The sequence below is a fragment of the Vipera berus genome, assembly GCF_964194415.1.
Source record: "Vipera berus genome assembly, chromosome: 9".
NCBI lineage: Eukaryota > Metazoa > Chordata > Lepidosauria > Squamata > Viperidae > Vipera > Vipera berus.
The window spans coordinates 24,921,213-24,991,678 of NC_138212.1; the positions used below are offsets into that span (position 1 = coordinate 24,921,213).

A 70,466-nucleotide genomic window follows, 5' to 3' on the forward strand; every position below is an offset into this window, starting at 1 on the left:
AGGCATTTAAAGAGAGAAGCTCTTCAAATAGAACTAGCATTAGAGCCAGGAATAATAACTTCTCTGGCAGGACTAGTCAGTCCCATAATCTTTAGTTTTCTAAGGGGATTTGGGAAATTTCAGGAAGTGCAATGAATATATTGAACGGTGGGGGCCTGTGACTTTGTTATACTGATAGTTCTTATTTCCTTCCGAATCCACTTGTCTGTTTCACACTATCTGGAAAACAGATTTGCATTTTATGTGAGCTGCTCACCACAACCTCAGAGTCATTTTGTGGCTCTTGCATTTCCACCCTGGTGGCAGCATCTGAAGGGGGGATATAAGGCCATTCATCACGCCTGGGTGGGATGTGAAAAGTCCACTGACAGCGGAAAATGCTCCACTCTGGGTTGAGGGGTTTATCACATTTTTCGCCAAAGGGGTTTCCCTTAAGCCCCAGCACGTGCACTGGATGGAGCTGAGGCAGAACAGTAGAGAGGAGCAAGTGACTTGTCTTTGTAGTCCCATCTTCACTACGGCACGTCCTCTGATCTCATGGTTAGAGGAGCTGGCATCTGCCTCCAGGAGTCTGAAAGAAATGCCAGTTGTGCGCCTGTCGATGGGTGTCCTGCTCTCATTCTAGAAAGAGGCTGTGCATACCTCCACAAAAGAGGTGCTTCTGCCACAGACACACCCGAGTCTTTCGCCAAACGGAGGACACTCCCTCTCTCTTTTTCCTTGTTGAACCGGTACCATGGAAACGGCATAGTTCTCCTCTTAGAAGGCTGCCTGGCACACTCAAGTGTGGTGCTTTTTGGCTGCAGAAGCCCGCAAGGTGCCCCTCCGCCCTCTGCCAGGGGTCTTTCTCAGACAAGTAGCCTGGGGTCTGCAGCCTAGGAGAGATGGTCTTGGTGACTGTGGCAATGGCACCCCTTGCCAAGAATGTGGTGGTCTTTCGCAACGGGGACCCCTTTTTCCTGGGCCGGAAATTTGTGGTGAGCCAGCGCCGGTTCCTGACCTTCGACGCCTTTTTGAACGAGGTGACCAGCACCATCCAGGCCCCCGTGGCCATTAGGAGCATCTACACGCCCCGAGAGGGTCATCGCATCACGGAGCTGAGCGAACTGCAGAACGGGTGCCGATACGTGGCTGCAGGTTTCGAGCGGTTCAAAAGGCTTGAGTAAGTAACTCAGTTCATCTCTTTTGCAGTCATCAGTCAGCCAAGAGGATGAGGGAAAAAACTGTGATAGACTTAAGCCGTTAAAAATATATAAGCCATATGAATTATATTAACTAAAAAAACTTAAACACACACACACACACAAACGCCAGAGCGACTTCCTCAAGACCTGCTGGGGGTCAGAATGGAGACCCTTCTGTGCTAGCAATGCAGGGAGGGGGGATGAATGAATGAATGAATGAATCTTTATTATCAAAGAGGGGGAAGGCAGAGAATCTGACCGATTCCCTGGCATGAAGGTGGGAGGTGAAGATCCCTAGCAGGTTATGACTAAGAACGTGAGCCTGCGGGTGGGGCAGGGAGAGACCCTTCCAAGGCCCAACGTTCCAGGGGAAGCCGAGCCAGGCCAAGCGCCAGTCTGGCACTAGCGGGGGAACTGAAGCACATTCTCAGCCATTTACCTGCCTTCCCCCTTGCAGTCAAGGACGGGTGAGATCCACCCGAGTCAAAGCAGAACAAGGCAGCCTGAGCAAGCCGAGTGTTGAAGCTCTGGGCTCTTCTCTAGAGCTGGGTGTCTGCTCTGGCCTCCCAGAGGACCAGGGCCCTTGAATTATGACGACACCAAGCTCATGACGTCAGTCTTCAAGCAGCCCTTGCCCTTGTGGGAGTATTAGAGGGCCGCTCTCAGCACCCAGCATTCAAGCCAATGCGTAAATTGTGAAGATAGGTGGCAGCTTCTCCAGCACAACATCCCAACGGGCTTTGTTTAAAGGAAGAGAGTCACAGCCGTGTATAACGGCTGGAGTAGTGCAGAGAAGGCCACCCTGTTGTGGAAAAGCTTTAGCAGAAAGTTTCTATTTGTGTGGGTTTTTCTGGCATTTGAGTTCCTGAGGACAACTCCTCCCACTAAATCTCATTTGGTTCTTCTGTCCCAAGGCAAAGCACTGCCTTGAGTTTCTCCACTGACTTCACCAGGAGCCTCTGCTTTGTTTTCAAAAAATGAGAAAAGTTTGAACTTCTGCCCCTTGGACATCTTTCTGCAACCAGCCACCCAAACTAAGCGATGTCTGCCACCCAGCCATCTCTTAGCTGCAGTGTGGGATTAGTGGCAGACGTTGCTGCTGCTCAGGATTCTTGGGTTAGTTGCCTTCAGCTGGCCAATTGAACTTTCAGAAACACTCTTAAAATCACAAGAGTAGTTGTAGCGGGTGGTGGAATTCTGCTTCTTCCTTCCAAGATGCATCCTCATCACACATGCATCACACTTTCCAGAGAAGGAGGTTTCCAACCCTCAGGTTTTATCGGGAGGACTGTGAATTAAAGAAGAGTTGAAGGGACAGCACAGTTGATCTTCTCGGGTTGACCGTTCCCAAGACCCAGCTCACTGTTTCCCAACCTCGGCAGCTTGAAGTATATGGACTCCCAGCACGGCTGGCTGGGAGATTCTGGGAGTTGACGTCTACACATCTTCAAGTTGCTAAGGTTGGAAAACTGACTTAGAGAAAGAGATTTTTCCCTGTTTCTTCCTTGAAAGGCATCTGGAGCATATCTAATGATTGTACACACTGGAAGCGATGGGAGTTGTAATCGAACCCATATCTATGGCAAAGGATATGCTGCCTGTTTGGCTGGAAAACACCTCTTAAGAGTTACTTTGCCACGTTCTTTGGCCATTTCCAGAGATGTGAATGTGTTAGCCCGTGCCAACAACCAGGGATTGTGGGATTTGAAGTCTGCAGCATTCATGGAAGAAATAGCTGGATGTAGAAGTAGGAGGGTCCGCTTTGGACTGAAACTTGAACTCAGAAGTCTCCAGTACAGTCCCTGACTCGGCTCAGTGGCTCATTTTCTTCCCAAATCGCTTTGTTGACAGCTATGCAAATGCTGGGATGAAGCAGCTGAACAAGCACCAGAAAAAAAATGGAGCCCAGGTGAGTAAGTGGTTGTGGGTGGACCAAAGCTGGTTTCAGAGCGGAACAGTCCGGTTCGGCTTTAGAAAGGTCCAAGGACAAGTGGATTTTACACAGGGCCAGCCAGGAGATGCTCACAAGTCAGTTTTGGCTTACAACCGCAGTTGGGACCAGAATTTTTGTTGCTAAGCAAGGTGCTTGTCACACCCACTTTTCCCACCTTTTCCCCACAGTTGTTAAGCAAATCATTGCAGTTGCTAAGTGAATCACACGGTCATTAAACAAATCTGGCTTCCCCCACTGGGTTTGCCTGACGGAAGCTGGCTGTGAAGGTCGTAAATGCCGCAACCGTGTGACCCTGGGATGCTGCAAGCATTGTGAGCACCTGCCAGTTGCCAAGTGCCCGAATGTTGATCAGGTGACCATGGGGGTGCCGTGATGGTTGTGACGTTTTTCAGTGCTGTTGTAACTTTCGGCAGTCACTAAAGGAATGGTTGTAATTCAAGGATGCAGGTAGTATAACCCCAATGAATATTTGCTTGCAGAATTGTTGTGTGATAATCTCATCTCCCTTCAAAGTGCTAAAAGTTTTGTTACCCAAACTTAGAACAAAGAGGCAGCCCTTTCACATTCTGGGGTGGAAGGGGTCAACTCGCCAGGCTGACTTGCTGTGGCCCTCTCACCCCGGCCATCTTGCTGCAGCCAACTTGTCGCAGGACAACTCGCCGTGGGACAATTCAGTGCGGGATAGCTCAGGGACAAGCAGAATTGCAGCTCACCCCAGCCTCAAGGACTTCTAACTTGAGAAGGTTCAAAGCTGAAGCAAGACGAAGCCCACCGCTGCAATTCACTTAGAGTCCCTCTCTTGAGTTATCCTGCCCTGAATTGTTCCATGATTTGTCCTACACCAGGGGTAGGCAACCTTCGCTCTTTTATGACTCGTGAACTTCAACTCCCAGAATTCCTGAGCCAGCCATGCTGAGGAGAAAGGGAGAGGTTTCCATGCTGAGCCATGCTGGCTCAGGAATTCTGGGAGTTGAAGTCCACCAGTCATAAAAGAGCCAAGGTTGCCTACCCCTGTCCTAGACCCTTCTGGGGGGTCTTCAAAGAAATACTTGCAAATGCAGAGGGCTCAACTACCAGGAGGAGCTTTTGGTCCAGAAGCCTTCTGTCTAGTTTCAAAGCTTTGCATTGTACACCAAATATAATAAAAGCAACCTAAAAGAGGGAATTCTGCCTAAGGAAATGAGCAAGTCAGGATCTTCTAAGGCCTTGAGCCTGTTGGAATTTGGAGCCGGCTGGGGAATTCTGGGAGTTGAAGTCCATGAACCTTAAAGGTGCTCAGATTAAGAAACATAGGGTAAAGCCTACAGACAGTGGTGTGTTGTTGCTGCTGCTGTTGATGATGACAATGTTTTGGCATTCAGAATTATCCTGGTATTCCTCAGAAGGTGATGGTTACGGCAGGATGGAAGCGGCAAACGAACCTTCCTTGTGTTATCCAGTGAGTGACTCTCCTGTCCTTGGAAATTCTGTCTCGGATTAGCGAAGGAAGAAATGGGAAAGCTCAGGGAAGGAGACGGGGTTTGGCGCAGAGGTTAAGGTAGCAGACTAGAAACTAGGAGACGGTGAGTTCTAGTCTTGCCTTAGCCATGAAGGCTGGGCTAGTCACTCTCTCTTTAGCCTGATCCATATCACAGGGTTGTTGTGGGGAAAATACGAGGAGGAAAGGGTATTAGGTATGTTAGCTGCCTTGAATTACTTAAATTATTTAAAAAATAATGATAAAAAACTAATAAACAAACAAACAACTAGCTAAAGGCAGAATTGGCACAGTTCTTTGTCTCTGAGGTTTATTCAGTTTATCTCCCCAGGACCTACATCCTTAGTGCTCCCAACAGCCCTGGAAAGAGGCAATCCTGAGGGGGGCTGTCCTCGGCAAACTCGGAGGGTCTTCCCGGTCTTAATCCAGCCCTAAAACTTTTCCTGACAAGGAAAAAGATTAGCAAAGCGATTGGAAAATAAAGGTGGGGTTGTGAACAAGGATCCAGACACTTGTCCCCTCCTCCAAGTAAAATTCTGCCAGAATCCTCAGCTAGTTGGCAATGTGAAGTATAAATACAAATAAATAAAAACCCAGAGAAGACTGGAAATTGTCCCTGCTTGTGGTGGAGTCCAGAAATTCCTTTGTGCCCCATTCATATAATTTTAGTGAGTCCAGATCCTTGCATACTGTACCTGAACGAGAGGGAAATGGGAATAGCTGGGAGTCTCTCCTGAGGAAGCTCTCCGGGGTCTCTGCTTCTGCCACTCCAGTGTTTTCCGCAATGGAGACTTGCTGAGCCCCCCTTTCCGAATGGTGCTGTCCAGGGCCGCCTTGCAGGAATGGGGCATCATCCTTGACCGCTTGTCAGAAAAGGCAAACCTGCGCACTGGAGCGGTGAAAAAGTGAGTCCTGTCAGCATTTCTTACCATCCTTGTCTATGTCTTGCGGTGGTGGTGGTGGCTCTGCCGTCCCTTTGCTACCCCAGAACTAGGCTACCCCTGCCCCCCAAGGCTGGAGGGGGTTGCCTCCTGGGGGTCCCTCTGCACTGGGGTCCTGCACTGAGCCCTGGCTCCAGAGGAATGGAGGGACCCTGTCTTGGGGGGTGTCATCAACACCGGCTGGCGCAGGGAGGTTGCTTCATGATGGTGTGCGACAGCGGAGAGCTTTCTGTGCCAAAAGGCAGCTCGGCTTCATTTACTTATTTTCATCCTGGCTTTACTGTTTTTATAAATAACTCAAAGCAGTGAACATATCCAACACACCTGCCTCCTCCTACTTTCCCTACCACAACCACCCTGTGAGGTGGGCTGGGCTGAGGAGAGAGGAACTGGCCCAAGGCCACTCAGCTGGCTTTCATTGCTGAGAAAGAACTTGAACCACTTTCTAGTCTGGTGCCTTAATCGCTAAACCACACCGGCTCTATTTATACTGCTTCAACTGTCATAACTTTGAATTAAATAATTCCAGGTTTTTGGCAAAAGGAATCTCAGTTTGAGGGAAGGGAAAATCCTGTAAACAATGTTTCTTCTAAGGCAGATGCAGTTCTTATGAACAGAGAGTCTTTTGATCCCTTTTGCCTGTATGCTCTTCAGGTGTGGTACCATATACTTTACTGTGAGAGCCGTCACCTCAGCTGAGGGGGCTGGGGGAAACTGGACCTCTCCTGCTCCCTCCAAAGCCCAGTGCCAGAGCTGAAGCTCCTGGGATCAGCTGGGCTTTAGCAACACACCTTCTTTCCACAAAAGGCTGAGCCAAAGCAAAGGAAACCACCAGACGGCTTCATGTTATGTCAGAAATGTGGCTGAACAGGAAATAGGCTCAATAGTGTCACTCAGGAGCAGAAACAGCCATCAGGTTAACTTTGCTTAACTAGGTTTTGCATAAGGCTGGCTGTGGGAGCCAAGTCCACCTGCAAAACACAGACCGGGGGGGGTGGGTCATTGGGTTTAGTTATGGGTTTTCCTAACCCAAACCTTTCTTAGTCGAGGGGCGACAGGATAGCAGGATTCCAATATTTGAGGGGCTGCGACAAAGAAGTGGGGAGGGTTTCGACTTATTTTCCAAAGCGTCCGACGGCAGGGCAAGAAGCAAAGGACGGAAATGAATCAAGGAGAGAAGCCACCTGGAAGTAAGGAGAAACTTCCTGACAGGGAGGACAATTAACCGGGGTAACAGCTTGCCTCCAGAAACGGTGGGTGCTTCATCCCTGGAGGTCTTTAAGAAGAGGCTGGAGAGCCATGTCTGAAATGTTAGCAGGGGGTTGAACTTTCACTAGAAGACCTCCAAGATCCCTTCCAGCTCCGTTCTGATTGGGTTAGTTCCCTCTTCAGTCTTTAATCAGGGGGAAACTTGTAGGACAACCTTGGCAACTTTAAAACTGTGGACTTCAACTCCCAGAATTCCCCAGCCAGCCTTGTTCCTTCCTCAGATTCTTCCCCCTTTTCTTGGACCTTTTTCTGCTTTGCTGTTCCTGCCAGGCTCTGCAAGCTGAACGGTGACCTCGTCTCCCTGGGCGAGGAGCTGGTGAACGGCGGATATTATGTGGCTGTGGGGCTGGAGGAGTACAAAGATTTGCCTTACTTTGAACTACTGGTGCCTCCCAGAATCCCTCTCCGTCCCTTTTGGTAGGCAACTGAGGTGCCTCTGCTTAGCTCAGCTTTTTCAGTTGGGTGTCAGGTGATTGAAATGGCAGCCAATCTGGCACATGTCCAGATGGCTGAATCAGTGTGACTGAAATGCAGCAGCAGGCTCCTTTGTGCCAAATGCAATCAATAATAATAATAATAATAATAATAATAATAATAATAATAATAATAATAATAATAATAATAATAATAATAATAATAATAATAATAATAATAATAATAATAATAATCAGTATTGACCTCATCTGCCCAAACACTTTCTCCAAGTACCTCTGTTCTTCCAATCTTCCTTGTTTAGGAGATGTTGGGAGAGGTCATAACTTGTGTTCTCTGAGGGTGAAGTAGGGTCTATGGATAAAAGAGAATGCTTGCGGCTCAGGGTTGAACCGTGGCGTCCTTGGTGCTCTCTGAGCCTGGTTGTTTTCTTGCAGATCTTTCGTTACACAACTAGATACAGTGCTAGAAGGGAGGTGGGTTTGCTGTCTTTTTATACACTAGGAATTGCCAAACAAGTTAACAGTAAGCAACCAGGGTCCCAAAGGTGCTTTTCCAAAAGGCAACTGGACTTTCTCGGTTTTTTCCTTGAAAACATTTCGCTTCTCATCTAAGAAGCTTCTCCAGTTTCAGTTCTTCAGCTTCTTGGACGAGAAGCGAAACGTTTTCAAGGAAAAAACCAAGAAAATCCAGCTACTTTTTGGAAAAGCAACTTTGGGACAACCATGACCTGGATGATTGAGAATCTCCATAGACAAATGAACAACAGTCTAATCAAGGAATTAGCAAGAAGTGAACCATGCCTGCAGGGCAAGCCACTAGTATGTGAAAAGGGAGCAAATCCCAGCTCAGAGACAGGCTGTGCTGGGCCTACAGACCCCGTGTGTTATGGTAGCCCAGGCTAAATGCGCTTCCCTGTCCCTTCCTTCCGAAGAACTAGAGAGGATCTTGTCTGAGACACTTTCTCAGGCTACAGTTCTGGCCCACCCTCCGATTTCTGTTATCTCAGTAGCAGCTCTCCCTCCCGTTCCTCACGGTTATCCCTTCTGCCCGTTACACTGCACGGTATCTCAGTGAGGTAGGAAAAGCATCTCTGTGTCCTCTGGATATGAACGTGCTGCTTTTCTACTCATAGGAACTTCCCTACTAACAGAAGAAGGAACTACAATCAGGGGGTAAGTGGCCATGATGGCTGATTTCCTCAGGCAGCACCTGTGTGAAAAGGAGCAAAGATGCTTTGCATCTGGAGAAGAAGTGGGATGTGTAAATGTTTCTATTAGATTTTTTTAGCAACTGGAGTGGGGATCCTCCCCTCCCCAAAACAAATGTGATACCTGCTGCATCCACCCAGCAGATGGGGGGGAGGGGAAATAAAAACCAAATACCCCCCCCCCCCCGTCAATCCTTAACAGAAATGCTCATGACAACAAAAACCTTGGACAAAGGGAAGAGTGCGGCCGGGGGAGCAAGCAGGCGGGTGTCTTGCTCAGGTGTGGCTTGGGGAGGGGAAAAGGGGGCAGCTTCACCCCCCCCCAAATGCTGCCCTCTCACGAAAGCAGGATGAAAACTCCGAAAAATGACAAGGGAGAAAGGTTAAAACAGAAGAGTGTCTCACAATGGTTTGCTTCCCTGCTTCTTTTTAGCAGTTTAAAAATGTAAAGACCACAAAAGAAAAAACTTGGCTTTCTTTCATTGTAATTCAGAAGGGAGGATTTGGGGGGGGGGGTTGTTTGTTTCAAAGGAAGGGAAAGAGAGGCTTTGGATCGGGGTGGGGCGCACAGGTGAACGGTGATGGTGCGCGGCTTCTGGCGCTGGAGGAGCACGGTCTTTTTAAAAGAGCAAAAGGAGGCAAAAAATAAAAATCCCCCACCGCACCCCCCAAGAGCTGGATGCGGATGTGATCTTTTTTTTTTCTTGTTCAGAAGAGACACTCTTCTGTTTCAACCTTTTTTCCTGCTCGTTTTCAGAGTTTTCATCCTGCTTTCGTGAGAGTTTAGTTATTTCTATTCACTTCTATTCTCTCCAGGTGGCCTCTGAAGACAGAGCCAGCGACTCGGCACTCCTGGAGCCAGCGCAACAGGTAAAGTGAAGCAGCAGAGTTGGAGAGTTTAGTCTGCCAAACTGGACTTGAATAAAAAAGTTCAGGATTTAATGTTTCACGTTGGCTAAGAGTAGGATTCCATATTCTGAAATAACTCTACATTACATTACATTTTGGGGAAAATATTGTTTTTTTTCTCCACAAAAGGCTCTGTATACTAAATTCATGAATATTGTGGGACCACTTGTGTGTACTGGAAAGCCCAAGCAAAATTGAGTAAGTTGCCTTGCCTGCATCTTAAGGCCTTCAGCTGATTGGTAGGAAATAAAGTGGAAATACTATTTCCTGAGACTTCAAAAATGGGCTCTTATCAATATAACCTAAAATCCTTACACCTACCCCAGGGTGCTGATTTGTGTTCAACTTGTAATCAGCAGGGGCATCTGCAGGAGTTTGTGGGTGTCCAGAAAGTCAAGATAGCAGCTACAATTGCCTAATCAAAGTTCTACCCTTCTTAAAAATACAGGGCTCATTAAAACGGAGGGGGCAGAACTTTGATTTTGTAGCCACAGCTGCCCTTTTGATTTTTCCAAATGTCTTGCTTTTTTCTTCTAATATTTTTTATTAAAAGAAGGTTTTGCATTGTTAAGTGGGTCATCACGTGACCAGCCTGATTTTATATTTTTGTGGCAGCTGTTCATAGAATCGTATTGTTTTTTTAAGTTAATTTGTGGTTGGTAAGTGGATCCATTGTCCACAATGGGCATTTTTTGATGGAAATTGAAAGTCAACATCAGTTTGTGGCAAAAAAAAGTCAATAGTGGTTATGTGACCATAGGATGCTGCAAACAGTTATAAAGGCAGGTCAGTTGCTCAGCAACCGAAATACAATCATGTGACTGGGGAAATGGGGGGGGCAGCAATTTGGGTCCTAAGTACCTGTTTGGGGGCCCATCCTAACTTCAAGTGGTTGCTAAGTGGTTGGTCATAAGTTGAGGATTACCTGTAGTAATAATTTAGCCTTTTGCGAACTACAGAGCCTTGTGAAAATCAGACACGCTTCTTTGGGCCTTGTGGATTCCATACATCTGGCTTTGGGGAAGTGGGCCTTAAAATCCCAAGGCCAGATGATACTTCCCTAGAGCAAGTGTGGGGAGGGGGCTTCCCATCAAATGAAGCTTGGATTCCTTGTCACCCTTCCTGACCCGGCTGGAGTTGAAATCTCACAGCAGAGACTCCCCACTTTCCCAGTTGCTACAGATCCCAAAGCAGGGGAGCTGTGGCATATTTTCTGCAGGGAATTGATTTTTTTCCCTGCATGAAGAGAGATGGAGGGGGGACTTCCAGAGGATGGAAATAGGAAATGCTGGGGATGTTTGGTGATGATTTGAACTGGCCAGGACTTACATCTGAAAGTTCCTGATGAGCATTCCTTGCACTTCCAGACGAAACTTTGGCGGGTGCATTCCACAGGGATTGTGCCTGCGGGAGACCCTCCCCGTCCCTCTGAGCCCAAGCCAGCCAAGAAATATCCCCACCAAGGCAAAGCAACGTCCGTCTTCCATGCCAAGCCAAGCCAGGTTGGACAAGAGAGCCAGGTCCCTGGCAACTATTATACCCAAGGTAAAAATAAATGGAAAAGAAAAAGCAGCTATGTCTCACCTAGAGAGAGTGGGCACGATAACGGCTAAGGGTGCTGTGGTGATAGTGAGCGACTTTGGCCATGCTGCCCCTGGAGGGCATCGGACTGGGCAACTCCATTGACCAATGGGAGTGTCCAAGGAAATTGGGAGGGATGGGCTGGGGCAACAGTCCAGGGTCTCTGGGGAGTTTCAAGGCCCATCATGCTGGGCCAACCAGTCAGGCATTTTTTTCCAGAGGGAGCTGTGAAATGAATGTTAAGCAGGCAGATTGCACGTGGGGGATAATCTTTAATTATTATTAAAACATCTGACAGGCTGAGTTTGCACACAGTGACACACTGCAATGTGGTTGACTCCTGTGTGGCTTGTGTAGAGCAGATGGTATTCTTGGAGAAAACAAACAACAGAAGGTTTGTATGGGAAGTCCAGGGCTTCCCAAATTCAGAAGACTAGAAAATTCTTCTGTTTTGCTGTCAAAAACCTTGTCAGTTGTCCACAGAGTTACTGTGTTTCTCAACCTTGTTTATTTTAAGATGTGTAGACTTCAACTCCCAGAATTCCTCAGCCAGCCATGCCCTGGCCACTGCACCAGGAGCATGCTTGATAGGAGGAAGAGTTTTAATCACAGCCTGCTTTGTGCTGGGCAAACGAAAGCCTTGGATGGCTTCAGTAAAATGTCAGTCAGAAGGATCTGAAGCCCCTTTGCCAATGACCCCATTTGGTTAACAGGCAGCAGCTTTTGTGAGCTGCATTCGCTTCACGGACTGACTCAACTGCTGTACCCTATAAATAGAAATTTATACAGAATAATAGGGTTGGAAGGACCTTGGAGGTCTTCTAGTCCAGCCCCCTGCTCAAGCAGGAGACACTCTACCGTTCTGGAGAAATGGCTGTCCAGTCACATCTTAAAAACCTCCAGTGATGAAGCACTCACAACTTCTACAGTGAAGCCATTCCACTGATTAATTGTCCTCATTGTCAGAAAATTTCTCCTTAGTTCCAGGTTGCTTCTCTCCTTGATTAGCTTCCATCCTTTGCTTCTTGTCCTGCCTTCTGTGGTGCTTTAGAAAATAGGTTGACCCCTTTGTGGCAGTCCTGAAATATTGGAACAGTGCTATCATGTCACCCCAGTCTTTCTTTTCTCTAGGATGGCCATGCCCAAATCCTGTTCCTCATAGGTTTTAGTCTCCAGGCTCTTAATCATCTTAGTTGCTCTTCTCTGCACTCTTTCCAGAATCGCGACATCTTTTTTATAATGTAGTGACCAAAACTGGATGCAGTATTCCAAGTGTGGTCTTACTAAGATTTAATAAAGCAGTACTAATCTTGATACCGTCCCTCTGTTTATGCAACCAATGGTTGCAATAGCTTTTTTGGCTGCTGCCAAACCCTGCTGGCTCGTATTTATTTTATTTATTTATTTTATTTTATTACATTTATATACCGCCCTTTCCCGAAGGATTTAAGTGATTGTCCGCTAGAACTCCAAGATCCCTCTCATAGTTAACTGTTTTTGATCCAGGTTTCATCTCTACTTATATATTTGTTTTTTTCTGCCTTTGGGAGATTTTGGGGAAAGGGAGGAAAAAGGGAAAAGAAGCTGGATGGTGATGCAGAGGTAGGTTGCATGCGAGACGCATTGCAAGCACCTTCTGGGTTAACACCTACAATGTGTTGTTTGTTGAGAGCCTTTGAGGCACTCCAGAATCTCTTGGTGTACGTGAGCTCAGCTCAGTTATGGTGCTCAAGTCACTACTTCATTGTTTTGCGCAGAAGAATTAACAGACACAAGTTTGATTTGGGGCTCAAAAGAAAATAATTCGGAGCGTTTCACTCTCCCAGGAGCCTCTGATGGCAGATCTCAGACTTGAGCCCCGTGACTGAGTGAGAGATTGAAACTTTCTGGGCCAATCCCAACGGGGAGGAAACCAACCGGCCAGGCGCTGCGTCCTGCTGGTCAGAAAGCAGCACGCTGGGTAAAGGAGAATATTTGCACCTCCGGGTTGGACTGAGGGGTCCGTGGTGCTCTCTGAGCTTGGCGGGGGTTTTTGTAGACATTTCAGGACCCGACCAGGTACTGTAATATCATCAGTGCATTTGGAGCTTGGATGTCAATGCAACACCGATTGTGTTCCCTAGTCTGGGTCATGAAAACCGCCAACCACCAAGGACCTCACACGATATATATGCCCTGCATCAAAAGAGGGACGAAAGCTAATTGTTAGGCACCGTCTGGGTCTGGAGCGTTCAAAGCGCAAGGAGGGAAACCGCTACGGGTAGGGCACGTTATTCACTAGGGATCTCATGTTGCCCTGTGTTTTATTTTTTCTTCAGAAGATGAAAGCGTTTATAAAAGGAGAGGGGCAAGGCAGGAGATGGCGGATGCGCAGGAAATAGGAGAAGACGAAGACACGCAGGTTGAATTGCCGGTGGACCAGGTAAGGGGGGGTGTCTCTTGGGGCATGCATAAGCAGCCTCTCCCCCCAAAAGCAGGGGTGTCCGACCTTGGCGACTCTAAGACCAGGGGAGCTCATTTCCCAGAATTCTCCAGCCAGCGTGGACACCTCTGCCCTAAAGAGCTGTAGTGGGTCTTCAGAGCTGCCCACAGGGCCTGGACGTTCCCTCTCCACCTTTGGGGCGTGAGCCAGCTTTGGCTTGGCGTTCTGCTGCAAGGGGACCGGATCCGATGGATTCGACATCAAACGACAGCATCATCCATTCAGCCCCCAGGACTGTCAGGTTGCTAAGCAGATAGTCCTCAATTTACAGCTATTCATTTAGCGACCATTTGAAGTTACAGTGCTACTGAAAAAAGTGACTTTTGACCAGTCCTCGCACTGATAATCATGTTAAGCATCCCCATCCATAGTCATGTGATCAGAATTCAGGCGCTTTCAATGGTTGCCGCATCCTCGGTCACGTGACTGATCTTTGCGACCTTCCCAGCCAGCTTCCCACAAGCAAAGTCAACGGGGGAAGCCAGATTCACTTAATGACCATGTGGTTCATTTAACAAATGAAGTGATTCGCTTAACAACTGTGGCAAAAATATCATAAGATTGGCTGTGACTCACCCAGCGACCACCATTCTTAGTGACAGAAATTCTGGTCACAGTACAGGACTTCCTGTACTGCCGTTGGGGGAGTTGGGAGGACATTGGAAACAGGATCTCCAACCCCCGGGCCTTGGCCCCTTCGGAACCGGGCCGCAGAAGTGCTTTCTGAAAAGGCAACTGGACGTTCTTGGTTTTTGCTTAAAGGCATTTTTCTTCTTGGATGAGAAACAAAACATCTTCAAGGAAAAACAAAGTCCTAGTTCCATTTGAAATAGCACCTTGGGACATATTATTATAAGGTTTTTGTATTTTTATTTCCCCCCCTAAAAGATTTCAGTTTATTTTTCAATCAAATTGTACTGCTTATAGCTTATGTTAAAGGTGGAGGAAATTCTGAAGTGAGTTATCTTGATATGATTTTTTGCATCTCAAAAATCTGGCGTTTTAAAAGGGGTGTGTAGAATTTTTAAATCCACTGCAGACTAACCATAGGAGCTGGATTATCATAGCTAAACCACAACTACAAAGTAAGATTAACAGTATCAAAAGCACTAACTGATCTGCTTCAGTATACAAATACATCACCCAGAATGGCCTGTGGGTCAGTATTAATGGGGTGGACGGCTTAGTAACTTTGGAAAAGACTGTTTGCTTTTATCAAATATGTTTCCAGGGCTTTTCTTCCCGAGAAACTGTTTTCTCCAGACCTTTGTCATCTTTGTAGTTAGCTGAGGTGAGATGTTTCCTTTCTCTACTCTGAAGTCATGCTAAGTTAGAACTTCCTGCCTGGTAAGAGTGGAGTATTCCCATCTACACTTTTTTTTTTGTTCTGCCGGCTGACCACATCGCCTCGGACATGGCCTGAGTGCTTGTGCTTTTCCCTTCCCCCCCCCAGAAAACTGCAGAGATTGTGGAAGAGGAAGTTATATCAAAGACCAAAGGAGGGCCATCCAAGAAGGTAATTAACTTGCATTGATAAACACTTTAATCAAACCGCTGGAGAGAAGAAAGAATAATGAAGTTTATACAACCGATTTATTTTAGTTTACTGCAGTGAATGAATGTGTCCATTTATGTAAAAACGAGCCAACTTAAAGGAAGTGCAGTCTTGTGGGGTCTTTGGTGCTCTCTGAGCTCAGTTTTCTTGCAGACATTTCATTGCCTGGCAAGGTAACATCTTCACGGTGTAAAAGGGAGCAGGTTTGCTCCTTGCTCCAGTCCAGGGACTTTAACCCCGGGCTACCCGTAGTCTCTTCTCCTGAAGTGCAGTCTATTCAGCACAGAACAAACCAGGCATTCCAGCACAAGCTCTTCCCCGAGATTAAGCAGCGGTCTGCTTCCACATCCCCTCACTGCTCCTTCCCAGAGTGCTCTAAATAGACATGTTCACCTGCCTTTGAATTCAACAAACCTTCCGTCTTTTTTCATTCCTTGTACAATGACAAGACTTTCTCCTCTTTGTAGTGCTTATAAGTGAGACAGAAGCTTCATTTGCAGCCAACGAGAAACTCTCCTGGATCGGAGAAAAGACTCAAATGAAACAGGCCCAGCAAGGTTTGCTGGAGGGAAAGTCTTGAAACAAATGTACGGTAGTTTTGTACAATTTTTGTCTACAGAATTTGTTCCTACAATAAATGAAGAATCTCTCTGATTTGAAATCCTTGTCTGAGACAAGATTCCGGGAAGGCGCGGGGGGGGAGGGGGGGGAGAAACAGGCATGGTGACTGTGGGCTGGCAACTGTTCCAAGTTTAATTCGGCGGCCACCAATATGGCATCAGGTAAAGAAGGTGCTAACAGATTTTAGTTCTCAGAGTGGTGGGCTTGTCGTGCAAGCAAATTGGCACTATTGGAGCAGCAGGAAACCACAAAGGGGTCTAGGACTTTTTGCCTCCACCACGTGCTCGCACCCCCTGGTGGCAGTGACTGAGTGTCCCGCAGTGACTGGCGGGACACTCAGCCCAGGAAGATGCTGGCGGGCAGGCTGGGTGGGTAGGCAGTAGCATTCTCTGTCTGTCTGTCTGTCTGTCTGTCTCTCTCTCTCTCTCTCTCTCACACACACACACACACATATAAACACTAATGCAGCCCCCCCCAGCACCTTCACAAAGGGCCTGATCCTGGGCTGAGCTTCCGACCACAGTCCCTGGGGGGGGCTTTAGATGAGGCCTCCCCTCAGCATTTGCCTTCCTCCTGGTCACTGCCTGGAGCCAACATCGTATGCACAACCCCACGGTAGAGGTGATGCCCTCTCTGGGTTGACCACAATTGCAGATGCCGCCTAATGTCAGGCCTGCCCCAGTCTGATCCCTTTAGGGAAGTGAGACTCTCAACTCCATTTGAAGCGAAAGGCACTTTTACACAGCTCAATTTTGAAGATCATATAGGAGCTGTGACCAGGGGGGCTTTTGCCCAGGTTCGCCTGGTGCGCCAGTTGTGGCCCTATTTGGACCGGGACGCCTTACGCACAGTCACTCATGTGCTCGTGACCTCTCGGATAGACTACTGCAACGCTCTCTACATGGGGCTGCCCTTGAATACCACTCGGAGGCTCCAGCTGGTGCAGAATGCGGCCGCGTGAGTTGTGATGGGTGTTTCCCGATACTCCCATGTAACACCTCTGCTCCGCGAGCTGCATTGGCTTCCAGTTGTCTTCCGGGTGAGATTCAAGGTGCTGGTGATGACCTATAAAGCCCTAAATGGCATGGGTCCAGGTTATTTACGGGAGCACCTCTTGCCGGCGTTAACCTCCCATCGTCCTGTGCGCTCCCACAGAGAGGGCCTCCTCAGGGTACCGCCGGTCAAGGAATGTCGACTGGCGGCCCCCAGGGGGAGAGCATTCTCTGTGGGCGCGCCTGCCCTCTGGAACCAGCTTCCAGTTGAGCTCCGGATGGCTCCCGATCTTCGCTCGTTTCGCCGCGACCTGAAGACCTGGCTATTTGAACTTGCCGGCCTGGACTGAGGGATTGGATTTTAGAGTTTAAATTTTAAAAATTTTTAAATTTTAGAATGTATTTATTACTTAGGGCTATTGATTTAATCTTATTTTAATTTTTATACCTTGTGTGTTGTTAGTTTTTTAATTGCCCTGTACACCGCCCCGAGTCCTTCGGGAGAGGGGCGGTATATAAATCTAATAAAATAAATAAATAAATAAATAAATACTCCATTCAGAGGCTGAATGCAGGAGAGTCAAGCGGAATCTGAAATTCCCATGCACCAATACAGAACCAAAACCCCTGGTTCCCCCAAGCGCTCTCTTATAATGATAAGAATAGAATAGAAAAGAATAGAACAGAATTATGGGATAGAATAGAACAGAATATGGAATGGAATGGAATGGAATGGAATGGAATAGAATATAGGATAGAATAGAATAGAATAGAATAGAATAGAATAGAATAGAATAGAATAGAATAGAATAGAATAGAATAGAATAGAATAGAATAGAATAGAATAGAGCTGGAAGGGACCTTGGAGGTCTTCTAGTCCAGCCCCCTGCTCAAGCAGGAGAACCTACACCATCTCGGACAGATGATTGTCTACTCTTTTCTTAAAAATCTCCAGTGATGGAGCACACATGATTTCTGGAGGCAAGCTGTTCCACTGGTTGATTGTCCTCACTGTCAGGAAGTTTCTCCTTAGTTCCAGGTTGCTTCTCTCTTTGATCAGTTTCCAACCATTGTTTCTCGTCCTTCCTTCTGGTGCTTTGGTGAACAACCTGGCCCCCTCTGCCTTGTGGCAGCCCCTCAGATACTGGAACACTGCTATCATGTCTCTCCTATTTCTTCTTTTCTTCAGACTATCCAGACCCAAGTCCTGCAGCCGTTCTTCGTATGTTTTAGTTTCCAGGCCTTGGATCATCTTAATTGCTCTACTCTGAATTTTTTCAAAAGTCTCAACATCTTTTTTGTGATATGATGACCAAAATTGGCTGCAGTATTCCAGGTGTGGTCTCACTAGGGCTTTGTAAAGTGGTACTAATAGTTCACGTGAACTTGATTCTCTGCCTCTGTTTATACAACCCAGGATTACATTAGCTTTTTTGGTTGCTGCTGCACATTGCTGGCTCGTAGTCAAGTGATCGTCCACTAGGACTCCAAGGTCTCTCTCACAGTTGCTGTTTTTAAGCCAGATCTGGCCTAATCTGTATTCATGCCTTTGGTTTTTCCTGCCTAAGTGTAAGACTTTGCTTTTCTCTACATTGAAACTCATTTTGTTGGATAGGGCCCATTGTTCGAGTTTGTCAAGATATTTGGATCCTGAGTTTGTCTTCTGGGGTGTTGGCTACTCCTGACAGCTTGGTGTCATCTGCAAATTTGTTGAGTTCCTTCAGCTAATTCAGGGGTGGCAAACTGCCGGCCTGTGGGCCGGATGCGTCATGGCAAAACCGCGCCCACCCCATTGGCAGCAATGGAAAAAAAGTCACGATACGTTGCGACACGTCATATAACATTGCAAGTTTCACCCCTGATCTAAGTCATTAAGAAGATATTGAAGAGTACTGGCCCTAAGACGGAACCTTGTGGCACCCCACTGCTTACTTCTTGCCATGTGGATGTAGTGCTGTTGAGGACTATTTGTTGAGTACAGTTTGTCAGCCAGCTACAGATCCATCTGGCGGTGATGTTGTCTATTCCACCTTTTTCTCGCTTGAGAATTAGTAGGTTGTCGTCTACTTTGTCAAATGCCTTACTGAAATCTAAGTATACTACGTCCACTGCATTTCACTGGTCTACTAGTTTAGTTACTTTATCGAAAAACGAGATAAGATTGATTTGGCATGATCTGTTTTTAACAAACTCATGATGGCTGCTAGTTATAACTTTGTTTGCTTCTAGTTGTTCGCAGATCTGTTTTTTGATTATCTTTTCTAGGATGTTCCCAGGCATTGATGTTAAACTGATTGGTCTGTAGTTTTCTGGATCTGTTTTCCCCCCTTTCTTGAAGATGGGGACCACACCATCCCTTTTCCAATCCTCTGGTACTTCCCTGGTGCTCCAGGATTTGTGGAAGATGTGGTGCAATGGTTCTGAGATAACATCTGCCAGCTCCTTCAGAACTCTGGGATGTAATCTGTCGGGTCCCGGTGATTTATATAGAAACTTCTTGGATGAGAAGGGAATGTTTTCAAAGGAGAAAGCACCTTTGGGACAACCGTGATCTGAATGATTAAGAATCTCCATTGACATATTATCAGACTCTTCTGGTGTTTTTGTTACTTATGGTTACTACGGCTCATCTTCTGTGTAAAGCTCCTGATTTAAGGCTAGATTTACTACAGCAGTAAGACAGACAGATAAACCAGTTGGGTTTCTATCCTACTTGTTGACTGATCTATCGCTTTGGAGAGGGGAGGCATTGATTGCTAAGGATACTTCAAGGAGCAAAAAGATGATGCTGAACACAGAGTTCACTCCAGCTGACTGAGTTCCTCACTTAAATAAATATTTGAAAGCATTATCAGGACAGTCCTCTCTTTGGGGCTACAGGAATTCGTATCTCAGGGAAGAAATATTCTGCAAGGAAACCAAACACACACAGGATTCTTCTGCAGTGCTTATGATTAAACATTCTTTTCAACTCTAAAAATACAAGTCAACTTATCGTAAAGCAGGTTTTAACGGCAGGGCTGCAGCTCCCTCTAGTGGTGAAACTGGAGGGAGGGGATTAAATGGAGCTCGGATAATAAGGTGCAGATTTAACTGATGACTGCAGACCAAATGGAAAGCATAAAAGTACTTGCACTCCAAATTGCAAAAAGAGTTAGGAAACTAAGAGTTGGCCTGGCTAATATAGTAGTAGGTTTGAAGATACAGTGGCTAAAAATATGGAGGATGAAATAGAAGTATACTGAATTGCAATGGAATTTTTTGCAGGATGAAGCTTGTGTTCTGGGCAGCATACCTAAAAAATATGAACCTCCTTCACACATTTATTGGCAAATTGAGAATGTATTTATTTCTTTATATTTCTTAATCGTTGGGTGCTGGTAAATACTGGTGTGTCCCCTTTAACACACGTGTCAGGTTCCTGACAGTTAAAAAGGGACCAGAAAACAAGCCTTGCCTGTTGCAATCCCTGTCCCTTTCAGGACACCGTAACCCTGACTCCTACTTTGGTCTCGGCCTGCTGAGTCTTCGGACAAGCTTTAAAGACCCGGTTCTGCTCGCCACGTGGGAATGGGAACAGTAGCTAGAATCTGTGGGGCACTTTTAAATCATTGGATTTGTTTTTTCCTTGGTGGTCTTTTTAGGCCAGGGGACCCCACCCCATTTGGGACCGGGCCCTGCAAGTGGCAGGCATGTGTGCTCACGAACGCAGTTCCATTTACACAAGCTGCGGGCCAGTCTTGCACACAGGATGCTCCATTTGTGCAAGCACCTGGCGGTGGACAAATGGGACTTCACGTGTGCATGTGTGTGCCCTCCGCTCATGCCAATAGAGTTGCATGTGTGAGCACACACGCCTGCTGCTTGCGTGGAACCATTTCCTTTCCTCTCTCCCACCCCACTCCCCCCGCCCGCAGGTCCGCAAATTCAGAAAGGTCGGGGAACACTGTTTTAGGCTTTGTATATCGATTGGTTCTTGTGGTTGATATTTTACATGTTTTGTTGCCCAAGGTCACCATGATGATATGAGCAGCCATGCAAATTTATGTAAATCAGCGATATGTTAGCTAATTTCTGGCTACGAGGCGGGAAGAAAATAAGGAGTTTTCCTCAGAGCTCAGATGAGGGCAATACAAGAGCACCTTTAATGTACAGTGTTTTATATACATGATAAATAATAGCAGCAGTTGTGGAAAAAGCGTTTTGAAGGAATGAGGGAGCTCTCCAAATGAGTCTTCTCTTTAGGTTCCCTGGTTTCCTCTTGCAGCCGTTCACCAGCACAAGTCCCGTGTCTTTCACTGAGTCCTCGTTACAAGTCAGTCCAAAGACCATCCTAAGAACAGCCGTAGGTTGACCAGGAAACGGCTGCTTCTTTCTCACCCTCCTTCATGCCCGTGACTTCCTTCTACTCTTCCCTTTATATCCCATACTGAGCTGTGGCTCTTCCTCAGCTGGTGCTTCTCCACAAGCATCTACATCGTTTCAACAGCTGAAAGACTTCTTCTGTGGACAGTTGGCAGTTTAGGAGATGGTCCTGGATGGCAGAAGACCTTCACTGACTCAATCAGTAGCCAAAATGGTGCCAGAGTTCTGAGTAATGGAGACATGGGCCTTCCTGCCCAGGTTGCTGAACTCTGCTCTGTCTTGGGATACCAGATTGGGGAGTTCGGTAAATACTGGAGGTATCAATAGAATTTGTAGCTCAAGGTTGAACTGTGGAGTCCTTGGTACTCTCTGAGCTGCCTTATTTGCCTGCAGACATTTCCCAACTGGGTAGCATCACCAGTGCTCGTGAATGTGTGATTTGCTCCCTGTTGGTATACAGTAGTTTGTACTGCCAGTGTTGATGGTGGTGTAGTTTTTCTCCTGGGTAGTTCCTTGATTAAAGGTAAAGGTTCCCCCGCACATGCGTGCTAGTCGTTTCCGACTCTAGGGGCCGGTGCTCATCTCCGTTTCAAACCCGAAGAGCCAGCGCTTGTCCGAGGACGTCTCCGTGGTCATGTGGCCGGCATGACTAGACGCCAAAGGCGCACGGAACGCTGTTACCTTTCCACCCGAGTGGTCCCTATTTTTCTACTTGCATTTTTACGTGCTTTCGAACTGCTAGGTTGGCAGAAGCTGGGATGAGTAACAGGCACTCACTCTGTTATGCGGCACTCGGGATTTGACCCGCCAAACTGCCGATCTTCTGATCGACAAGCTCAGCATCCTAACCCACTGAGCCACCGTGTCCCGCGTTTTTTTTCGCTTGGTTGTTTGTTTGAGGTTAATACCTACTTATTTGGGTGTTGGCTGTTAGTGAAGATGTGTTCTGTTTTTTTTTGTTTCCTTGTTAGCCTTTTCTATTGGCTGAATAAAATATAAACAGAGAGATAAACAAACCTCACAATCACTAGCACCGAGGAGCTAACTTAGTTGAGTAAGGAAAGATCTGCAGGTAAACAACCAAGGTCAGACAGCACCAAGGATTCCACACATCTTGGAAGTGATAAAAAATTACCCTCCAAGAATTTTAGGGATGGGAGGAGCAGCTGCAGAAGTAAGTATACTTGCAGATGGATCCATTTTGGCAGTTCCTTCCTTGAAAAGGTAAAGGTAAAGGTTCCTCCGCACATGCGTGCTAGTCGTTTCTGACTCTAGGGGCCGGTGCTCATCTCCGTTTCAAAGCCGAAGAGCCAGCGCTTGTCCGAGGACGTCTCCGTGGTCATGTGGCCGGCATGACTAGATGCTAAAGGCGCATGGAACACTGTTACCTTCGCACCGTAGTGGTCCCTATTTTTCTACTTGCATTTTTATGTCCTTTCGAACTGCTAGGTTGGCAGAAGCTGGGACAAGTAACAGGCGCTCACTCTGTTACGCGGCACTCGGGATTCGACCTGCCAAACTGCCGATCCTCTGATCGACAAGCTCAGCGTCCTAACCCACTGAGCCACCGTGTCCCTTGTAGACTCTCCCAATATGGGTTCATGCTACTTTGGTGCAGAAATTGAAGATGCTTTGATTTTTCTTTTTCTTTTAAAGATTCATGCACACATAGTCCATTAAAGCTTGAGGAAGAAATGGAATGATCTGTATGTGCTCAAGGACCAAGTCAAGGCCAGGGTGAGCTTAGCAGGAGTATGAGTGTTCCAGGCACACCTAAGAAATCCTGCAACATGTAAGAGAAAAGTCAAAATTTGGTGGAAAGTGGTGGTTTTGGAATGAACACAGCACCACCTCTGGCAGCTGAGGGATGTTAGTGGTGCAGTCCAGATAATCAGGAAACATGGAGATCCGGCAGACAGCTGTTGTGACCAACAAACTTTGTATATCAGTGTCAAAAGAAGCCGCCGGGAAGGAGGATGTCCATTCTAGAGCCTTGAAACAAGGGCTGTGGCCCCTCTATTCCGATCAGAGCAGAAGTCATGAGAACAGATGATTCTCGGCAGGACTGAACAGGCCTAACAGTGGCAAAAAGATGATGCAAAAGTGGTGGTGGGGGGAAGTTACAGCTATTGGGCTGCATCTACAGCTCTTGCAGCACCATGAGACACACCCTGCAGATGGCGAGGGGTGCAGTGTTTGTATTCTGAAGGTGCAGAAATGTTAAATGTGTTAAGGCACCTAATTTTTACCTAATCTTCGAACTTCCTAGCACCTCCCTCCAAGTAGGCTGCTTCCCATCCCTGGAGATGCCGTCAGGTCATCTCAATGCCGCTGGCAGCTTCTGGAGCAGAAACGGAAGTGAAAATCCAATATACACACCCTCCCCGAGATTGCCTTCTGCTCATCTAAACCATTCTGCTCCAAACTTGGCAACTTTTAAGACTCATGGACTTCAACTTCTTGGCTGGCTGAGGAATTCTGGGAGTTGAAGTCCACGAGTCTTAAAAGTTGCCAAGTTTGGAGACCCCTGATTTAAAGGAAAGCGCGGCTGCTTCTGAGTCTGGAGAATTGTGACTCTGCCCTGGGAACATGGCCTATCTTTCCCACCTTCCTGGCCAGGAGGACATAGTCTATATAAGGACATAGTCTAAAAGAGAAAATAATGGCTGGCCAGATCTCTCAGGGGGGAGAAGGGAGGAGAAAAAAGAGAAGGCCGCTCCCCTTGCAGCCCCCCTGGGACACCAGCCGGGTCCTTACAGCCTTCGGAAGTTGCAGAGGTCTTCATCCCCATCAATTTTCAGGCCCTGAAGCAGTGGGAAATCCAGCAGGGCCCCATCCAAGAAAACCGTCTCCTCTTGGAGGCTGGAGGGTGCCGCTCGCTCGGGCGGGTCACTGTGGAACCACAGGTTCTTGTAGGGCTTTGGGCTGGGGGTCAGGCTGCGGAGCAGAGGCTGCCTGGAGCTGGAGCGGATGTAGATGGTGGGCGAGGCTTCTTGCTGGCTGTGATAGCTGCCCCCCAGGACCTTGGCATACTGAACAGGCTCTGGGTTATTCTTGTAGGAGGTTGGCCTTGAGCCCCCGGTGGGCGCAGCTCCCTTGGCTTTGCGGGCACCAGAGTCGGAGAGGGCTGCCGGGCTGTCCTCCGTGGCCGGGCCGGGCTCGCTCTTCCCACAGGAGAGGCACTTCTTCTCATCGGCTTCAATCACGAGGATGGCAGACACGATGACGGGGCTGAGCTTGCACGGCTTGGGGGCCTGCAGGGTCTCCTGTGGCAAAAAGGCAGGAGGAGAAGGGAGAGTTAAGGACGGCCAGGTGGCCCCTAAGGGAAGCTACTTCTGGTTGAGTGCAAATGGGGTGGGGGGTGGTCCCGTCCTTAGACAGGTTCTGCTGGGGGTGATCATTTCTAGCGTCTTCATTTAGAGGTAGACTATCATGGGGCAGGGAGGCTTTACAGGCAGTCCTTGCCTACTTACTGACTGCCTTATTTAGTGACTGACTGAAGTTACAACAGTGGGGAAAAATAGTTCCGTGACCTGCCCTCGTACTCACCTGATGGCCATTTGGCTGCTTCACAACTAGGTCGCCAGAAGCAAAGTTAACAGAGAATGGAGAAATAAAAGCCAGTTTGATCTAGTGATGAACGTAGCAGGCGAGAAAGAGGGAGACGGGGAGTTCTGGTCCCGCCTTAGCCATGAATGCCGGCTGGGTGACTTTGGGCCAGTCCCTCCCTCTCAGCCCAACCCACCTCACAAGGTTGCTGTGATGGGGGAAATCTGAGGAGGAAGGAGTCTCAGGTGTGCTCCTCACCTGGAATTATTTGTAAAAATAATGAAGGTGGGACACAAACAAGCAAATACATAAAATGTCATGGCCCCCTCAGAGGCCGGTTCAGAGGAGGAAGGGTTGGAGCTGGGAGCGCCCGATGGGGAAGGCAAGCCAGGCTGTCTCAGTGCTCGACCGGACGGAGAGCTGCCTGCCTGCCTGCCTTCTCTGTGGGAGCGCCAGCCCTGTGGAACCAACTCCCCCTTGAGCTCCGGATGGCCCCGGATCTCCGGTCCTTTCGCCGCGACCTCAAAACTTTCCTTTTTCATCAGGCTGACCTGGATTGATGACGGGTTTTTTAAAATGTTTTAATTTTTAAATTGTTTAATTAATTTATTTTGGGGCTGTTTATTTAATCTCTTTTAACTTTTGTATTGTTGTTTTTATTGTTGTTAGCCGCCCTGAGTCCTTCGGGAGATAGGGCGGCATATAAGTCCTAAAAATAAATAAATAAATAAATAAATCGACACGGGAGGATTGCTGCGGCAGTGGTGCCAAGGAACAGCTGCCTCCCCCACTGATCCAAGGGCAAGGAGAGCGGAGCAGAGGCAAGCCCAGAGAAGAGCTGCAAGGCTACTCTGGAGGAGGTCGCCCCACCCTTCCTCCTCCTGGAGTGGAGTAACTTCCAAGGAGAAGGCAGGAGAGCTAGTCTTTGCCAGGAACAGCTGTTTGCTTTGGCTTACCCTGCCCCGGCTTCGACGTGGGCCTGTTGCTGTTTGCCTTAGCTCGCTTGGAAGATGGCTCTTCAGCCTCGCCCTCCTCCTGTGGCTCCGTTTGGCCTTTGCTTCCTTGGGGCCTGGGAACTGCTGCTTCTCTGGGACCTGCTTCTTGCCCTGAGGACCGCCCAGCTCTTGTGCCTGGACCTGCCTGGAGGATGGGACTTGGGACCCTGGACCTTGCCCTGTGAGCGGGCTCCTACTCTGGGGGCTTTTTTGCTACTACAGGGGGACTGAGGGTGGCTGCCTTCAAGGTAGCGTGTGGGTGGAGGGCCACTGGCTGGAACACTGTTTAAGAGAAATAAAGAACTCTTTAGAGGCCTGCCTTGCCTTGGCCACTTGGGTCATAACATAAAACCATAAGTTGTGGTCATGTAATGTTTCACTTAGCGACCAAACAGGAAATCAGGTCATAGGTCTGTCATGGTCACATGATTTTCCACTTAGCAACCTCAGGATTGGTCCCAGTTGTGGCCACTACCTTGCACTCTGGCTGCCAGCAAGCAGTCTTCAAGAAATGGGGTTCCCTGGAATGGCTCTGGGGAGACCCCAGTTCTTGCTGAAGCTGAGACTCAGTTGCACTGCATCATGTGGTCATGGTAAGAGTAAAAGGAAAGGACTCCACTTAACCTCCCGAGAAAAGGTTGGAGAGAAATGCGTAAATAAATGGAAATAAAGCTCCCTTAGCCTACGCAAGCTCTGCTTTGCAACTGGTCTGGGCTGTATCTGGATACCCTTATTATCTCTGTATGCAAAGCTCATTAGCACTGAATGATAATCAATGCATTTTGGCCCAGTATTTTGTATGAATGCAGCTCAGGTAATTAGTTTGTGGCTCAATGTGTTGTATGAACCGAGGAAAGGGGGTTAATTGAGCTGTCGATCAGGACACGCATATTTTGCAAATCCAGCAAATGAAGATGGGCAGCGTCGCTCCTGCAGTGGTGCTGACACATCTGGTTGGGTGGAAGGTTCATAAAGCAGCAGCTGGAGGGGAAGGAAGAGCAGCTGCCTGTCTCTCTGGCTTCCAGGCTTACCTCCTGCAGGACGGCGGGGGCCCATTTGCCCAGGCTGCTGTTGGCCGGGTCAGGGACGCTGGGCCAGAACTGCATCTTCATCCTGGGGGCGAGTTGGGGGGCGCAGAGGGAGGGAGGGAGGGAGGGAGGGAGAAGCACCTGGTTAGTCTCGAGCTCTGATGGCCTGAGAGGAGTCAAGCTCTACACCTGGATATTGGCCATTCCCTGTTCTGCTCCTGTCTAATATGCGAATCAACACAACCTCTCAACACAACACATCAGCACTGGGTATCTGGAACATGGGTCGGGGAATTTTCTTTCAGGACAAGCAGCTACTTAGGAGGGAAATTCTGTTACACATATATACAAACTCACACAAGTTTGTGATCTTGCCTTCACACAATCTACAACACACACACTCTATCTGTATCTCTATATCATCATCTATATGAGGTGTGGGGAACTCTGGCCCTTTTGTGACTTGTGCAACTCCCAGAATTGCAAGTATTCTATATACTTCTGGAAGTCCACAAGTCATAAAAGGGCCACGGTTCCCCACCTCTGATCTATAGCATCATCTATATATCATCATTTATCTCTCTCTCCCACAGTCGGATCCCTCAGCCCAGCCCCCACGGCTTTTGTTGTGGGGAAAATAGGAGGAGGGAGGGGTATTTGGTGTGTTTGCTGTCTTGAGTTACACATAAAGTCATAAAAGTGGGATCTGTGTGTCTATGTGACCGAGTGAGTCTGGGGTCTTTACACATTCTGGGTCCTTCATACGACCTGCGATTTGGTAAGTATTCTTTTGTTTCCCACTGGCATTTTTTTAAAATTTTATTTAGCTTTCAGATAAGTAAATTCTTGAAAAGTGGCAGAGTGCTCCCCACAAATCGTGGCACCAGTTCCCCCTCTTTATTGGAGTCTCTCCTAAACTCCTCCTGGCCTTCTTTCATGACTGGATGTCAAAAGGAGGAGATCTCAGTTTGAAGGAAACGACATCAAGCCCCCCTGCCTTCTCCCATGCTGTTAGCCTTTCCTTCCTGGACTTGGCTAACCCCCCAAGCGTACCCCATAAAACGGGGAAAGGTTCCGGCCTGGGTTGACCAAAACCCCTAGAGAGGATGTGGGAGTGAAGTTCCGGCATGCCATCTCACTCTCCGTGAAAGAAGGACCGGCCCCGTCCTCTCTCCTGCCACCTGCCACCTTCGCATCCAAAGGTGTGCAAAGGTCTTATGCAGGTATGGTCTTTGCCCTCCCTCCTCCTCCGCTGCCCTAGGACTTTTCTCCTGCTTCGCCTCTGTCTCTGGCTAAGCCTCTCTGCTGTCCCCTGCCCTTGCCGGTGGGAGTCCAAACTCGGGTGCCAAAGCAACGCTCTGCAGCTTCTGACTTGCTCCTCCACGTACCTTTTCCTCTTCTGAAAGCAGATGACCATGCCAATTATCATGGCCAAGAGCAGCCCAATGAGTAAGTACACAATGGTGATGTCCAGGTATTCTGGAAGAGAGAGCAAGGGGTTGGATATGGGTGGATTAGTGGCCACATGGAACTAAAGTGGAACACTGTTGTGGGCCCTGTTCAGAGAGTGTGTGCCCAGGGCCAATTGGCTGCATTGTCGTGTCATCTGCTCTTTGGCCAAAGTAAAAATGAACTAATATGTCAGAATCCATTTATATCCCATTCATAATTCTCTATATGCATGTTATAAAATCTTATGCCTCTCCCTGGATTCTGCCATTTTTCCAAGGAGGAGAAGAGAAGATGTTAATAGGTGCAAGGATTGTTTATTCAGCCTGCCGGGAGGCTGTCTTCAAAGACCAGGGGAAGAACCTTTGAACTGAGAACAACAAAGGAAGGGGGGGGGGAGAGATCTGGTTTGTATCTCCGATTAGAATCCCTCTTTCCCATGGAAGGGTTTGACACCTGAATTTTCATTGATCTGGGACTGACCAGATGGTTTGAGGGGAGGGGTTTGACTTGGTGGACTCTTTAAAAGTACCAAACTGTAACACAGTTTCAGATCCTGTCTAGTATTCCTATGACCAATCATGTTTTAGTAAAAGCTCCTTTTGGACAATTCCTGGTTCAAGAGCTCTTTCTTTCCTAAGATGTGGATTGGGGTGGGTCCTGACATAGTACATCATCAACTGATAATTTGTAGGTGTAAAAAATGCATGTGGAGCTAATTCATGCAGGCAGAATTGTTCCTAAAAGGAAGAAGGAGGTTGTGCAATTTGGCCTTTACAGGTAGTCCTTGACTCATGACCACAATTGAGCCCAGTATTTATGTTGCTACGTGAAACAGTTCTTAAGTGAGTTTCGCTCCATTTTACAACCTTCTTTGCCACAGTTGGTGAGTGTTTAGTGAATCATTGTTAAGTTAGTAACCTGGTTGTTAACTGAATCTGGCTTCCCCCATTGACTTGGCTTGTCAGAAGGTCGCAAAAGGAGATCACGTGGCCCCGGGACCCTCAACCATCATAAATATCAGCCAGTTGCCAGTTGTCTCGATTTTGATCACATAAGTGTGAGGAGACTGCTACAGTCATGAAAAATGGTCATAAGTCATTTTTAGTGCCGTTGTAACTTTGAACAGTTACTAAACGAATTGTAAGTCAAGGACTACTTGTACTTACACAGATGGGCTTAGAACAACTGATGGATGTAAGTAGGAAGGCCCAAAGGAACTGGCCCCAACTAACCCTTCCTTTGAGGCCGAGAGTTCTCAGAGAACAGCTAGGAAAAAATTCCGTAACCCTTCAAGGATGCTGTATCTTTGAGATGGCCAGGGGGAAAAATTAATCTTGTTTGCCTTTCCTAAGGCCTTTGCTTGTTTCTTTCACAGTAAGAACAGCAATATAAAAGTACTCTTCAAGACAAAAGGATGAGTAGATTCAGTCTTGTGAATTTCTGATGCCTCCCAAAATTTCTCAAAAGCAAGGATCTCCAAACTTGGCCACTTGGAGACGTAGGGACTTCAATTCGCCAGCCAGCCAGTCTGAAAGTGGCCACATTTGGAGACTCCTTGCTGAAAAGCACCAGGAGAACGGGGGAATCAGGCTGCGTTTGACACCGTGGTCATGTGAGCCTGGCACACGTGCCAGGGAGGAAGCAGGGGCATTATTAAGAGGCACTGAATCAGAACAGTGAGCCATCTTTAGCCAACCATTTTGTATATCAGTTTTTCTTAAATGTTTTTCTCTCAGGACCCCTTCTCGCTTTTAAAAATTATGAGGGATCCCAGAAGGATCTTTTGTCTGTACCAGTTATATTTATCAATATTTACTGTATTAAAAATTAAAATTGTGCATTTGTAGAATATTTAGCTAGTGAATAAAATACAAATAACAATGTTAAACCCCTTAGATATTAATACAAATGTTTTTTCATTAAAAAGTCCTATTTTTTTTAACAAATAAAAAAATAACGTGACACTGTTTTTAGTTTCTGCAAGTAACCGAGGGCTGTAAAGCACTGTGAAGCAGTATATAAGTCTGAGTGCTATTGCTATTGCTATCTTCAATATCTGGCAAATAAATTTGATTTTTGCGGACCTGTGAGGTGGTGTGGAAAAAAAAAGAAACTTTGATTTTGGGTTTTACTGACTAGATAGGTTGACATAGAAATGGCTAGTATATATTATGACCTGTAAGTAAAAAGTTGAGGTGTATGTTATTACCTGATTCTATTGTCCCAAAAAGAGTTGGAGGTCAATGCTTTTCTTTTTTCCCCTCCCTCTTTCCCCTTTTACCTTACACTTTCCCCCTTTTCCTCCCCCCTTTTCCCATTATTTTCATTTTTCTTTGTCTATCTGTATTTTATATTTTGATAAATTAATAGAAATATATACAAAGAAACACTGCTGTAGAGAGCAAAAGGAATGGCTGTGAAGGACAAGAGGCAGAACTGCTACCAGTCAGATAATGGGGGCTGAGCCAGGGCCAAAAAAAAAGCAATGAGAAAATGTCTCGGGAAGGAAAACACTCAGACCTGCAGGATTCTGTTCCCAGAGCTGTTACAGTAAAAGTAATACCTACCTAAGTGGCACTGATTCCTTAGACTCTAGTCTACCTTGCAGGGCTGACGTACAGGTAGTCCTTGAGTTAAAACCATTTGTCCAGCACTGCAGCACTCCCTGGACATGTGAACAAAATTTGGGTGCTTGGCAGCCTGCCCACATTTATGACTGCAGGGGCCTTGCCACTGCCCCCTGTCTCCCCCCCCCCCGCCCCATGGCACTTGGCAGCGTCAGGCTGGGGTTGAAGCAGGGCCTTCAGCAATCCCAGCCAGATTCTCCAAGCTTTGCTCAGTTTGGAGAATGAGGCGTCCGAAGCGCCGTGAGAATGCTGGAGGTGGCGGCAAATGGCCAAGACTGCGGAAGGCCCCGGGCCTCTACTTCAGGCCCACCCCCGGCGCTGCCACCGCCGAGTGCTGTACTGCGGGGTCAGGCTGGGGTGGCTGAGGCTTTGCACCTCACTCGGTACCCCCAACTCATATGCGCCTTGTGCTGGACCCCCCCAGAGCATCTCCCACACCTCCTGAGATAACTCCACACTCCTTATCTGGCACTCTGCAAATCCACCTGCAAGATTGTTTAACAGCCACAACCAGGAGTGCCTGGGATAGCAGTCTTTGAGAAAAATGGTCATGTAACAATTGCTTTGCTCAACGACCAAGATACGGTCCCATCTGTAGTTGTAAGTCAAGGACTACTTGCATCCTTTACACCTCTAGAAAAATCCTGCACTCTCAAAATAGCTTATTGACTTACAAGCCTAATAGTTTTTGCTTTCCATTTCCATGGCCCCAGTTAACTTTCCCAACCCCCGACTGCCAGGATTGCCCTTACCCATGTCCTTGGTGGTGATCACAAGACTGGTCCCGTTGGTGCTCCCAACCATTGTAGAGGCCATGAGATGGAGGCTGTACATCCTTGAAGGCCGAAGACCTGAGATGGTGAGGGTGTCTACAGAAGTGTTCACAACGATACCTGGAGAAAAAGTGGGCAACGCTTTGCTATCGTTTCAGACTGGAAAGGTCCAGAAGCCAGAAGGAGGGGGGTAGAACAATAATGACGGGAGGCATTGTTCTATTCTTTAGACTCCTCCTAAAGGTTTTTCTCTCTCTGCTTGGGGTGATTAGGTGTGGTATGAACTTTGGGCAGCAAAGTCTTGGCAAGGTTAGAGAAACCTGTTAAAATCAACTCCTATCATCTTTGTCCATTGTCAATGCCACACTGGTGAGTATATTCTAACACATCTAGAAGACACTATTCATTCTCTTCCAATATTAATATCCCAAGCAGCAAAAATATTGAGAAGCGCTTGGTTATCTATTTATTTAATTTATATAGTGTCCATCTCACTATCCAGAGATATTCAGTACAGGTTTTTACTGTCAAATCTATTATTATCAAAAGGAGTGCACCTTGTCTCTTTCTCGCCCTGTGCTCCAGGCATGCCAAATGCCCAGGACAAGGGCAGGGTGGGATGTCTGGTATGGTCCCTTGGGACCCCTGGCTCCTCTGCTTTCCCAGTGCCCCTGCCTGCAAATCATGTCTAACCCATTTCCTGCTCATTCGATTTTTATTTTGGACTAAGTTGCTTCCATCTGTTTCCCCCCCCTCTAGGCTCAGATTTTGAAAAGAAAGATCCAATTTCTTTCTCCAGGCGTGTCCGACTCTAGCGGCCGTTACTCATGTCTGTTTCTTAGCCCAGCAGCCAGCATTTTCTGAAGAGCCTTTCCACGGTCATCTGTCCAGCATGGCTATGCTGTACATCGAAGGCAGCCAGAACGCTCTCAGCTTCCCACTAAAGTGGTAGCTATTTATTTACTCGCATTTGCGTGCTTTCAAGACGCGAGGTTGGCAGGAGCTGGGGCAAAGAGCGGGAGCTCACCCCATCACACGGCACTCGGGTTTCAAACTCGGGCTGTCAGCTTTCCAGCATCTTAACCGCTGAGCCTTTGCACTCCCTAAGTTCACTTTTGGAAAAAGAAAAATCCAATTTTCCCCCCTGCTCTTTAAAAGAGGGAGACAGATATATTGCTATCCAGTACAGAATGTTGATATGTTGCAAGCAATATATTTAGGAAGCAAGTTATGCAGAGGGAAATCTTTTGCAACTTCCTCCTTAAATTGATCAATGCCAGAGGATGTGTAAATTGGTTTAAACCGACTTGGACGGTCTGATTGCATGAAGGAAGTTCATCCCCGAAACACTGAGGATTGTCTACTTATTCGTTTGGAGCATATTCTTTGGGTGAATAAATGCCATCTTGACTTGTGCCGAGAATTTCTAAACCATCGACCTTCTCCCCTTTTCCTCTATGCTGCTTGTTATTTGTTTTGAAGACAAGTGTGTGGTTTGCAGATTATTGCACAATTCACACAGCCTTAGTTGTCTTGGTGTCAGAGGCTTGGATATAATTTTCTAATGCAGTGGAGAGAGGGCAGGATGGATTCTGAGTTTATTTCTAAAGAGATATAAACATATAGAAACAAGAAGCAACACTGGACGCCCTCTCAATAAGAGGGAAAGATAGTGTCAAGTCCACCGTTTGGATGTGCCGAGGAGGAGGGGGATGGCGTGCTTGGGCTTTTTTGTTTCTGCTTTTTGCTTGGGAATTAGGGAGGGCTACTCTCTCCAGAGATGGGACGGATTCCTTCCCAGCAAGGTTTTTGCCAGGCTCCAAGGCCGTCGTGCTCGGAGGGTGAACTGTTATCTGCCTAGCACCTCAGCGTTCTCAAAACATCTTCTCAGCATCACATTGGTTGCCAGTGGACTGGTCAAGGGGGATGGGATTGGGAAATGGAAAGAATTCCTTTGTTCCTCAGATTCTGCCTGACTTTACTGAAACCACTTTCTCTCAGTAAAAGGTCTTGTGATTCAACTCAATGGAGTCAAGAGTCTTACTTTCCTGAGGGGGCCGACTGGGGCAGGTCTGACATTAGGTGGAATCTGAAGGTAGACTGATCCATCCCTTTTCCTCTAGGACAGGGGTCTCTAAACTCAACAACTTTAAGACTTATGGACTCCATGCTAGCTGGGGAATTCTGGGAGTGAAAGTGCACAAGTCTTAAAGTTGCCAATGTTGGAAACCCCTGCTCTAGGCACATCAGAAAAAAGGGGCCAGAACAGCCCTAGAGGCAGTGGCTGCTCTCTTCTTAGCTGAAATCCATTTGCAGCCAATAATGGAGGCAGAGGGGTTCCCTGCTTTGGGGGAGAAGTCATTCCCCCCATAGCTGCAGGGAGGGGCCAAACGTACTTCTAGCTTCTTCATTGGGATCGATCCAGAAGAGAGTATAGCCGGTGATGAAGCCGTTCTGGTCTTCAACAGGGAGGGGACTCCACCAAACCTCAGCTGTGGACACCCCAATGTTTAGGGGATAAACGTTCGGGCTGCTGGCTGGAGCTGTGGAGACAGGAAGGAATCAGAGTATGATCAACCGCAGGTCAAAGTGAAGGGTATGCTGAGCTTGGGTAAAGAGAAGAGACTAGGCTTCGGTTTGCCATGAGCAGTCTCTGGAAGCAGACTAAGAGAATAGCAGAGTTGGAAGGGACCTCGGGAGGTCATCTAGCCTAACCCGCTGTTCAAGCAGGAGACTCTATACCATTTCAGACAAAAGGTTGTCCAATCTCTTCTTGAGAACCTCCAGTGATGGAGCGCCCACGATTTCTGGAGGCAATTGTTCTGACCATCAGGGAGTTTCTCCTTAGTTCCAGGTTGCTTCCCTCCTTGATTAGTCTCCATCTGTTGCTTCTTGTCCTGCCTTCAGGCGCTTTGGAGAAGAGGTTGACTCCCTCTCCTTTGTGGCAGCCCCTCAGATATTAAAACACTGCTGTCGTGTCCTCCCAGTCCTTCTTTTCACTAGACTAAAGATACCCAGTTCCTGTAATGGTTCTTCCTATGCTTTAAACCTCCAGGCCCTTTGTCATCTTTGTTGCTTTTGAAGTGCTTCTGGTCACCCCTCAAAAAGTTTAAAACTGGATGAGCAAAAGATCTTCCTGATTCTACTGACTACTTACTAATAGTTACTCATCATGCCAGCCTCTGACAACAGCGTTCAGAAGGGGAAGATGGAATGCTTGCATTATTATAATTTTGGAATTTAAGTTGATTATCAGGCTCAATCTGCACTACTGTTTTTCTTTTACAACCCATTCCTGGAACAACAATACCTCCAGAGATGATTAGAAATTACACAGCTTCCCCTCCCCCTCCCCTAATGTAAAATCCCAACCAAGGGAACTTTTGATTGCTTTGGATGGAGGCTGAGCTCAACCAGCCCCCCTCCCCCCCACCTGTGTGGAAGACACACCTTTCTGCCTTGTGTAAGCTTCTATTGATTGGGGCATCCCAACTCTGTCTCTGTAGAGGGGGTAGACGGAGATGTTGTAGCGCTGGAAAGGTTCGATATTTTCTGAAACAGAGAAGGGGCAGGTGTTAGTAAGGACTGAAGGGCGGGGGTCAGGTGGGGTACATTCCCACTGCCTCTTAAGCTGCTTCCTCTACTCTTGATTGTGCCCTTTCAAAATGTTGCACCTCTAAACTTGCAATTATTCTTGTGAAAAAATGTTGCTTTTGCATGCCCCTTTAGGAGATGGATGTTGCAGTTGCTTTCTTTTCCCAAAATAGTGTGTTCCCCTTAAAAGAGCAGTGATGAAGTTACTTGGTCGGGTAATGGAACATCTGCAAGCAAACAAGCAAGCTCAGAGAGCACCAAGGACTGTGCAAAATAATAATAATAATAATAGTAATAATTGTGTTGATATTTATTTCACTTGCATTTGCTGTTTTGTGATCGGTTAGATATGACTGAATGTGTTGCCAGGCAGTTGAGGCATATCATGTACTCGAATATTGCACAGTTCAGTAACCGCAAGGAGGGAAAACAGGAGCATTCAAAATGTCAAGGGAGATACATCTGTGGTGTTTCTCTTCCACACATGTTGCAGAAAGTAGTTCTGTAGCCAAAGATGCCACCAGGTTTAAGGGGTCCTCCTCTTCCTCAGTGACACCGTCCATCTGCCATTTCTGTTCTCTCTCCTCCATCAAAACCTGCCTCTGCTGCTACCCGCTTGAAGACCCTTCCTGTCATTGATCCCTCTGCACCGTCTGCCCCCCCCCCGGGCTTGCTGGAAGGAAGCTGCAGCCCTCTGGGTGTTGTCCTGAAAGCCAACTGAGAATCTTGGTTCTAGGGCAGCTTCCCTCCAGGTGGGCATTCTCCAGGGAGAAGAATTGCAATTCCCAGAATTCTTGGTAATTCTGTGCATATCGAGGTTGCCTAGGGCAGGAATCCATTGTCTTTTTAGAAAGGTGTATGTTTGAAAAAAATACAATAAAGTAAAAAGTAAGGTAAAATACTAAAATAAAATAATAACATACATAATAATAAATAAAATAAAAGTGCACCTTTGGAGACAACTTTTGGCCTGCCAACATGCGTTGCCACGGTACCTATCTGTGGGTTGTTTTGCAGCCCCAGGACTCTCCCCGCAGGGATCTTTTCCCCTCCGTGGTGGCCTAATGGATTGTGATGTCATACAAAACTCAGTAGCAGTGGAAGTAACATCAATTAAAGGTCTAACTACTTTCTTCAAATGGGTCATTAATACAGTGGGATGAAGATCATGCAAGTGATCCTAATTTGCTTACATCTTTCTGGACCAGTGGGATCCAAGCCATCGTGGGCAGGGGTCTCCTCACTGTCGCTAGAGTGCAAAGCCATGTGGAAGGCCTCTCAAAGTCAAGGGTTGACGTCTTTGATATCTATGGAGATCCTCCATCAACTGGATTGTGGTTGTGGTTGTCCCAAAGGTGCTTTTTCCAAAAGGCAACTGGACTTTCATGGTTTGTTTTCCTTAGAAAAGAAGAAGCTTCTTGGATGAGAAGCAAAATGTTTTCTAAGAAAAAACCAAGGAAGCCCAATTGCCTTTTGGAAAAAGCTCCTTTGGGACAACCACAATCTCCATAGATACCGAAGTCAAGGTTTCCGATCCAAAAAGGGACTAGTTTGGATAAAAGCAATATCTGAAGGTAAGACAAAGTTATTAAAGCAACATGATGATTCCTCCTGGTTCAGATCTGAGCAAAGTTGTGCTGGCAAGTTGGGAAACTTTGGCCAGATAAATGCCAGAGAGAAGATTTGTCTTTGCTCCCCAAGGGTGCCCCCTCCTTCTGCCCCGGCAGTGGATCACCTTGGATCAGGGTTTCTCTGATGCTTTCATTCTGTAGCTTTTGCCACTCAATGTTGCTGTCTTCTGTTGCAGAGGTCACTCGGTGCCACTCAACGATGTAGCCTGTCACTGGGGTTCTCGGGGGATCCCACCACACCCGGAAGCTCTTCTCATCGTGGGGGGATGCCTGGACCTTGAGCACAGGATGACCTGAGAACAGTATCAGAGAATGTAGCAGAATTGAATTGAATTGAATACTTTACTTGCCCAAGTGTGATTAGATACACAAAGAATTAGGGGGCTGGAGACTAAAACATATGAAGAATGGTTGCAAGAATTGCGGTGGCTCAGCGGGTTAGGACGCTGAGCTTGTCGATCAGATGGTCGGCAGTTTGGCAGGTCAAATCCCGAGTGCCGCGTAACAGAGTGAGTGCCTGTTACTTGTCCCAGCTTCTGCCAACCTAGCAGTTTGAAAGCACATAAAAATGCAAGTAGAAAAATAGGGACCACTACAGTGGGAAGGTAACAGCGTTCCGTGCGCCTTTGGCGTCTAGTCATGCTGGCCACATGACCACGGAGACGTCCTCGGACAAGCGCTGGCTCTTCGGGTTTGAAACGGAGATGAGCACCGGCCCCTAGAGTCGGAAACGACTAGCACGTATGTGCGGGGGAACCTTTACCTTTACCTTTAGTCTAGTAAAAAGAAGGGGCAACATGATAGCAGTATTCCAGTATTTGAGGGGATGCCACAAAGAAGAGGGGGACAATCTATTCTCCAAAGCACCTAAAGCAGAACAAGAAGCAATTGATGGATACTCAGCACGGAGAGATCCAACCAAGAACTAAGGAGAAATTTCCTGTCAATGAGAACAGTTAACCAGTGGAACTCTTGGCCTCCAGAAGTGGACGTTCCTTCACTAAAGGTTTTCAAGAAGAGGTTGGACAGCCATCTGTCTGAAGTGGTTTAGGATCTCCCGCTCATGCAGGGGCTTGGACTACAAGACCTCCAAGGTCCCATCCAACTCTGCTCTTCTGCTACAGAGGGAGCACTTGGCTCTTTCTGCAGCTGAGATGGGAAAAGGCAGGTGCACAGAGAGAGGGCCTGGGTGGAAAAGCCAGACCAATTCCTCCCCCTCATCAGACTTGGCCTTCAGGCTACTGGATGGTCAAGGATAAGCAATAGGGCCTGGTGTTAGATGCTATTGGCTTAAAGGGAAAATGTCACTACGTATGAATAATGGCTGCATCTCTTATGGATGAGAGATGAGGTAAAGGCAATGTCACGAGGAGATGGCAGGGCATGTTTGCCTCCAGCCTAGACTTGCACGGGCCAAAGCAAGCTCCTAGCTGTGAAAGAAAGCATCTCAACAGCTTGCAATCAACAAAGAGCCTGTATACTATCTAGGAAAGTAGGCTTCTTTAGAAAGAAAAGGGACAAGCTTCCTGTTTTGCTTCTGCTCCTTCTCATGCATTGTGCAATTGTTCCCTCCCGCAAAGCGCATGGGGAAAAAACTCCCCCACAGAGAAAGGCTCTTGGAAAATCATGCTTTGCTTGCCTTTGGCCTTTGTCATTCGCACTAGCGGTGGCATGAACAGGCCGAGCGCTTTTTTCTGCAAAGGTCTCAGGAACTTGCCTTCTTCTTGTCCCCAACCTGTACCAAAGCCTCTTTTTGACTCTTCCTTCACCTGCAGCTCTTCCAGTCTCTTCCCCCTTAAGCAGTAAAGGGCTGTGGGACTTTTGATGTGTGTAGGTACTGCAATGTACTTTGCCGAGTGTTGGATCAGAGGGGGCAGCTTCAGTCCAACACCGATTGGGCACTGGAGGTAGGGGCAAGAAGCCTCTTGTCCCCTTTCTGCTCAGGGCATTTTCCCAGGCCCCTCTGGCTGCTTTGAGTAGAGAGAGAGTTTGGTTCTTTTATATCAACTTCTTTCTCTGAGCCTGCTTGGTTTCTAGAAATACCCCTGGTCCAGCCTGGATTGTCTCAAAGAGCAGCTGATCAACAGTGGCAGTAGGGGGCTATTTGGTGAAGCAGGAGAGAGCCCACCCAACTCTCTCTATCCCAGTCAACTGTTGTTCAGTGGCTTCTGAATATGGGTTCAGGGAACCTCAAGCATGCACTGCATCCATGTCCAAAAAACCCTCTGATCTGACTCAAGTATTTTGCTAGCCTGATCATCTTTTGGATGTGGGTTTAACACTATTCCAAGGGAGAAACTCCCTTTGGGTGCACCTGTAATTAACAGCCTCACAACCTAGGCCCAATTTAACAACTGACTACTCCAGCAGATCACAAGAATACTCATGAATTGCGCATTGCAGGCTGCAAAAGAAAGCCCATTTGGTGCAGTGGTGAAAGCACCAAGCCAGAAACTATTGGGCCCAGAGTTCTCATCCTGCCTTTGGCATAGGGCCAGCTGGGTGACCTTGGTCCAGTCAGGTTCCAAACTAAGCCCTTGAAGTAGGCAATGACAAACCACTTTTGAAAAGCCAGGCAGTTGCCAGCAGTCAAGACACACTTAAAGGCACAACAAATAAAAACAAAGTTAAGAAGCCATTTCTAATCCTCTTAAAAAATCAAATGGAAAAGGACACACCATCGCCCAGAGATTGAGTTCAGATAGAGACGGAGAAGGAAAACGCCCACCCCTCCCATTTTCCCATACCCTCACCACCAGACAAGAAAAGATGCCATACCACAAATTCAGCTTTATAGAAAACTGGTACGTAGTGATCAAATGTTAAATCTGCAGCAGCCAACCTCGTCCCCCAGAATGAGGAGAGTAAGACTCCTCAAGTCTGCAGCTCAGAGACGCTCTGAAGCAGGGCTCTCCAACAGTGGGAACTTTAAGACTTGTGGACTTCAACTCCCAGAATTCCTCAGTCAGCCATAGCTAAAGTTGTCAAGGTTGGAGACGCCTGCTCTGAAGGACAGAATTTATCTACCTCCAAAGTGCATTCAAGAGCCTCTACACCCCACCCCCCCAAATTTCATAAAAGAATGCACTAGGACACAAAACAAAGAACGGAAAGCATTAGGATACTAACAGGATACAGAATAACAGGGTTGAAAGGGACTTTGGAGGTCTTCTAATCCACCTGCTCAAGCAGGAGACCTTATACCATTCTGGACAAATGGCTGTCCAGCCTTTTCTTAAAAGCCTCCAGTGATGACGCACCCATAGCTTTTGGAGACAAGCCATTCCACCGATTAATTGTTCTCACAGGAAATTTTTCCTTGTTTCTAAAGTTCTAATGCTGCCATAGATTAAAAAAAATGTATCAGAACATATTAAGAGACCATTCCACCCGCTGTTGATCAAAGGTGGCCCACAAAACTCCCTGCAAACTCTGTGCAAAAGACTGCAGCCCTCTTCCCCACCCCCCAAACCAATATTGTACACAACTGCCAGGGCTGCAACCAAAATGACACAGGCCACACAGGGCATCAGTTACAACAAAGAATTAAGGGACACAAAACTTCCAGAAAGACTGCCAGAGCCGGTTGCTCAAATAAATGGGCCACTAAGAGAGGCAATGAGTTGGATACCATCAGCCAGGCACCTAATTTGAAACCCCCACAACAAAACAGCTGAAGAAGGATCATTCAAACAGTTCATTCAGCACTTGGATCTTCAAGGCCAACTTCTGGGGTTTTCAACCATGGCTGCCTTTCCAGCTGAGACCTCTTTGGTTGGGAAAGGCTGCATTTATATGATCCGAAATTTAGTTTTTCTTCAAAATGTACACTTCTCCAAATTTTACAAGATTCATTAATGTGATAAAGTATATATTTGAATAATATTTACATTCAAAAAAAGGGATGCATTCATGAAAATTGTAGTTATGTCAGGGTAAATTGGTTGTAAAAATTAATCAAGCAAGACTTCAAATAAAAATGTGTACGTTTGGGGAAATCTGTAAATGGAGACAAAGTCTACAGTCCCTTTAAAAATGAAAGAAAAAGACCCCAAATAAAACAAACTGAATAGCAGACTCACAGAAACAGGATACCAAGCCAGTCTACTGCCTACCTCTTTTCTCCAGCAAGAAGATTTCTGTGGGCGGAGATGCACCTCGAGAGTTGTAGGCTGTGAGATAAACCCTTTCGGCTCCTGGAGGCATCAGGAATGTGCATCGCCTCCCGGTGGTGTTGCACAGAGAGAGCATGTGGCCCCTGTGCTGACCGGTGCTGAGTGCTGCCCAGTATCCCAGGATTCTGCCATTGGCCTCATGTGGCTTCATCGGCTGCAGAACGAGACAAAAGCAGCTGGAGACGCAGCCCCCGAAATCTGCAGCTCCCACTGTCTGCGTCCACACAGCACACTTAATCAGAGTAGCAAAAGAGCTGGAGTTTGCCTTTGCACAGCACACTCGTCTTTGTTTTCACTGCAGCCGCTCTTTTTGGGCCTTCGTAGGTTTTGAGAGCTCAGGACAGTTGGAATAATTTGTTTGCGTGAACCAAGTTTGGAAATGGGTTAGTGCAATATGGGTAATCCTCGACCTACAACCATTTGTTTACTGCCCAAATGGTTAGTAAAAGTTACAACGGCACTGAAAAAGTGACCTAGGACCATTGTTCACAACCACCGCAGCATCCTAGAAGTCACGTGATCCAAATTTGGATGCCTGGGAACCGGCATGTATTTATGAGGGCTGCCGTGTGGGATCCCCTTTTTGCGACCTTCTGACAAGCAAAGCCAGATTCACTTAACGACCATGATACTAACTTAACAACTGCAGCGATTCACTCAACAACTCTGGCAAGAAAGGTTGCAAAATGGGGCAATCCTCACTTAACCGTTGCCTCGCTTAGCAACGTAAGTGTTGGACTCAGTTGTGGCTGTACGTTGACCACCTCTGAGAAGATTACCAGCTCCCTCCCGCTCCTGCTGTGCCCCCTGAGTGGGTCTCCTCCCAAGAGCAGCTGCTGGGATGAACCTGCCTGCCCAGCGAGGCCCCGGCTGACCTTCCAGAGCAGCTGCACCTGCGTCCCCTTCTCCGCCTCTCGCAGTCTCCACCAGGCATCAAGCGTCCCTGACGGGGCTGTGGGAGAAAAAGGGGCTTCAGGACCATCAGCATTTGGCTCTGGCCCTGCTCCCTCAGCGCAGCCAAGCTGAGGAGAGGGAAGACCAGCTCAGCCTCCGCTGCCTTCAGTCCTGGGGGGCCGCAGTTCAGAAGGTTCAGCATCCTTTGCCCACCCAGCCCTGGGCCAGGGGCAGCAGTGGGATTCAGCCGGTTCGCACCACTTCGGCAGAACCAGTAGCTAATTTTTTGTTGCCCAGGCCCAGAACGGACTTCCGGAAGTGGCATCCACACAGAGAATGGGCTGTTCCCATATTTGAATCCCACTCTTGCCTCTGCCGCATATTCAGTCTTGCCCTAGCTTTTCAAGAGCAGCCAAAGTTGGGCAGGGGCTCCCTATGCTTCTGCTTGTAATGTCCCCCCCTCCCCAAATCTTCACTAAACGTATTTGATTGTATGCAGACATGATATGATACAATCCTTCATTGGACACTGTGTCCTAGTTCCCCAAGAAGATGCACCCTGGAAGGGGCTCCTCAACCCCCACGGGCCAAATCCTGAGATGGGAGAAGGCCTTGGAGGCTGACCCATCCCGATGCCCCGGCTATCCCGGTGACTGAGGGGGCCTGGCTATCTATGGGGGAGGAGCCCCTTCCCCACCTTTCTCCTGTGTAGTGAAGAGCTTGGCCGAGCTCCAGCTGCTCCAGTAGCTGAGAGGCAGACGCCTGCAGCGCATCTGGAACTGGTAGAGGCTGCCAAAGAGGAAGCCGCACTGCTGGATCTGCCGGCTGGAGGTGGTGATGTTGTGGACCTGGGATGAAAGGGAGGATGGCAGAAACATGGAGAGGCTCCTTCCCTTGCCGACCCCTCCCCCCCAGCCCACAGGACCTCCAGCTTATAGGAAGAGGCCAGAAACGCTTTGAGTAAAAAGGCCTTTGGCTGGATGGAAGAGGACAGGGCCAAGGCATGATGGGTGGCTACCAGAAAGGGTCCGAAGCCTGAAGAAGAGAGCTTGGGGGCAGGGACAGAAGGGAAAGCCAGGCCAAAGGGGCCTTGCTGGTGCCCCCGAGGGGTCCTACCAAGAGAAGCCATTCTGCTGCCAAGCCAAAGAGGGACTCACAAGACTCCACTCCAGGCTGCCTTCCAGCTGGTAGCGCAGGTCACAGGCCTGTTCCATGAGTCTGCTGTCCTTCGCCGCCTCCCATTTTACCATCAGGCAGTCGCTCTCCTCGGAGATGGGCTGGATGTCCTGGATGGTCGGGGGCTCCAGCCAGACTGGAATGAACAATTTGGGTTGAGCGAGAGCTTTGTACTTTGTTTAAAGTATTTTAATGCCAACCTCCAAAGTTATCCCGAGGGTAGGTAGCAAGAAGAGTAAAGAGTAAATAATAAAATCAAAAGGCAGCCCATATTAAACAGCAACAGGAAAGAGGATGGGAAGGGCTGAAAGAGGCGTGTCGGATGCCTGGCAGACATCTGCACCAGCGATGCCTTTGGTGGCTACCAAGGGGATGTTTGTCAAAAGTGAGATCTTGGATCTTTAGGGTGACTTAGAACAGGTTTTCTCCCCCCCCCTTGACCTTTGGAAACCATAAGTGGGTCTGAACATGTCTAGACTTTAATGAAGCTCCACCCATCTTTAGAGGATGAAGAATGGACCACCCAAAAAAGCTGTGTGTCATTCAAAAAAGTGCCTTAGCTGTTGGATGTTGCTACGAGATGCCAGGGTGGAGAGAAAAGAGGAGCAGGGCAATCCTTCTGCTTTCTTCCTTCCTAGAGGTGAGGGGGTTTTTTGGCTGGTTGAACTGAAAACGTTCCTTGGATGAGAAGCGAAACATCTTCGTGGAAAAACCAAGGAAGTCCAGTTGCTTCTTGGAAAAGCACTTTTGGGATGCCCAGAGAGAGAGACCCCATCCTGAGGACCCCCACAGACAGACCTTTTTGCCTGAGTTGCAAGGAGCAGCCTTCCTCCCAGCCCAGGAAGGGACCACAACCTCCCAGGCAAGACAGACGGCCTCTCAATGAACTCACTGCAACTCTCCCTCCGTCTCACCCCCCTCTATGGACTCAGCCCCATTCGCTAGAGGAGAGGGCAGGGAGGCCTCCTCTGGCTGATGGCACCCACCTAAATCCATGGGGTCGGCGCACAAGCGCTCCGAGGTCACGTTGCCCAGTGCATTTTCCACAGACACCCAGAAAAGCATTTTTTGATACAGCTGCAGCTCCAGGCGTGGGAAAGTGCAAGAGTGCTGGCCAGGCTCAGGGATGCAGTCTGCGATGGGGGCCAGGGCCTTACACTCCCTGGAGCTCCTGAAACACCAAGAAGAGCTATCAGGGGGGGGGGGGGCTGGAGAGGAGCGATGCAGAGAGGTGCAGAGAGTCCAGTGGAATGCAAGACCTGATTAAAGGGAAAGTGCCCGTCCCTGGCAGACATTATTCCAAGGAGGAAGGGACTCAGTCAAGCCAAAAATTCGGATCATTTGTTTTTTACAAGTTAATGGTCAGGAAGAATGAGAATGAAGAAAAGCAGACCCCCCCAACCCACGTTGGCCCTCGCCTGACCGCAACGGTTCGTCTCCTGTCCTTACCGGAATCCCTTCAGGGCCACGCGGGTTGGGAGGAGACTGTGCCACCCAGGGTCCCACCGGCACGCCAGGCTCTTGGAGGTAACGTTGAAGATGCAGGTGAGGTTCTGAGGCTGGGATGGAGGGTCTGCTTGGCATCCACGTGCAACGAGAAAAAAGAAGCAGGGAAAAGTTTCCAGCATAATGATGAGGGATTCACACGATGCATTGTCCTAATGCAACCTAAGTCTCAAAATTGGATGTTCCTGACTGGTGACTTGTTCGAACACACAAGTGTCACATCCGCTGCCCCTCCCACCATATAATTGGTATTTTATCTGAGCCAGAATTTCTTATCTAACATGCAACATCCATCAGCGAGAGCAGAGAAACTTATTTGCTCTTGTGAAACCAGTGAACGGGTGCAGGCTTTCCATTCTGCCCAACACAGCCAGTTTGTTAGGATGCAAATCTATTGCTAAGTTCAGTTTTACATTTATTGGACAACACCACCCCCCTCCACACACACAAAATGCCTTTCTATGGCATTACTTGGAAGTCATTTTGTTAATTTAAAAGATTTACTTATGGCCAATTGTTGAACTTTGATTTCTGTTCTCTCGAAGGAAGTAATGGTCATCCAGCATTTTATCTGGCATCTCCCTGTCACTTGTAGCTTGGCTTCCTTGTTGAAGCCATCTCAAGCAACACCATCGCTTTAATGGTATTCCTTAAATGCAGTAAAAAGGCCCTTCCTGTAGATTTGGTTAGAATTGGGATCTCCTCACACACCAAACTAGTGGTTCTCCATCACAACAATTTTGAGAGATGTGGACTTCAACTCCCAGAATTCCCTGCAATGGCCACACTACAATGGTGAATTCTGGGAGCTGAATTTCACACTTCACAAAGTTGCCCAAATTAGGAAACTACCAGTGTCCAATGGTAAATGTCTGAAGCTGTCTCTGCTGGCTTCGTTGCTACCATCATCAGGAAGGGCTAGCCCAGGGGTAGGCAACCTCGGCTCTTTTATGACTCATGGACTTCAACTCCCAGAATTCCTGAGTCAGCAGAATTCTGGGAGTTGAAGTCCATGAGTCATAAAAGAGCCGAGGGTGCCTACCCCTGGGCTAGAGAATAGCTGATCCATGCATTCGTGGTTGTAACGCAGCTCTGCTCTCAACCAAACCACAACATTCTAGAAAATATACCAATTGGCTGTGGCAAGCTAGTACAAGCTGGACACAGCATGTGACTGGAAACACCACCCCAACTCTGGAAGTTTTTAAGAAGAGATTAGAGAGCCATTTGTCTGAAATGGTATAGGACGTTCTAGGGGGTTGAACTAGATGACCTCCAAGGATCCTTCCAACTCTGTTATACTGTTATTCTTTCTCACCTTCTCTATTTGTCTGTTTGTTCCTCAGCTCAATGCAATATGCTGCTTTGAGCTTCAAGAAAGGAAATATGCTGGAAATAACCAGCTCAAGGCTTTCTTCAGTTCCCCCCAAAGGGGAGAGAGTTTGTGCGGAGCGAGGATGTGTCATTTTTAAATATTGCAATTCTTGGGAACAGCCCAAGAGAAGGGTCTCCCTCTACCTGGCCCCTTTTAGATGAGTAGCAAAGATGGGGCCTTTTAATGGAGATGGATCGCTGCTTCTGTCTTTCTTCTTTGGCTTATAACAGAATAATGCAGTTGGAAGGGACCTTGGAGGTCTTCTAGTCCAGCCCCCTGCTCAAGCAGGAGACCCTATGCCATTTCAGACAAATGGTTGTCCAAACCTCCAGTGATGGAGGACCCACAACTTCTGAAGGCAAGTTGTTCCACTGATTAATTGTTCGCCCTGTCAGGAAATTTCTCCTTAGTTCTAGGTTGCTTCTCTCTTTGGTTAGTTTCCACCTATTGTTTCTTGTCCTGCCTTCGGGCGCTTTGGAGAATAGGTTGACCCTCCTCTTTGTGGCAACCTCTAAAATACTGGAAAACTGCTATCCTGTCCCCCCTCGTCCTTCTTTTCACTGGACTAGCCTTGCCCAGTTTCTGCAACTGTTTTAGCTTCCAGGCTCCTAATCATCTTAGTTGCTCTTCTCTGCACTTTTTCCAGAGTCTCAACGTAATTTTTGTAATGTGGTGACCAAACCTGGGTGCAGTATAAGTGAGTAGGAGGGTCTTCAGAGGGTCGTAAAAGATGGTGGCTGCAAAGATGTGATCCAAACTCCTTTGTGGCCACTATTTTGACTTTTTTAAAAAATCACATCCTGCTCATAAGGGATTTTGGTTTTAGTGTTGGATTATTAGTTCTATTGTTGATTATTGCCTGTTACGATTCATAAACAGGCAGTACGAAGAAGCAAAGGTTTCTTTATAATCACTGCACGGTGGGGATTCCCGTTTGGATCCCTGCAGTGAGACTTACATCCAGCCTGGATCTGGGTAAGGTTCACAACCTGTGGGACGCCGTGTTCCAGCACGCAGCAGCTCAGGGCAGTCAGAGGTTCCTTGAAGGGGCCGACGGTGATGTTGGAAACTTCCACCTCATTGCTGAAGCTGTTCTGCGATCCTTGAAGTTGTTGGTGGCCCAATTTCCAAATAATCCGGATTCTGCTATCCTTTGCAACTGGGCAGTGGTTTCTCCAGATGGTACAAGAAGCCGTGATATTTCCTCCCAAGATGACAGCCGAGGAGTTGACGGCCAAGTGACTGCAGGAGAGGGACCCTGCTGAAGAGGGAGAAAAGGCAAGGTGGGCGACTGGCTGGCTGCCAAAGGCGGCGGCCTGTCCTTTCCCCAAGGCTCCCATGCTGGGGGCCTCGAGCACCTACCTCCTGGCATCCAGAGGAGGAAAAGGGCGCATCCCAGCATCCTTGACCAGGGTTCCCACATGCTTCTCGTGATTTGGCTCAGGCAGTGTAACATTTAATCCTGCAATTTACAGAAAGAGACATTCAAGCAGCGTCCAGCCCTTTGCCCTAAGGCCTGCCCCTCGTGTGGGATTTGGCTGGCTCTGAACATGGATGACGGTAGGAACACAGGCCGGGCTGACGGTGGGGCCCCAGAGAGGAAGGTGGCAAAAGGCTAGGATTTCATCCTCTTTTTGTGTACCACGCAAAGGGGCATTAGCACCTTCTTGACAACATCCTGGGCCTCTCTGTGCCTCTGCCTGTTGTGGCATCAAGTTTCAGTACGCTAAAAATATTGTTGAGTTGGTGGTACTACATTCTGGGTTTGTGCCTTCAAGAAATAATAAAACAATTAAAATTATTTGCCTAGAATTTTGACGTAGCCATCAAATGCTTTTTATTCTAGGGGCTAAACATATTCAATGTGCTTTTCTTTGGGAGACCCAATCTGAGCCTTGCTCCTTTTTGTCCGGTTTCCAGCTTTTGGGCCTCAGCATGAAGCTGCTAAAGCTAAGCTGAATTCTCCAGGGAAGGAACAATCAGCGTACACGGAATATTGCTAATGTACCATAAGCCATTGAGACTGAAGTTACACAGTCATTGCCTCACAGGGATGGCTCAGGGCCTCTTAAAAGCTCTCCAGCCCCTTTGGCATGATCCTGTGCCAAGCTAGGCCTGACCTCTCTGAGCTGAGACTTCCCACTGAGCACAGAATTTTGCCTTTGTCTCCGAGGATTGTCTGGTGGTGTGGTAGTGTGGCGATCTGCTCAGAGATCGGGGCAAATGGACGATCACTTGACTATGAGCCAGCAATGTGCAGTCGCCGCCAAAAAAGGTAACACAGTCCTGGCTTGTATAAAGAGAGGCATAGAATCAAGATCACGCAAAGTATTAGTACCGCTTTATAAAACCCTAGTGAGACCACACCTGGAATACTGCAACCAATTTTGGTCACCATGCTACAAAAAAAGATGTGGAGAGTTTGGGAAAAAGTTCAAAGAAGAGCAACTAAGATGATCAAAGGCCTGCAGGCTAAAACATATGAAGAACGGCTGCAGGACTTGGGTTTGGCTACTCTAAAGAAAAGAAGAAACAGGGGTGACATGATAGCACTATTCCGGTATTTGAGGGGCTGCCACAAAGAAGAGGGCATGAAAGTATTCACCAAAGCATCAGAGGGAAGGATGAGAAACAGTGGTTGGAAACTAATCAAGGAGAGAAGCAACCTGGAATTAAGGAGAAACTTCCTGAGAGTGAGGACAATTAACCAGTGGAACAGCTTGCCACCTGAAATCATGGGTGCTCCATCACTGGAGGTTATTAAGAAGAGACTAGACAATCACCTGTCTGAGATGGTATAGGTTCTCCTGCTTAAGTGGGGGGGCTGGACTAGAAGACCTCCAAGGTCCCTTCCAAGATCTATTCTATTCTATTCTGAGCTGGTCTCTCCCACTGCCCCAAAGAGAAGGGATCCTCAGACAAGGCTCAGAGTTGAAGAGAAGGAGAAGCCAGCGCTCACCTGAAGCTGCCCTCAGAGCCCACCTGACAGGGATGCTAATTGAATGAAGGTTGGTGAAGCAGTTCTGATTACAATATAGGGTACAATTAATTCGAAGTATTCATTGAAGATAAATAAGGAAATGCGATGTGAGAGTCTTACAGAAGGGCCACAGTGGAGGGACTGAAGTTTGCTTCACCTCGATTAGGCATGTCTACATGTGTGTATGCAGCTACTTTTCAACTTACGATCACAACTCAGCCCAAAAATTCTTTTGCTAAGCAAGATAGTTAAGAGCCCGGGATTCTGCAACCATCATAAATATGAGCCTGTTGAGAAGTGCCCAAATCTGGATCACGTGACCACGGGGTGTGTGTGCGCTGCTGCAAGGGTTGTAGATGTGAAAAATGGTCAGTGCTGTTGTAACTTCAGACAGTCACTAAACCAGGGCTCTCCAACCCTGGCTGCTTTAAGACCTGTGGACCAACTCCCATGGCTGGCTGAGGAATTCTGGGAATTGAAGTCCACAAGTCTTAAAGCAGCCAAGTTTGAAGACCCCTGCACTGAACAAACTGTTGTAAGCCAGGGACTACCTTATGTGGCACCAGCCATTTCAAGCCACTTTCCATTGTAAATATAAACATTAGTTAAATCAATCAATCCGCCATTACCGAAGTATGACCCTAGTGGGTGATTGAATTATTATTTATTAAATCTATATGCTGCCCATCTCAGCCTGCAAAGCGACTCTGGGTGGAGTTGCAGTGTGCTGCTCGTTTGGGATGCTTCGGCAGCTGCAGGACTGCCAAAGGGACTGGAAGGGAGCGGACACAGGACTGGGCGGACGACCAAAGGCAGCTTTTGTGTCCAGGGATGGGCCCTCTTGCCCTCTTCCCCTAGCATGGCTCGACTATATATAAAGTGTGAATTCAAAGCAGTGGCTTGTTTGGGGAAGCCGTCCCACCTGGTCCTGACCCAGGAGTCCCTATGGATCCTGGCAAGGACAGTGCCCAGCTCCAAGAAAGCATCTGGCTATGTGTGGGCACGTACATCATGGAAACCCGAACCACAGACAACTGGGTGGACTGTGCACTGCTCTGTTGCTTTCCCCCTTAAGCCTCTGCTTCTCCTTCCCCTTTCTTTCCCTTTCCAATTTCTCTACTACCTTTCTTTTTTTTATATTTTATACTACAACAATCTTAACAAAGAAAGGAAGGCAGGCAAAGAAAATTTGACAGCTGATTGAACCATCAGCCCTTCCAGTTTAGATGGCCTGGAGATTTGTCTGCCTGGAAGTGTGACTCTCCACCTATCAGCTAGGAGGATCCGGAGCAAGGTTTATCACCCCCGACCCTTGAAAATGCTGCCAAATTGAACCCCCCTCCCATTCTATTTTTGCAACAGGAGCACCCCAGCTGGAACCAGTAGGCAAAAAGGGGTCAGGCGTCTCAAGGGTCTGGTTTGATGATCCTGCCAGAGCAACTTCCCGGCTCTCCTGCCCAGCCATTTTAGTTGCAATCCGGCCTCCTGGCATGCAGCACCCCCGCCTCCTGTCCCCACATGGCTGTGGCTGGGCACTCAGCAAGTGGCACCTTGCCAAACTCTTGCCATCTGGCTGCTCCTGAGTCCGGCAACACTTTAGCGGAAGCTGCAGGCAAAAGGCACGCAGGCACCCCGGTTGGCACACAGCTACACTCTGTGTGTAGCCACGGCACGTAAGGCAGTGCGAGGGTCCCTGGAAAGATGGAAGAGGCTGCCATGCCCAGCCCTTACCTTAGGCCAGCTCAGGTGCCGCAGCTCTGCTCCCTGGAGGGAACTCCTCTGCCAGCGAGGAAAAATGATCCTCCACCGCCAAAAGCTGTCGTTATTCTCTCTCTCCGAGCAAGGTGATTGCAAAATGCTGCTTAGGGCTTTTAGCTGCCCAACTCTCAGGAAGGAAGGAACTCTGTGGCTGACCAGCTCACACACAGGGTGTGCACACTCTTCCTTCGGCTTCCCCCTCCCTCCTGGCTTTTATAGAGCCTGGTGGAGCAATCCACACCTTTGTTGCCCCCACAGGCTGAGCCTGCTCAGAAATTGGAAGGGCCACGTGTGGGTGGGTGCCACGTGTCTAGTGTTCTGGACGAGATAGGATGGGCTGGCATTGTCCTTTCCCCAAAGAGTTCAATATTTCAGAGATTAAAAATACGGTAGGGATACAGGTAGTCTTCAAACCGAGCCCAACATTTGTGTTGCTGAGACAGTCGTTAAGTGAGGTTTGCCCCATTTTATGCCCTTTCATGCCACAGTGCAATTGTTAAGTTAGTAACACAGTGAATCTATCTTTCCCATTGAGTTTACTGGTCAGAAGGCCATAAAAGGTGATCACATGGCCTCGGGACACGGCGGCTGTCATGAATATGTGACAGTGGACTCTTTCAGTACCATTGTAACTTCAAATAGTCAGATTGAGGACTACCTATAGCTTGGCTGGGTTCAAATGACGGCCTTAACCTGGACAGGTCTGGATCCAGCCGAGGCTTCCGCCCACCACCGCTGGCTAGGTAGGCGTCAATGGAAAGGTTTTTATTTCTTTTAGATGTTGAGTGAATCTGGTCCATCTGACGATTGTCTGGCCATTCTAGAAAAAGGGTTAATTCAGGAACCTGGTTGAGTTTGTTGTGTGAATGAGGCCTCGGCTGCCCTCAGATGCAACGCTGCCACTCAGAGGCAAAGCTGGCCCACGGCAGGACGAGGAGGAGGGCAGATGCCCTGGTGGGACGGAGCTGAGCCAAGGCCCCCGTGGTGCAGGAGACAGCGAGAAGGTCCGGCCAAAGGGGCAAGCAGCCGCTCTCCTTAGGGGAAAGGATGGCTCGTGATTGGGAAAAGCAAGCTTATTGCCCAATTCCACACGACTGTCAAAGTTTCACTTCCCGAGCAAGAGGTTGTTTATTGCATCATTTGGTGGTATGGTCACTGCAGGCAGGAATGGTTTCCACTAGCCTTTGAGAGAAAAGAAGCTGGTCCTCAGTGACCACGCCTCTGAGGTAGACATACGATCATCTGTGCCCTGGCCGTGGAAGTGGCGGGTTCATCAGGCTGACTCTGTACCTCGTACAAAAACTTCAGGGCAGATATTCCTTCCCCAAAGGCCACCAGTTCCATGGATCGCTTCTTCTAATAGGACGCCTCCCTTACGCTGCTGAAGGAAAGGAAAAGAGCAGGACATCATGTTGGAGCAACAAAGGCTGTTTTTAACGTTGCCCCAATAGGTCCAACTGAAAAGAATTCACGTGCAGAAAATGTTCAGGAGCCATCTTACCCATAATTTCAGAGAAAGATTTCTGTAAAATTTTACAGAAATGGGACTTTCAACATCTTTGGGGGAGCAAAAGGATGGAAATGATTGATTTCCAGGCCAGAATTGAATCTCAGTTTTATACAGGGAATCCTTGGCTTATGACCGCAACTGAGCCCAACATTTCTATTGAGTAAGACAGTTGTTAAGTGAGTCTGGCCCCATTTTACAACGTTTCTTGCCACAGTTGTTAAGCAAATCACTGCAGTTGTTAACTCAGTAACATGGCTATTAAGTGAAGCTGGCTTCCCCCTTGACTTTGCTCGTCAGAAGGTCGCAAAAGGGGATCACAGGACGTGGCGACCGTCCTAGGTACACGCTAGCTGCCAAGAGTCTGAATTTTGATCATGTGACCAAGCAGATGCTGCAATGGTCGTAAGTGTGAAAAATGGTCATGTCACTTTTTTCAGTGTGTTGTAACTTTGAACAGTCATGAAACAAATGGTTGTAAGTCAAGAACTATCTATAATCTGAAACCCTACCTCACTCACGGATTATCTTTTAAAGTTGGGGTGTGCAGAGATCATGCACTCCATTGAACTGATCTGCTCCAAGTCACTCTAGAACCACTCTTCTCTTATTCAGCAGGGGGTTGGACTAGAAGACCTTTAAGGTCCCTTCCAACTCTGTTATTCTGTTCTGTTCTTCTGTTACTTCTCCTGGGTGATACTGATCCATAGAAAACACTCTAGAGATTTTTTTTTTAGCTACTCTCTTTTAACTCTGATTTTTAAAATGTGCTTTTTTCAGGATAATGAGATAATACAATGTAGAAATTTTGTGGATAATGTTAATCTCTTGAATGTGTGATGAAGAGGTTACGGACAATTTCTCCAAGCCTTGGGTACAGTCCTCAGAGGTGTTCAAAGGTTAGCAAATTGAAATGTTTAATGTGGCAGAAGGGAAAAATGATTATTTGGTTGAAATAATGATTTCTGTACTTAATTTTAATACAACCTAAATGTAAACAAAATGAAATGTAGTTTTGTCCTGGCTCTAGTTTTTACTTTTTAGAGTACAATAAAAGGCAGAGGACAGTCCTCCTTGTTTGACAGATTTTGTGCAACGTGCAACCTTTTCCAATGTGGAGCACCTTAAAAAGATTTTATTTTAATACCTCTGGGGAAGGGATGGGCAATTATTATAAAGCAGATGTGCAACAGAGTGATAACTTGCACCAAGGAATTAAAGCATCCAGGTTGGCCAGGCCAATTTTCTGAAGTGTTTGCAAGAGTAGTGGCAAACCCTCCTACAGTCTTAAAATGGAGCAGAAAAGGGCACAGGTATACCTCAGCCTAGCCTTTTCCAGGAATTGATGCAGTTGATGCAATTTTGACACTGTATTGTAAAATGTAAAATGAAACCTTACATCAGTGGTCATTGATCGTGGCTGGGGAATAAAAAAAATATGCCAATAGGATAAGACAGATGTTTTCATGCCACATTCCGTTCACTTGGAGGAAGGGCAAAGCAGAGCAAGGCAAATACATTCCCTTCCTAACAAAATGGCAGGCCCTGAAAATGAACACATAGGCATAAGCAATAGACAGTAGGCAAATCTATTTGAGGGGTTCTGACAACAGTGGTTAGGTTTTACCCCACGTTAGACCTTTCTTGCTACAGCTGTTAAGTGAATCACTGCAGTTGTTAACTTTTTAACACGGTTGTTAAGTGAATCTGGCTTTCCCATTGACTTTGCTTGTCAGAAGGGGACAAAAGGGGATCACCTGACCCTGGGACCCGGCAACTGTCATACATACATGCCAGGTAGCAAGCATTCGATTTTTTATCATGTGACCATGGGGATGGCACAACGGTTGTAAGTGTGAAAGAGCCTGACAAACCTTGGCAAGATGGAGTGTCTTTGGGGTTTTGCCTCCACCCCACCCCTGAGTTTGATGATTTGTTGACTCAGGACAAGGTTGCGCTTCCCCAGAGTGAGCTGGTGTGTCATCTGGGGGTCCTCCTGGGCCCTGTTTGATATGCAGGTGGCAGCCATGGCTGGAGGGATCTTTGTACAGATTTGTTGTGTATCGAAGCCCCCCTTTCCTGAACCGTTCAAGGCCTTGTTCATGGTCACTTAATCACTTCCTGTTGGGACTGACGGGTGGCCATCCCTGAAGAATGCTCAAAAGCTACAACTGGCCAGAATGCAGCAATCTGAGCAATTTCTAGGTTCAGTCACGTTTCACTTCTGCTGCTCACAAAAAGCTCCCAGATTAATTCCAGGTGGCACGTTTATCACTTTGAAAACCCTACCTTGTACAGGAGCAGGTTATTTGCCTCTTCCTGGGCAAGCCTGCCTGTCCCGCCAGGTGGGTAAGCTGCCTCTTATATTATCAGAGCGAAAACACCCCATGTTTGCAGCGTTGACATCGGCAGATTGCAGGCCCCTTCCTGGAAACCTTCCCATCCAGAGGGACCTGCGTTTCCTGGGCCTGCCCCTGCCTGGTGGAAGAACTCACCCCCCCTGGGGATTTCAAGGGATGGTTGAGGCACCAGGTTTAGCCTTGGTTTTATGATGTTATGTTTTATGGATTTTCTTAGAGTTCTAGTTTTTATTGTTCTTGTAAGCCACCTAGAGTTGTATTTTAAGATGGGTGGCATACAACCCTTTTAAAACAAACAAACAAACCTGGTAAACAATTCTTTCTTGGTTTTTTTTGTTTGAGGTTAGAATAACAGCCCAAGATCCCAAATAGTTAAACAAGTTTCCCCCAAATTTCCATAGGGTTGTTGAATAGGAATTCTGTGGGGCTTAGCATCATAAATTTCTTATACCATTTGAAATAAATCAGTTTTGTAGGAATTACCAGAATACCTTGACCACTGTTTCCATCTCAGCCTCCTCTTCTTTTAGGGCGCCATTCTTGTAGGGCACCAAAAGCTGCTGGAAATCTAGAAGAATTAACAATACAATTATTCTCTTCACAAAGTTTGTATCATCCTCTTCTTGGCCCAGATCTCAAGTATCTCAAGAGTAGCAATATGTTGAAGTGTCTACTGGAATGTGTTAATTTGGTGGATTTCCACTATGGGTGGGGGATCTCAGAAGCTTCAGTGGCCTAGAGAACAGCATTAGTGGAAGTGGGAGCTGTGGTAGGCTTGTTCATGCTGCTCACGAGGAAAGGGGAGTTAATAGGATCTGGGACAGAGGAAGGCGGGTGTGTTCAGCTAGCACGAAGAAAGCCAGGTCATCCAGGTGAAGGAATTCAAACTAGAAAGAGGCATTGCAAACCATTTCTGCACAATTGTGAATAAAACTGTATGGACATGTCTCACAGGTGCTTTTTCAAAAGGCAACTGGACTATTTTTTCCCATCCAAGAAGCTTCATCAGTTCTGGCATAATGGTGGGCTGATGTAATCATTAGTTCTGACAGGGGGGGGGGTTAGAAGGGTCATATTTCTTTGCAGTCACCTAGTCATCTGCATGGACATGGCTATAAAATTTAGGTTCAGGGCAGGTGATGAGATCTTTAGATAAGAGGCAAGCCCCAGCCTAGCTACTGCGGGAAAAATCAATGCATATGATCCATGAAAAAAACCCTGAATCATTCATGCTAGAACAGAACAGAACAGAACAGAACAGAATAGAAAACAGAATAGAATAGAATAGAATAGAATAGAATAGAATAGAATAGAATAGAATAGAATAGAATAGAATAGAATAGAAGCTGGAAGGGACTTTAGAGGTCTTCTAGTCCAGCCCTCTGCTCAAGCAGGAGAACCTATACCATCTCAGACAGGTGATTGTCTAGCCTCTTCTTAAAAACCTCCAGTGATGGAGCACCCATGATTTCTGGAGGCAAGCTGTTCCACCTGTTAATTGTCCTCACTGTTAGGAAGTTTCTTGTCAATGCTGTGACAAACCAAACTGAAGCCATTTTCATTTTGTCTTCGTTGCCACATATTTAGTTAGAAAAAGGAGGGGTGTGTGTGTAGTTCTCAGTTAGCCAAAACTATTCCCATGCATGGGAACCAAGGTCATTGCTGATAACATCTTGGCAGGCTGGAACAGCTGGGAGGAGTGCCTGCTTTTCTAACAATTGGTGAATGTGAGTTATGACAGCAAATTGGGGTGGGAATTGTAACTTGCAACTTTGTAACCTAGGGGAGGGGAATTTAGTCTTGGGTTCACCCTTGCAGGTGCTGTTATGTTGTAGCCAAATAAAAATGTTCTTTAAGGAAGAAATGCTTGTCTTGAAGTACTTTTAAAGGGTCTCATGTATCGGAACCATGATATTTCTCCTTAAATCCAGGTTGCTTCTCTCTTTGGTCAGTTTCCAGCCATTGTTTCTTGTCCTGACCTCTAGTGCTTTGGAGGATAATTTGACCACCCTCTTCTTTGTGACAGCCCCTCAAATACTGGAATACTGCTATCATGTCCCCCCTGTTTCTTCTTTTCTTTAGACTACTAGCCAAATCCAAATCCTGCAGTCGTTCTTCATATGTTTTAGTCTCCAGGCCTTGGATCATTTTAGTTGCTCTTCTCTGAACTTTTTCCAAAGTCTCAACATCTTTTTTTAGTATGGTGACCACAATGGGCTGCAGTGTCCCACGCTAAGTGACATGAATGGTTGGATAGAAGTCAGGTGAGAAAGAACAGGAAAAGCGAGTGAGCGCCTGAGAGACAAGGAGGAGAATGGCATTTGCTGTTTGCTCTATCCCTGCACTGTTGCTACTTCCTGGGTGCCTCATTAATCCAAACACATGTTTTCCAGAGTCCATGCGGCCATGATGGCAGGTCAGCTCTTTTAATGAATGTCCAACAGGTACAGCCAGCTGGATCCAAAGCACTGCTGGTTTGTTTGGATCCAAATATGATACACCTCCATTTTGATTTATGTATTTATAACTGGTTTAATTAATTAATACTCAATTAATTATTTAAATGTATTTAAAATATATTTAATAAGCCATAAAATCTATAAGATTATTTCTTGGTGCTCTTTAATTGCCTAAGACTATATAATTGACATGACTGAATTGCGAGGCCAGTGTGTTGTGCAATTAGCTCACATGGTGTAACAAGATGGTGGGTTTGTTGTCACTGTGAGTTGTGGTGGTAGGGGGCACGAAGGGAGGCTCAGCCAATCTCAATGTATACATGGTTGTACTTTGACAATAAAGATTCATTCATTCAAACCTCTTTGTGACATCCCGTATTTATTACGATTTCTATCAAACAGAGTCAGAGAGTAAAGGTCACATGAAGTATTAGTACCATTTTACAAAGCTAAGGCTTACTAAGGTAAGGTAAGACCACACTTGGAATACTGCATCCAGTTTTAATCATGACAATATAAAAAGAGCAACAAAGGTGATTAAGAGGCTGGAGACGAGAACACATAAAGAACGGTTGTAGGAATTGGGTACAGCCAGTCCAGAGGAAAGAAAGACTAGGGGTGACATGATAGCAGTGCTCCAATATCTGAGGGGCTGCCACAAAGAAGAGGGGTGTCCACTTACTTTCCAGAGCACCAGAAGGCAAGACAAGAAACAATGGAGGAAACTAATCAAGGAGAGAAGCAACCTGGAATTAAGGAGAAATTTCCTGACTGTGAGAACAATCAATCAGTGGACCGACTTGCCTTCAGAGGTTGTGGCTGGAGGCTTTTAAGAAAAGACTGGACAGTCATTGTCCAGATATAGGGCCTCCTGCTTGAGCAGGGGGCTGGACTAGAAGACCTCCAGGGTCCCTTCCAACTCTATTATTCTGTATTCTGTAAATAATTGTTAAGGATTTAAAGGACATTTTCAATTTGAAAATTGCTACTGGATTTAATTTCCATTGATTCCAATGGAAGTTGGAATCTGGTCCCCTAGAACTCCAGTACTTTGTTGTTCATTTATTTTATTTGTACATCATTAATAAAATAATCTTTAATCTTAATAAAAAGTAGAAAAAAACAACTTCAAACATCAAATCAAACGAAGGGAAAAAGGCAAAAGGCAAAAAAAATCTACCTTATATTATAGTATAATAATCAATGGTAACTGGTTTACTAATGAATTCTCTTGTCATTGTTCTGACAGACAGAGACAAATAAAGTAGAACTCGGAGGCTTGAAAATTCCTCAAAGAACATGTTTATTAGTTACAAAGTATCCACCCGGTCAAAAGTGAAACCAAGTCTGAATACACAAGTAAAAATTACCCAGTTACAAAGTATAATGTTCCACCCACAAAACTATGCAAGCAACTGCGTTCCCCAATATACTCACTTGGCGGGCTTTTCATGCAAAGCCCAGTCCCTGGCTGCGGGAGCAGTGAGTAGATGACCTTGGTTCCCATGGGACAGAAACACCTGGGCAACCCCCCCATCCTAGGTGGCCACCTAGAATGAGAAGAAAAATGGCTGCAGCGACACTCATTGTAGAGCTGACATCACTACTATAAAATGAACCATGCAAAGTATTATTGTAAGATATCACAACAGCCATAGTAACGTAACGTCTATTATTGAATTCTTCCATTAGCAGGTATACTAGATAGTAGATTCTGCCTTTTCCAAAACATTACCAACAGCCAATCATATAGAACATAGTACATATAATAACAGAGTTGGAAGGGACTTTGGAGGTCTTCTAGTCCAACCGCCTATTCAAACAGGAGACAAATGGCTGCCCCATCTCACTGTCAGGAAATTTCTCCTTAGTTCTAGGCTGGATCTCTCTTTGATAAGCTCCATCCATTACTTCTTATTCTGCCCTTGAGTGCTTTGGAGGATAGGTTGACTCCCCCGTCTCTATAATATTGTAACACTGCTTCTTTTCCTTCTTTTCATTAGAGCAGACACAGAGTAGATCCAATTCCCACAACCATTCATCATATGCTTTACCCTCCATCCTCTAATCATCTTTGTTGCTCTTCTCTGCACTCTTTCCGGAGTCTCAACATCTTTCAACATTGATTCTAGTTTGTTGTGAGGCATCCCGCTAGACTACAAAGGGCATTCAAGAGGCTCCATAGGTTCTGAAGTCATCTGTGGGGCAAGAGTGAACGGAAGGTACCCCACGAGACCACAGAACGTGCTAACTGGAACATGGAGTTGGCAAGAGGTATTTTACAAGGTTTCCAACAAGGCAGCATGAGTCACTTCCCATAACAGAAGACCTGTTGCAAGCCCCACAGCTGAGGAACACATGGGTCAAAGCCTTCTCATTTGGGAAATGCATTCCTCCATGGCCGTGGCTGGTCATAAGCACAAACAAGCCACCCTCCACCTGGGACATTGTGGGCTCGGGGTCCGTAAAGCCAGTCAACAGTAAAACCAGTTGGATTTAGACACACTTAGTTGAAGTTTCCCCCAAAAGCCACATCAGGCAGATGTGTAATCTTCCTTTTAAAGAAATATCTAAAATAGGTTTAGTGTTCAATGTGGGGAGGCGTTTAAAATGTCCTTGCTATGAAGCGTGGATGGAGCCACGGCCCTTGCTCGGTCAGTTGACCCTTTCCTCTTGGCTGTGCTTCAGATTGCTCCCCCCCCACAAAGCAGGACTTTCCTCTTCAGGGATGCCAAACAGTTTTTTTGGGAGGAAAGTTACACCCGTTTCCCAACAGCCACAGTTTCTGAATCGCTGCCTTCCTCCTCAGCTGCTTTGTGAAGGGCGCTGAGGACAGGAGTAGTGGAGTAGTCCATGCTACTCTTAAGGCGCAGGCCCGTTTGGATCCTCAGTGAATCAGGGCAGCCCCAAATTTGCCAAGTCAGAATCCCTGTATTTTTGGTGGGAAAGTCTTAGTATTTGGTGGTATTGGGGTCCTTGATGCTCTCTGAGCTTGGCTGTTTTCTTGCAAGACCTTTCATTACCCAAACCAGGTAACGTCATCGGTGCTAGAAAGGAGTGGAGGGTTTGCTCTCTGTTTATATAGAAGCCCCCTTCCAGCACTGATGGTATTTCCTGGTTTGGGTAATGAAACCTCTGCAAAAACACAACCGAGCTCCGAGAGCACCAGGGACCCCTCATTTCAACCCTGAGCTACAAATATTCTCCTTTAATGGTGGTATGGGCTGGCAGAGAGCACTATCTTCCTTATCTGAGTTGAGGAAAAGAAAACATGGGGCCGTATTCATGTACATCAATAGACTAACCCTCCCCTGCTCATCCCTCAACTCCTAAAGACTCGGTCAGGATGTAGTGCTGCAACTGTAGAACGAAACGTGCCCCAAATCTCCCCAAACAAAGCGACAGTATGGAAACACCGCAATCAATTTCAGAACTGGCACAAGGCAATCAAGGGATGCTTAAACATTCAGCAACAGCTCACATTCCAACACCAGAATATGCCCTTTAAGGTAAAGGTTCCCCCACACATGCGTGCTAGTCGTTTCCGACTCTAGGGGCCGGTGCTCATCTCCGTTTCAAAGCCGAAGAGCCAGCGCTTGTCCGAGGACGTCTCCGTGGTCATGTGGCCGGCATGACTGGACGCCAAAGGCGCACGGAACGCTGTTACCTTCCCACCGGAGTGGTCCCTATTTTTCTACTTGCATTTTTACGTGCTTTCGAACTGCTAGGTTGGCAGAAGCTGGGACGAGTAACAGGCGCTCACTCTGTTACGCGGCAGTCGGGATTCGACCCGCCAAACTGCCGACCTTCTGATCGACAAGCTCAGCGTCCTAACCCACTGAGCCACCGCGTCCCTTGACTTTAGGTGTCCTTTAGGTGTCTGAAAACCTTCGGATGACATCCAAGTTTTAAACTTTAAAAAACAATTTCTTAAAAACAGATCCATTGAAATATTAGGCACATTTTTTTTGCAAAATCCACTATGCCTCACATTGCATATCTCTTGTTCCTTTCTGGTCTCCACATTTTCTAGTTGGGCAGAAATGACTCAGTTTTGTAATTTGTTTGACTTAGAAAGTGATGCAATTTCTTGTAGTTTCTTACAGAAAAAAAACAAGTTTTCCCCCCAGTAACGTATGGTGATGTGCATCATCATCCATCTCTGTGGGAAGAAGCTTCAAGGGACCAACTGCAGGGAAGTGTCAGGTCAAAGAAACAGCACACAAACATACAAAACAAAACATTGTTGCCTCCTTCTTCCTCTTCCCTGGATTACAAAGCAGAGACAAACAATTGCTGTAAGAACAGAGGCCACAATCAAAACATTCCAATACATGTCCTATCAAAGGGGACCCACAACCTGTGAACAGCTTGATATAATGCAGTTGGCATTTTCATAAAATAATAGAATAAGAGTTGGAAGAGACCTTGGAGGTCATCTAGCCTAACCCCCTGCTCAAGCAGGAGACCTTATACCATTTCTGACAAATTGTTGTCCAATCTCTTCTTGAAAACCTCTGGTGATGGAGCACCCACAACTGCTGGAGGCAAGCTGTTCCACTCATTTAATTGTTCCCACGGTTAGAAAATTTCTCCTTAATTCCAGGTTGCTTCCCTCCTTGATCAGTTTCCCTCCATTGTTTCTTGTCTTTGCCTTCAGGTGCTTTGGAGAATAGACTAACCCCCTCTTCTTTCTGGCAGCCCCTCAAATATCGGAAGACTCCTAGACAGGCATAACAGAATAAAATGCAGAAAGAGTAGCTTTATTTTTGCCAGCTGATCTGATTGCTCAGAAATTCTCCCAGATTAACTTGAGAGGCTGTGCCTTTGAAAACATGAAATGCAAAAGGTCACCTGGCCAGGGCTTTCATCTTTAAAGGCAGCACTTCCTCAGTCAACAGCAAAAGTAATGACCTTTGTGTCAAAGGAAACAATATTTTTGCTATATCCTGGCCTTTAGAAGAACAGGCCCAGCTTATTTTATTTTTTCAGAGGATATCAACCCTTCATAAAATGGCCTCATTGCTATTTGCACTACAAGAAATGACGTGGAAAGCGAAAGAGGATAAGCGCAAAGAACGGTGAGAGAATAAGTGCAGCACCCCACCATCCCGAGGGTGCCTCCACACAGCCAGCGGCTTCAGCCTTTCATCCAGGGAGGCAGTTCCATGCTTCCCCTTCAGGCAGGATGGAGGGAGCTCCTGCCAATGAAAAGCCCTCGTTGGTTGTCCCAAAGGTGCTTTTTAAAAAGGCAACTGGACTTCCTTTGTTTTTCCTGGAAGATGTTTCACTTCTCATCCAAGAAGCTTCTTCCGTTCTGACTGAATAGTGGGGAATGGAAGGGTTAAAAAAAATTCTCCACCATTCAGTCAGACTGGAAGAAGCTTCTTGGATGAGAAGCAAAACGTCTTCAAGGAAAAACAAAGTCCAGCTGCCTTTTGAACAAGCAGCTTTGGGACAACCATGACCTGGATGACAAAATCTCCATTTGTTGCTTCAGCTTCAAAAGAATCTTCACTACGTGAACTAGAAGGTGATATATAAGAAGTCCTTCACATTCGAAGGAGACGTGCTGTGGTGCAGATCATCTCTGGACATTCAGGCAGTTCTGCACTCCCAGTCTGGAAGTGCCGCCTAATGCAATGGGGGCACTGGAGGTTATTGCTGAAATAACTGCGGGTATTATTCTGTGATGCCACTCATCGCAATGGGTGGTGCCTCTCTTCAAAGCTGATGGAAGTCTCATAGCACTGGGTTCACGCGCAGCTGCCACCTCCAGTTCCCTTGGCTGGATTTTGTAGTGGTTTAGGGTTTCTTTCACAGCATCTTTATGGCACTTTATGGACAACTTCAAGCTCCTTCCGGGTCTCCAGTACACGACAGAGCAACTGGCGAGGCATACAGTGGTTATCCAGTTGGATGACATTCCACCCACCACTTCTAGGCTCCGCTAATAATCAGGGACTCAGTGATGGTGGACTGTGTGATGCAAGACCTCCAGGTGGGAGACACACTTTTGCTGACAAATGCCAAGGATGGAGCAAAGACCGTGCATGTGAAATTTCTCCAATTGTTTGTTGTGTCATAGATACAAAGTCCAGGGCTCGCATCCATAGAGGAGGGAAGGGATAACACGTAGGCTTTTAGTTTTGAGGAGACATGGATATTGTGTTGACTGAGCACTCTAGAACACAGCCAGTCCAGAGCCTGGCTGTCCTTGCTGCTCCTGGAGTCCATTTCTTTGTCCAAAGATCCGTTGTTCAAAATGATGCTTCCCAAGTATTTGAAGCTGTTTACATTTGTCAGCTGGGTGTTGTCAACAGTAATTTTTGGTTTTACAGGCTTGGTATTTGGCACGGGCTGATACCTCAGTCTTGTTCAGGCTGCTGGTCAGGCCAAAGAGCATCATTGCTTCTCAGAATATGTTCAGCATCAACGGTAGATCACCGTCTTTTTTGTGCCAAAGATCATCAGCCCAGGAGCAGAAAATCGGTCTTGGAATGGGGCAAAGCAGGCCTGTATTGTTGGTCAGAGCCAGCTGTTTTATTCCAGAATACCATGTTAAAGGCTTAGCAGTTCCTCTGAATGGAGGAGGCAATGAACACCCTTTGGGAGTGTTAAGAGGCAACAACTTTCTGCTAGCAGCATCTCCTCCAAAGACTCTCTTCCAGTGATGTATTATAATTATATTTAAATGTTACCATCAGGGAACACGTGGCGTCATGAGTGAAAATGAAATGAAAATACCAAAGAGAAGGAAAGTAGAATTCTTAACAGAATAGCAGAAGCAGAAGACAAACAATTGCTATAAGAACAGAGGCCACAATCAGGACTTTCCAAAGAGAATACATATTCATGTGAACTCTTAATAGAAACCAGCAGTTAGAAGTTTAATGTTCAAAGCAATAGTTAAGGGAGCATCATTGTTCCAACCAAAATATCATCATCATCACCACCACCACCACCACCATCATCATCACTTTGGGTGATGTTCTATCAAAGGGGATCCACAACCTGTGAACAGCTTGATATAATGCAGTTGGCATTTTCATAGAATAATAGAATAAGAGTTGGAAGAGACATTGGAGGTCTTCTAGTCCAACCCCCTGCTCAAGAAGGAGACTCTAGAGTAGACCACGGGTGTCAAACTCGCCACGTGACATGACATGTTATGATGTATCATGACTCTTTTTGCATTGCTGGAGCTGGGGTGGGTGCAGCCTCCATATGATGCAACTGGCCTGCAGGCCAGCAGTTTGACATCCCTGCTCTAGACCATTTCTGACAAGTGGTCATCCAGTTCTCTTGAACCTCCAGTGATGAGGCACCCACAATTGTTTCACTGGTTGATTGTTCTCACTGTCAAAAAAATTCTCCTTATTTCTAGGTTGAATCTCTCCTTGATTGGTTTCCATCCATTGTTCCTTGTCTAGCCTTTTGATGCTTTGGAAAATAGTTTGATCCCCCTCCTCTCTGTGACAGCCCCTCAAATACTGAAACGCTGCTATCGTGTCTCCCCTAGCCCTTCTCTTTGATAGACATACCCAATTCCTGCAAGCGTTCTTCATATGTTTCAGCCTCAAGCCCCCTAATCATCTTTGTTGCAGTCTTTCCATAGTCTCAACATCTTTTTTATATTGTGGTTACCAAAACGGGATGCTATATTCCAGGTGTGGCCCAATTCTGTGAATGAATGTTAGTAAAAACTGCATCTGCCACTCTTTTGTATTAAAACTCACATAAAATTCTTTGTAAGAGGAGCTATAAATTGTCCTCGTGGATCAGAGCTCTGTCCAGCCAGGCCATCCTTCTACTTCCAGCTGGACATCGATATTCACAGGCAGGAGATAAATCAATGGCTTCTCCAGTTACGCACATTTGTATTCATCAGAGGAAGCTTCTCACAAGAGCCATTTGTACTTTACTTTAAACAAGCAGCTCTCCACAGAGTTAAACTGGCACATCTAAAGGCAGCACCGTAGCCTCAACATTATGGCAGAAGTTGGAAATAAAAAAACCCTGTTTTCAGATGACAACAAAGCTGCAATCACATCTCTTGAAATAAAATAAAAGGGCCTGCACGATCCTCTAGCAAATCTTTGGATTTTTCCTGCAGAAGTTTTAACAATCGACATGGAGGTGATAAGCCAGAATTAAGGTAAAGGTAAAGGTTCCCCTGCACATGCGTGCTAGTCGTTTCCAACTCTAGGGGCCAGTGCTCATCTCCATTTCAAAGCCGAAGAGCCAGCGCTTGTCCGAGGACATCTCTGTGGTCATGTGGCCGGCATGACTGGACGCCAAAGGCACACGGAACGCTGTTACCTTCCCACCGTAGTGGTCCCTATTTTTCTACCAGAGTTACCCTGTGGTAAGATGAGTGGCAAATAAATTTATAAACAAAGAAGAAACCTTTATTGTTATTCTGAACTCAATGATCACACCATAGTTCACCAAATTCATTGGAAACGTCTCTGCTGTGGCTTCCCAGCTGTTACTCATAAAAAGCAATTCATCCTGTCTGATTATACTTTTAAACTTCTCCTTAAAGCTGGGCTATATAAAACTGCAAGAGGTTTAGACTGATGTCATTTAACTGCATACAGGATTTTGCTGCTTGTGTCTCAAATAATCATAGACCCTGAATTTTCAAGTGTCATTTGAAAAAGAAAACGAAGAAAGAACTCCATAACGAAGCTACCTATCCTTGGCCCGGCCCTGAAGGATCCTTCCCTCTTTGGGGTTTGTTAGCAGCTTTTCAAATGTTAATTCAGAAGAAGGAAGTGTGGGGTTACTTTTGTTTCTCAGAACAAGACAGGCTGATGACACACGTGGCCCTAATCCAGGAAGAAGGGCCAGGTTTCGTGTCTTGGGGGTATTTCTCCCTGTCACCCACATCAGTAGAAACCTCCAAAGAAGAAGTCACTATTTTGCATTGTTGCAGCATAGCAGACAATTGATGTGGCTGTAACTTCTCATCAAGGAGTTGTGAATAAGACTTGCAAAAAACTTCTTCCCATCATGTATCACCATCAGAGGCTGCTGGTTTCCAGGATGTAACAATTCACTCCTTCCGGTCCTTGCAGCCTCAGTTTGAACATGGATGGGTAAAATATGTCAGGCTGTTCAAAAGCAGTCTCTAAAGTGACCGGATACAGGGATTCCTCAAATTAAACCACAGCTGAGCCCAAAATTTCTGTTGCTAAGCGAGACAGTGTTGTCCCATTTTACAACCTTTCTTGCCACAGTTGTAAAGTGAATCACTGTGGCTGTTAAGTTCATTACGTGGTTGTTTAAGTGAATCTGGCTTCCCCCATTGACTTTGCTTGTCAGAAGGTCCCAAAAGGGGATGATGTGACCCCGGGATGCTTGCGACCATCATAAATACAGGCCAGTTGCCAAGCATCCAAATTTTGATCATGTGACCACGGGGAAGTTGCAACTGTCATAAGTGGGAAAAATTAGTCATTATTCATTTGTTTCACTGCTGTTATATTTCAGTGCTGTTATAACTTCGAACAGTCACTAAAAAAACTGTTGTAAGTCAAGGATTACCTGCAGCCAACTCAGAGAGGTGGAACTTCCATTTTCTCCTGGGAAGAATTCTCTGCACTGGCTCTAGGGTCGACCTTTTGGTGGTATGTTGGTGTTGGGCAGTAACTGGCCTCTCCTTAATAACCCTGGTTAAAATCGAACTCGGGGGAGATTCCTCCTCAGCGAGATGATCTCTTAGCAGCCCTTCACTTATCTGCTTATAGGGCCACCTCAGGGCCATTTCAGTTCCTGCTTCTTGGGCTGAGGGAGTAAGGCTCAAAAAATCAATTTCTTCTCATTTTTGTACCTCTAGAAATGAAGAAAGGAACGAGCAAGAAGCGAGCTCTCCAAATGCTGTGGAATTCCACACCTTTCAGCCTTGGCTCAATATGGCCACCCCGACCAGTCACCAGGGATTATGAGAGGCCAAAATGGTTCCTTCCCCTGAACAAAAATCTTATGACATTCTGATTGTTGTTTAACATACCACTACTTACATAAACTCAAATACTTTGGCCACCTAACGAGAAGGAAGGACTCCCTGGAGAAGAGCCTAATGCTGGGAAAGATGGAGGGCAAGAGAAGAAGGGGACGACAGAGAATGAGGTGGCTGGATGGAGTCACTGAAGCAGGAGGTGTGAGCTTAAATGGACTCCAGAAGATGGTAAAGGACAGGAATGCCTGGAGGAACGTTGTCCATGGGGTTGCGATGGGTCGGACACGACTTCGCAGCTAACAACAACACTTACATAAAAGAAGAACTAGAAGGAAGTATGTGTTTTCATCCAGGCTTGGCCGCTCATGTACTGATTTAGGCCACAATGTGGTTTTATTTTTAAAACTTGGCATCTTATCTGAACCCAGCCAATCTGTTTTGAAAGTCATGGTTTATGGATTAGGAAAGTGTAGTTTATTGAATAAACCATGTGAAGCAAATCATAGATTATATAAAGCATCAAATCAGTCATTACAAAACTTGTATCTTTGTAATATGTACCTTCAAATCAACGTTGACTCCCGACAAGAAGTGGTTTGCCCTTGCCTTCTTCTTGACTGGCCCAAGAACACCCAGCTGACTTTGTGCCCAGGCACGGTCCCTTGGACTCTAGCTTGGTGCCTTAACCACCACACCAGACTGGCTGTCTTGTAATATTTTCTTTACTCTGTACAATGAGAAAGTTTTCACAGGTTTCCCTAAAGAGAATTTAGATGCCTCAAAGCCTTTTGTGACTGCACTAGAACTGCCTCTTCTTCTGTCCGGAACCCAATCTCCAAACGAGGCTGACTCTCAACTCTGGGAATGCCATGTTTCTGCATGTGACCACCAGATGGCGCTGCTTCCCTACTCTTCGCTCCGGAAGGTTCCCAGCAGCCACTGAAGGTCTGATCCTGCCTTCATAATGCCCCATGTTAATACAAGGTATGCAAGCCACAGAAAGGGACTAAAATCTCCTTCACTCATGCCGATACAGGTAATCCTTGACTTTCGACCACAGTGGAGACCAACATTTTTGTTACTGAGCAAGATAGTTGTTAGGTGAGCTTTGCCTCATTTTACGACCTTTCTTGCCGCAGTTGTTAAGTTAGTAATACGGTTGTTAAGTGAATCTGGCTTCCCCCATTGACTTTGCTTGCTGGAAGGTCACAAAAGTGGATCATGTGACCCCAGAACCACTGCAACCGTCATAAATATGAAGCAGTTGCCGAATTTTGACCAGGTGAGCACAGGGAGGCTGCGACGGTCATCAGCGTGAGAAACAGGCACGTCACTTTCTTCAGCACCCTTGTAACTTTGAGCGGTCACCCCACGAATGGCCATGAGTCCAGGACTGCTTGCACTTGAGCGCGGTCTGACCCAGGAGAAAGCGGGCAAAAGGGTACCAAGGTCATGGACTCAGTGTGAAACTTGATGTGATGGTTGTTCACCCATGGCCAACAAATTCTGGCATCCTAAAATGAAGAATTTACCAGCAGTTTGTAAAGGCTCCCTAGGGCTGCCCCCTGCCAGCCTTTCTGAGGAGGGCCCCCCAAATAAGGACATGCCCAGTCAGAGTGAGAGTGCTGCGGGAAGCAACCTGGCCAATTACAGCAACAGGCAAATACTGCCCTCCCTTCCAACCTGCCTTCTTTTACTTCCGCTCACTTCCGGGGCTGGCACCTGTCCAGAAAACCCGACTTGGAGGGTGGCAAAGAGGTGGAAGGTGCCTTCAAGCTGCTCTCTCCCTGGTTGCCCTTCCTTAGTGCACACAGCCTCGCTGCTCCTCATTCCCAGTCAAGATGCCGGTCCCTTCCATGCTCTGCCTTGCCTTCTACGCTTCACTCAACCCTATAGTTCAGGATCCGGGCCCTGGTCATTTCCTTCTGGCTACACTAATCTGACAGTAATCCCTCACAAAAATGACATTTCAAGTGCGTTCGGTTTGCTGATCTGTTCACCCTCCGTGGCTAGAAGATGTGGCCATTCCGTTACACCACAGAAATCTGTCTGAGAAGAACACCAGCCTGTCATGACAATCACAGTTCAGGCTGTTTCTGGATTAGGCACGACTCAATCCTGATGAGCTATTATTTGAATAAACACAGGGAGGTTCCCCTTCCATGATGGAACCAAGAACCAGTGAGAATGACCTGAGCCAGGATTTTGGGTAAGATCCTCATGAACAAATCAAGGATAAGGCAAGAAATCCAAAGGGGGAAGTCTCTCTTAGTGTCTTTTCCCCCCTCAGAGGACTGGTGGCTGCAAAAGATTCATTAAAAAAAGGGCTACATCAAAGGCAGAAAAGATGATTTGTCCAGAGAGAGAATTGGGCCAGAGCAGGGAAAGGAGCCCGGTGGCAGCAAATTGGTGTCTGCAATTTCAGAGCTGTGTCTCCAGAGCCACGGGGGCTATTTGTGTCCCTCCTCCTCCTCCTGCTGCAATTATGAGTGTGTCTTGCACTCACATTCAAAATGCAGCGAGGCCGCTTGCTATTGTTTGTCGTGCACCCCAGCTGAAGAATTTCATCATCCTGAGCTTTCACGGGCTGCCTCTTTTGTATTCCACACCCTTGCTGCTGAAATGAAGGGCTGCTCTCCACCAGCCCAGCCACATCCTGCAGGAACAGGGAGGCAGGAACAGAAACGATGTACCAGGTGCACCCTGTTATCAGCCTAAGTAATGTGTCACCCGCAATTTCTCCTACCTGCCAGGTAATGAGAGCTGGCAGGTTGCTGAGGCAGAAGCTTTTCACAAATGAGAAACTGTAAGCAAGCACAGTGGGGATTGGGGGGGGGGAGGAGGAAGGGAGAGTCGTACCTTGAGGTGTCATGTGCCTCATTGTTTTGAGCAACCTGAGTGGCTAAAAACCACTCAGGGAGGGGTCTGAAATGCTTTCAGAGCAGAGGAGCTGCTGAACAGGAGCTGCCTGGCTCCTCTTTTCAGGTGCAGCTTGAAACATCTGGAGGGCTGCCCTTGGGGATTTTCTGATGTTCTAAATATTGCCCATGCAGAGAAAAATGTACTCCATGCAGCCTAACCTTTTGTAAACCATAGTTATGATCCCATAGACCTGGTTGTCAATATAAATCGAGGCCTGTTATATAAATATATTCATTTAAAATGTGATACCTAGTTTGAGAGCTCGCTACAGTTTTCCAGTATGGCTGCATCATAGACTGGTGCTAGACCATAGGGATACTATCAGGGTGGTTTTCAATCTCCCTTTTCAATCATTCGCAGAATAGAATCTCCTTCTCCTTCCCCTCCTCCTCCTACAACCAAGTAAACAATGTCATTGTTATGTTAATTTATATTGAATGCATTTGCCACTTTAAAGCTTGTTCAGTCTCTTTGAAGACATCCTTCTGGCGCTCTCTGCAGTCTGCTCTGATTTTCTCCTGAATTATCTGCTCTCATTTTCTCATTTACTCTACAAGCCTCTCTTGCTATGCATGTGTGACTCCGGGATGTTTATGAAATTATGTTAAATAATTGGCCCAAATGGTCTCAGGTCCCCACTGCTTGCTTTCCTCGTCTCACAAACAGCCTTATTGGTTCCCATCACCACTTTCATGTTATTTAACCAGTTTTTCTAAGAATACCTCAATAAAATTTGAAAATGCTAGACAATTTAATATTTTTGCTA

The 70,466-nt window shown here is 46.9% G+C and overlaps 2 protein-coding genes across 2 annotated transcripts; one reads left to right on the forward strand and one right to left on the reverse strand.

Moving 5' to 3' along the window:
• The first annotated feature begins 869 nt into the window (after nt 1-869).
• DCDC2B (doublecortin domain containing 2B) lies at nt 870-15,655 on the forward strand. The gene is made up of 11 exons (XM_081335133.1): nt 870-1,162; nt 3,036-3,093; nt 4,500-4,576; nt 5,389-5,520; nt 7,096-7,242; nt 8,393-8,432; nt 9,284-9,337; nt 10,744-10,921; nt 13,276-13,379; nt 14,893-14,955; nt 15,462-15,655. The coding sequence occupies exons 1-11, from the start codon at nt 885-887 to the stop codon at nt 15,468-15,470; spliced, it is 1,140 nt and encodes a 379-aa protein (XP_081191259.1). The 5' UTR covers nt 870-884; the 3' UTR covers nt 15,471-15,655.
• A 5,074-nt stretch (nt 15,656-20,729) lies between these two features.
• On the reverse strand, nt 20,730-50,595 carry CSF3R (colony stimulating factor 3 receptor). The gene is made up of 16 exons (XM_081334813.1): nt 50,459-50,595; nt 47,110-47,209; nt 46,706-47,008; nt 44,316-44,439; nt 43,853-44,037; nt 42,848-43,002; nt 42,388-42,538; nt 41,672-41,748; nt 40,737-40,950; nt 36,726-36,914; nt 34,847-34,948; nt 33,793-33,939; nt 31,376-31,516; nt 27,933-28,023; nt 26,548-26,629; nt 20,730-24,238 (listed from the first exon to the last, which is right to left on the reverse strand). The coding sequence occupies exons 2-16, from the start codon at nt 47,201-47,203 to the stop codon at nt 23,726-23,728; spliced, it is 2,568 nt and encodes an 855-aa protein (XP_081190939.1). The 5' UTR covers nt 47,204-47,209; nt 50,459-50,595; the 3' UTR covers nt 20,730-23,725.
• Between the last annotated feature and the right edge of the window lie 19,871 nt (nt 50,596-70,466).

What these genes read in the sequence shown, in the direction of transcription:
- DCDC2B (XM_081335133.1), top strand. Translation starts at nt 885, where the DNA reads ATGGTCTTGGTGACTGTGGCAATGGCACCCCTTGCCAAGAATGTGGTG. An exon ending in ATCCCTCTCCGTCCCTTTTG is followed by an intron (nt 7,243 to 8,392) that starts GTAGGCAACTGA and finishes TTCTACTCATAG; the next exon opens with GAACTTCCCTACTAACAGAA. An exon ending in TTGAATTGCCGGTGGACCAG is followed by an intron (nt 13,380 to 14,892) that starts GTAAGGGGGGGT and finishes TCCCCCCCCCAG; the next exon opens with AAAACTGCAGAGATTGTGGA.
- CSF3R (XM_081334813.1), bottom strand. Translation starts at nt 47,203, where the DNA reads ATGTTACACTGCCTGAGCCAAATCACGAGAAGCATGTGGGAACCCTGG. An exon ending in CGCCGACCCCATGGATTTAG is followed by an intron (nt 43,003 to 43,852) that starts GTGGGTGCCATC and finishes TGTTCATTCCAG; the next exon opens with TCTGGCTGGAGCCCCCGACC. An exon ending in AGGTGCAGCTGCTCTGGAAG is followed by an intron (nt 40,951 to 41,671) that starts GTCAGCCGGGGC and finishes CTCGTTCTGCAG; the next exon opens with CCGATGAAGCCACATGAGGC.